This window comes from Dermochelys coriacea, chromosome 3, assembly GCF_009764565.3.
Source record: "Dermochelys coriacea isolate rDerCor1 chromosome 3, rDerCor1.pri.v4, whole genome shotgun sequence".
Lineage (NCBI taxonomy): Eukaryota > Metazoa > Chordata > Testudines > Dermochelyidae > Dermochelys > Dermochelys coriacea.
The window spans coordinates 187,954,278-188,026,366 of record NC_050070.1 but is presented as its reverse complement, the minus strand read 5'-3'; the positions used below and the strand labels follow the sequence as shown (position 1 = coordinate 188,026,366).

The window sequence follows — 72,089 nt, the reverse complement described above, 5'->3', positions numbered from 1 at the left end:
AGCTAAAATATAACATTAGGACTGAACTTGTTCTGAATCAATGACACATAGTTTTCAGAGTAGCAGCCGTGTTAGTCTGTATTCGCAAAAAGAAAAGGAGTACTTGTGGCACCTTAGAGACTAACTAATTTATTTGAGCATAAGCTTTCGTGAGCTACAGCTCACTTCATCGGATGCATTTGACGCATACGATGAAGTGAGCTGTAGCTCACGAAAGCTTATGCTCAAATAAATTTGTTAGTCTCTAAGGTGCCACAAGTACTCCTTTTCTTTTTGACATATAGCTGTAGCTAGTTCTTTAGTTATAGAGTTAAACAGATAGCCCTGATCCTTTAGATTATTTGGCATATTTTAGTGAATGGGTAAAATGTCCTTTGAAGTACTATGTCTGAACTATTGGTGAACAATGAATACATATCCAGCTTGTTATTCACTGACTAACTGGAAGGACCTCTTAAATAGGGTTCAACCCCAAATATCCACAACCTTTGGAGCCATGTAAGCCCCAGATGGTCAGAGAGAGACTGGCTTTCTGGCAGGCCAACACATTCACCAGAAAACATTTATCCTGCCAGGAAATTCCCATCTTGTTTTCCCTTTACTAAAGAACTTCAGTGACTGCAAATTGCAGAGTCAACCAAAGCAGAGAAGTAATGTATATATATTACACTGCAAAGAGATACATTGAAAGGGGAATGGGTTATATAAATTATATATATATAATTCTTCTCCCCCCACACTTTTCTGATCCCAGCTGCCTGTCCCTCATCCCCTCCTGTTCTCCTTCTTATCCCCAATAGTCCCAAAGCCCTGTCCTTAAATTATCATAAGCTCTTCAGAGAGTGCTAAGCAGGTGCAGAGCTAGTGTGGCCTCCCCAGCCCGTGGAGTCTTTGGCCATAAGTTGTATTTTTTCTCTGCTGATTTCATATACAGTTTTCCTTCCAACACTTGTTCACTCACCCACAGGTGAGGTCCAACCCCACCCATTCCCCTTTCGATGCACCTCTTTGCAGTGTAATACAGTGCCTATCACTAGCCCTTTTTCTTTCTCTTGCTTGCTTTATTTTGCCCTCTCTAATAACCCCTCCTATTCTCTCACAATGCCACCTCCCCAGCTGGACCCATCTCCCACCATACAGTGAGGCTCCCATTCCTGTAAAATTGCTTGCTGAATCCAAAACACGGGTGTCAAATGCTTGGGGCTGTGAAAGTGCTGCTGGTTTCTGTCTCTTTGCCAGAGGAAAGCATTGGCCTTTATGGGCCACCTCACTACATCCTCTTGAGTGGAAGGGAAGGTGGTACCACTACTGTCAGGATCACGGGGAGGTGTGGGACAGGGGAGTTACTTGCCTCCTGGTGCTGCTTACAGCTGCTCCCAACTGTCCCCTAGGGGAAGGGCTATGCCTTAAAGGGGCCACACCCCAGTGTGATATCTTTTGCAGTTAGTTAATATTAGGCTGAGGCATATTTCCCTATTCCCTGTTAGTCAGAGAGCCCTTTCTAGTACACAATGGCCTCTACCTCCACACCAAGACTTTTTAACATCACATTGGAAGTTAGGCAGCTTTCAGATTACCAGTTACTGCATATAAACTCTATGTTATTTCTTATGTTTTTTTAATAATACTTTGAAACTATTGTAATCTTATAATTGCTGTTTCTAGTAGCAGCCTCCCTGTAGGCCTCTGATTGTTCAGCTGTTAAAGAAAATGTACTTGTTTTCACTTTAGACATGGAAATCCATTCTCAGACTTCCAGTAAGATTCAAAAAGTGTCAAGTGTGGGCATCCAGAGAATAATGTACCTCCCTAACCACTTCTAGTTGCTCTGGAAAACAAGTTGTTTTCTTCAAAAGCATGAAACAGCCTAGCGGGTGTACTATGAATTCTGACGCTTTGAGTTGCATCAAGTTACACTATATTGTACAGTGTAATAGAAGCCAGCATAACCCAATACACTGTGAAAAAACAATTGCATAGGATCACAAGTCGGTATAAAATATCTTGAATAATTAGGTTCATCCCTAAAGGGCTATGTTGTTTAGAAGGTTATGGAAATTATTCTTGGATAATTCACACAGAAAGCCTATTTCATTAGTATCCCCATACTCTTGTGACATGCTGAGTAAGCAATATGAATTATAAATGACTGAAAAGGTAAACTCCAATTGACTGCAGCAAGTATTCACCAACTAAGTTGTTATTATTATTATTGCTGTTATTATTATTATTTATTATTTATTTTATTTAATAAGTATATTTTCCCCACTAGCTGGGTAGCCGATGGGTTTGGAAGAACAGAATGCAAAGTGATAGAGAAAGTATTCGTGGATAAGGTACTGCTACTAGCCAGCTCTGGGCAAGAGAGGCACTTGTATGTAAAGTCTCTGATAGAGGGTCTGGGTTCTGTCAAAAATTTGTAGTTCATACCAATTGAAAAATTGGTGAAAGGGATTTATTCTGCCCCCTTGAGAAGCCAATATACAAAAAAGATACAGATTTAACTTACATGATCTATTACCTAGTAGTAGTAGTAGTCACCCAGATTTTTGAGGACAACATAGATGTAGGAGAGAGAGAATTTGGCATACTGGGCCTGGTGTAAGGTCTTAGACCTGAACGATAGTCAGCAAAATCAGACCATGCTGTGAACCAAAGTCAGGCTATGTAGAAAAGCAGATGCTTACAAGTTTACTGCCCAATATATGACCTTGGAAAAGGCATTGCTAGTGCTAAAACAGAGGCACTCCTAAGATACTGGGTTTATGTGTGACCACCTGAGCCCCAGCTGCCCAGGCTGACCACGCAAGCTCCAACCGCCCAGGGCTGACCACCTGAGCCCCAGCTGCCCGGGGCTAACCGTCCAAGCCCTGCTGCCCAGGGCTGGCAACTTGAGCCCTGCGGCTGTCTGCCCTGTGCAGCTGGTAGTTCGGTTAATAGGGAGAGATGGATAATGGAGGCTTGGATAAACACGATTTTACTGTATTTTTTAATTTTTTTCATAAAATGTAAAAACTAAAAATTCTCTGTAAAAATGCAAATTCTACATTTTTCCGTGTTTTTCTCTGGGAAACAGATTTCTAGGATCCCTGTGTGTGAGTAACATCAAGTCTGCTGAACTAACTATCTTCATAGGGCTGAGACAGCATACAGAGAGAGAACACATGGACAAAAAGAAAAGAAGTACTTTTCAGACTACAGAATACAGACTAACATGGCTGCTACTCTGAAACACATGGACACCAACTGACAACAGTCAACAATCACCATTTCATAGAATCATAGAATCATAGAATATCAGGGTTGGAAGGGACCCCAGAAGGTCATCTAGTCCAACCCCCTGCTCAAAGCAGGACCAAGTCCCAGTTAAATCATCCCAGCTAGGGCTTTGTCAAGCCTGACCTTAAAAACCTCTAAGGAAGGAGATTCTACCACCTCCCTAGGTAACGCATTCCAGTGTTTCACCACCCTCTTAGTAAAAAAGTTTTTCCTAATATCCAATCTAAACCTCCCCCATTGCAACTTGAGACCATTACTCCTCGTTCTGTCATCTGCTACCATTGAGAACAGTCTAGAGCCATCCTCTTTGAAACCCCCTTTCAGGTAGTTGAAAGCAGCTATCAAATCCCCCCTCATTCTTCTCTTCTGCAGACTAAACAATCCCAGCTCCCTCAGCCTCTCCTCATAAGTCATGTGCTCTAGACCCCTAATCATTTTCGTTGCCCTTCGTTGTACTCTTTCCAATTTATCCACATCCTTCCTGTAGTGTGGGGCCCAAAACTGGACACAGTACTCCAGATGAGGCCTCACCAGTGTCGAATAGAGGGGAACGATCACGTCCCTCGATCTGCTCGCTATGCCCCTACTTATACAACCCAAAATGCCATTGGCCTTCTTGGCAACAAGGGCACACTGCTGACTCATATCCAGCTTCTCGTCCACTGTCACCCCTAGGTCCTTTTCCGCAGAACTGCTGCCGAGCCATTCGGTCCCTAGTCTGTAGCGGTGCATTGGATTCTTCCATCCTAAGTGCAGGACCCTGCATTTATCCTTATTGAACCTCATTAGATTTCTTTTGGCCCAATCCTCCAATTTGTCTAGGTCCTTCTGTATCCTATCCCTCCCCTCCAGCGTATCTACCACTCCTCCCAGTTTAGTATCATCCGCAAATTTGCTGAGAGTGCAATCCACACCATCCTCCAGATCATTTATGAAGATATTGAACAAAACGGGCCCCAGGACCGACCCCTGGGGCACTCCACTTGACACCGGCTGCCAACTAGACATGGAGCCATTGATCACTACCCGTTGAGCCCGACAATCTAGCCAGCTTTCTACCCACCTTATAGTGCATTCATCCAGCCCATACTTCCTTAACTTGCTGACAAGAATGCTGTGGGAGACCGTGTCAAAAGCTTTGCTAAAGTCAAGAAACAATACATCCACTGCTTTCCCTTCATCCACAGAACCAGTAATCTCATCATAAAAGGCGATTAGATTAGTCAGGCATGACCTTCCCTTGGTGAATCCATGCTGACTGTTCCTGATCACTTTCCTCTCCTCTAAGTGCTTCAGGATTGATTCTTTGAGGACCTGCTCCATGATTTTTCCAGGGACTGAGGTGAGGCTGACCGGCCTGTAGTTCCCAGGATCCTCCTTCTTCCCTTTTTTAAAGATGGGCACTACATTAGCCTTTTTCCAGTCATCCGGGACTTCCCCCGTTCGCCACGAGTTTTCAAAGATAATGGCCAAGGGCTCTGCAATCACAGCCGCCAATTCCTTCAGCACTCTCGGATGCAATTCGTCCGGCCCCATGGACTTGTGCACGTCCAGCTTTTCTAAATAGTCCCTAACCACCTCTATCTCTACAGAGGGCTGGCCATCTCTTCCCCATTTTGTGTTGCCCAGCACAGCAGTCTGGGAGCTGACCTTGTTAGTGAAAACAGAGGCAAAAAAAGCATTGAGTACATTAGCTTTTTCCACATCCTCTGTCACTAGCTTGCCTCCCTCATTCAGTAAGGGGCCCACACTTTCCTTGGCTTTCTTCTTGTTGCCAACATACCTGAAGAAACCCTTCTTGTTACTCTTGACATCTCTTGCTAGCTGCAGCTCCAGGTGCGATTTGGCCCTCCTGATATCTTTCCTACATGCCCGAGCAATATTTTTATACTCTTCCCTGGTCATATGTCCAACCTTCCACTTCTTGTAAGCTTCTTTTTTATGTTTAAGATCCGCTAGGATTTCACCATTAAGCCAAGCTGGTCGCCTGCCATATTTACTATTCTTTCGACTCATCGGGATGGTTTGTCCCTGTAACCTCAACAGGGATTCCTTGAAATACAGCCAGCTCTCCTGGACTCCCTTCCCTTTCATGTTAGTCCCCCAGGGGATCCTGGCCATCTGTTCCCTGAGGGAGTCAAAGTCTGCTTTCCTGAAGTCCAGGGTCCGTATCCTGCTGCTTACCTTTCTTCCCTGCGTCAGGATCCTGAACTCAACCAACTCATGGTCACTGCCTCCCAGATTCCCATCCACTTTTGCTTCCCCCACTAATTCTACCCGGTTTGTGAGCAGCAGGTCAAGAAAAGCGCTCCCCCTAGTTGGCTCCCCTAGCACTTGCACCAGGAAATTGTCCCCTACGCTTTCCAAAAACTTCCTGGATTGTCTATGCACCGCTGTATTGCTCTCCCAGCAGATATCAGGAAAATTAAAGTCACCCATGAGAATCAGGGCATGCGATCTAGTAGCTTCCGTGAGTTGCCGGAAGAAAGCCTCATCCACCTCATCCCCCTGGTCCGGTGGTCTATAGCAGACTCCCACCATGACATCACTCTTGTTGCACACACTTCTAAACTTAATCCAGAGACACTCAGGTTTTTCCACAGTTTCGTACCGGAGCTCTGAGCAGTCATACTGCTCCCTTACATACAGTGCTACTCCCCCACCTTTTCTGCCCTGCCTGTCCTTCCTGAACAGTTTATAACCATCCATGACTGTACTCCAGTCATGTGAGTTATCCCACCAAGTCTCTGTTATTCCAATCACGTCATAATTCCTTGACATCACCAGGACCTCCAGTTCTCCCTGCTTGTTTCCAAGGCTTTGTGCATTTGTATATAAGCACTTGAGATAACCTGTTGATCGCCCCTCATTCCCAGTATGAGGCAGGAGCCCTCCCCTCACAGACCTTCCTGCCTGTGCTTCCTCCCGGTATCCCGCTTTCCCACTTACCTCAGGGCTTTGGTCTCCTTCCCCCGGTGAACCTAGTTTAAAGCCCTCCTCACTAGGTTAGCCAGCCTGCTGGCAAAGATGTTCTTCCCTCTCTTCGTAAGATGGAGCCCGTCTCTGCCCAGCACTCCTCCTTCATGGAACACCATCCCATGGTCAAAGAATCCAAAGCCTTCTCTCCGACACCACCTGCGTAGCCATTCGTTGACCTCCACGATTCGACGGTCCCTACCCAGGCCTTTTCCTTCCACGGGGAGGATGGACGAGAACACCACTTGCGCCTCCAACTCCTTTATCCTTCTTCCCAGAGCCACGTAGTCCGCAGTGATCCGCTCAAGGTCATTCTTGGCAGTATCATTGGTGCCCACGTGGAGAAGCAGGAAGGGGTAGCGATCCGAGGGCTTGATGAGTCTCGGCAGTCTCTCCGTCACATCACGAATCTTAGCCCCTGGCAAGCAGCAGACTTCTCGGTTTTCCCGGTCAGGGCGGCAGATAGATGACTCAGTCCCCCGGAGGAGAGAGTCCCCGACCACCACCACCCGCCTTCTCCTCTTGGGAGTGGTGGTCGTGGAACCTCCAACCTCAGGACATCGCATCTCATGCCTCCCAACCAGCGGAGTCTCCTTCTGCTTTCTCCCCCCAGACATATCATCTGGTCCACTCTCCGCATTGGTACCTGTGGAGAGAACATGAAAGCGGTTAGTTACCTGTGTCTGTGTTACTGGAACCCGGACATTCCGCTTACCTCTTCTGGAGGTCACATGTTGCCAAGCTTCTTCACTGGCCTCTTGGCTCCTCTGTGCAACCTGCTCTACATCTTTAGAGCTTTGTGCCCCTAGAAGGCTATCCTGAGTTTGGTCCAGAAAATCCTCAGTCTCTCGTATACAACGCAGGGTCGTTACCTGTTGCTCCAGACCTTCAATCTTCTCTTCCAATATGGAGACCAGCTTGCACTTTGTACAGACAAAGTCGCTTCTGTCCTGTGGAAGAAAGACAAACATGGCACATCCAGTGCAGGTCACAACAGCTGAATTCCCCCCTTCCATATCACCTACTTGTACTAATGGGTCTTCAAATGACTTCATAGAACAATCAGGATGAACAACATTTACTGCACTGACCACAGAGCCATTTGCCTGGTTGTGTTGATTTAGCTGCATGTTGTTTCTGTACCTGGTGCTGTACTTCACCGTGGTACCAGGCAATAAGATCAGTCACCACTTGCTTGAAAATCAAATCAGAAATATTCATCTTGTGCAAATGTTGTTTCAGAGTATCTTGGCATTACGGTGTCATCCCAAGTCAATACAGAGCAACCAGAGCCTTGACTTGCCCATGTATAGGTTCACAACTCCCAGCAATGTGCATCACCTGTCACTTTCAGCATTACTCCATCATCACAGGACTTATTGGCTTTTCAAAGGCCAGGTAGGAATTTGTTTAAAGTGGAAGAGCAATTGTGTGCCAACTGACATATTCTCTCACCCACCAAGTAGGGGATTGCCTTGCAGGGCAAGTATGGTTGGTGAGTCATTCTATCTGGGCCATTACAGTAGCCATGAAAGCCTATAGGATCTTTCTAATACCTAAGACTAAGAACGACGAGTATCCAGATCAGAACTCAATCACCTTGCCTTCTGAGGATGCCTAAGACAGAAGAGCTCAAAGTTCCCTTTTAAATGCTAGATTTGGAGCCAGGAAAATAAGGACACTTCAAGAGCTAGACTGGGGGGGGTGTTGGCAGAATGAGGGGACAATAACTGTTATGAGAGTGCTCTACAAAAGAGGTTTCATAACACTTATTGTGTGTGTGTATATGTGTAGATAGATAATTACTAGATACCATTCCACTAGATTACACTAAAGAACATGCACCATTGCTCATAGGTTTTCTAGGAGCAATACAAATTGTATGTCTTGCAAATGGCTTCTGGTGTGCAGTTCTTGTCATGGAACTCTTAACAATGACCATTGTACAGAGTACGGAGTCTATTTCTTTTCTTCCAGAAACCACACCTTATCAAAAAGTACGTGGTGCAAATGCTTATGTAACCTTACTCTGATATGATAATGGACTTTAACCCATTTGGGATTAACTGAATCACTGACCAAAGGCTTGGAAAAAAAGGTGCTCCTGAGATTAAGTGGAGAGAGGTCACTGGAGAGAGAGCAGGAGATAGAGGTGCTTTCTGGCAAAGAGGGTGGGACACTGCTTTATAAGAACGTGAATATAACAGATTATCCTTTCATTATTCTGTAACTGAGTGGAGAGTGCATGGCTGAGTGTAACTGATGAGATGTTCAAATCAAGATTTGTTCTGCAAATTGGTTCTTTTTGCTTTTCTACAATTTTCTCTCCATTTTAACAAATCTGTTGTTTTAAATAAGATGATACAAGTCTTAAACTATATAGGTAATTTCTCTCATACTGCCCCAAATGTAACAAAATCTCTCAACCTCTAAGGAGAGGTAGTTAAAACTGAGGGGTATGTGGAGCCATGCTCCCTCTCAGTCAAATGCACACATAACAGTGTCCTCCCCCATCAGGTGTTTTGTAAGGGACTGCAGTCAGATGGACAGAAGACAGAGGCCAAACAAAGGACAAACAAGTTGGAGTGGCTGCAGATGGCAAAGGCGCTGGCTGTATTAAAGACAATGTGGTCTTGACTTGTTCATTCAGATACTCCTGTTAGTTCATGATTATCAATTGCCAGATAAACTTACTAATTTATGGTGAGGAAATTGTACAAACTTGTTCTATGGCTTATATACCCACAAAGATAAAAACCTTCATTTAAAGCCAATTAAGGTTTCTTACGGGAAATGTCCATCTGCACAAACCTTAAAAACAAAGAAGTATCCAGGTAAAGCTTCCTCATTTAACATATGTGAACCTGCCACACATCACAGTCAGCCCTGCTACTCCACCTCTTTATAAATAAATCCCTTTCGGACAAACATGTACACTGACACAATACACTACACGTGGCTTTCCTCATTATAGTACTACAGTGCAATATCTTACTTCTGAGCTGTCACATTAATGTAAGTGCCTGCCAGAGAACTGTATGAGGAATTATTTTCCTATGTGGAAATCTGAGGTCAGAGTTAAGGTTCTGCATCCTAGTGCGATGGACTGGTATGGTATGTGTATTGCATTGTTGTACATGGAGGAGGTGTTCAGGACTGCTTTATGGAGAATGGAAATTTTCAATTTTTAAAGAGAAAGGTCAAAAGTTTTTTTGGGGAAAAGAGATTGTAGTTCAGATTAATGGTATGTTGATGTATGTGTAAATTTTGAAACTGGTGGGTGCTGTAGTTTTTATGCAAAAGGAGCATAAGCTTTAATGGAACACCATGCAGTGATTTTTGACTATTTTATTTCTTTTTCCAGGAATAGTTCCCCATGATCAAAACCAGGCAAAAATTCACAGACCCTTCAAAGACTACTTTCTGCTTGTTTTTTTTTTTTAAAAAAGCAAGCCACTGTTTCAACTCAAGAAAAGTTTTACTGTCTTGTTTAAGGCAAAATCTGGCTGATTCTTAACTATTTAGCTACTGTCAGAATACTGCACAGATCTTTTGCCTCCTTATTTACACAGCACTACATATCATTTTGATAAGGTAAAAATGTTTCATTTTGACTTTTTTGACAAAATTCCTCCTCTATCTTGTTGGGTCTTGCGCTTATTGGCAGATTTGCTCGCCTTGGAGCTTCACGGCAGCCCTCAGTTTGGCCATTTTTGTGAACCCACAGTCCAGGTCAACTCCTCCTGAGTTTGACCAGGAGTTGGGAGGTTTGGGGGGAACCCGGGCCCGCCCTCTACTCCGGTTTCCAGCCCAGGGCCCTGTGGAATGCAGCTGTCTAGAGTGCCTCCTGGAACAGCTGTGCAACAGCTACAACTCCCTGGGCTACTTCCCCATGGCCTCCTCCCAACACCTTCTTTATCCTCACCATAGGACCTTCCTCCTGGTGTCTGATAATGCTTGTACTCCTCAGTCCTCCAACAGTATGCGTTCTCACTCTCAGCTACTAGCGTCTCTTGCTCCCAACTCCTTACACATGCACCACAAAATGAAGTGAGCTCCTTTGTAAACCCAGGTTGATTCTAGCAGCTGTCCTAATTCTTTTCTATGTCCTCACTAAGTGAAGTTCAGACATGTGAGGTTTCTGCAAAATGGTATTACATTAGATAGTACTTTAGGAGCACATCTAGTTTCCACAAGATCATTCAAAAACATCAATTCATCTTATTGATTTTGATATAAGACTTTTGTATTAATCCTAGCACAAACTTTAAAAAAAAATTCCTCAACTCACATACTCAATGTGACCTGCTACAGCAGACTTATAAAATGGCTTCACTGCAGCACAGAACCACTATACAGCACAGAATGTAGGAGGACGATAGCTTCTGAATCATTTATCAAAGTATTAATCAACCATGCAATAGTTTCTATGGCAAGCCAGTCTTTGCCATCCTGAAATATTGGAGCTAGGGAGATTTTAAATGTTCCACAAATGTAGGATTGGCCATGGGGAAAAATGAAAAATGCCAGCTTCTGATTAATTACATTGATGACCTTTTGATTGTATACAGATGAGTGTCTGATGTGTTTTACTCTTTGCTTTTACATTCTGACTGAACTAGCAGACTTCAAAGTACTTCAGTGCTATGTTAGTTTCATCTAGGAATCAATTTACATGAAGGAGATTGTCAGACTACAAATATTGCTAATAACAGCTCATTGATGATTCTTCAGAGAGAAACACTTCTTCAGCAAAGCAAGGTATCTAACTCAGATGACTGAAATAATTAAAGACAAGACTTAGGGTAGATTTAAATTTGGGCTTCACTGCAGAGTTCATTTGAGTGATCAGCACCCAGATCTGAGCACTCAGGTTAGCCTAGTTTAGGCGTAAGCAGCCACACTGAAAAGTCAGTCTCCGGTGTGTCCAGACTGGTGCTACATTAATTCATGTGAGGTGTAAAGACTTCAAGGGGCAGATCATATGGTTCGTAGTGCAGCAGGGAGCCACTCTGTGATTCTGCCATATACTTCATGTTAATGCAGTCTCGGATGATGACCCAGCACATGTTCGTTTTAAGAACACTTTCACTGCAAATTTGACAAAACGCAAAGAAGGTATCAGTGTGAGATTTCTAAAGATAGCTACAGCACTCGACCCAAGGTTTAAGAATCTGAAGTGCCTTACAAAATCTGAAAGAGACGAGGTGTGGAGCATGCTTTCAAAAGTCTTAAAAGAGCAACACTCCAATGCAGAAACTATAGAACCTGAACCACCAAAAAAGAAAATCAACCTTCGGCTGGTGGCCTCTGAGACAGATGATGAAAATGAACATGTGTCAGTCCGCACAACTTTGATTGTTATTCAGCAGAACCCATCATCAGCATGGACGAATGTCCTCTGGAATGGTGGTTGAAGCATGAAGGGACATAAAAATCTTTAGCTCATCTGGCATGTAAATATCTTGCAATGCCAGCTACAAGAGTGCCATGAGAATGCCTAGTCTCACTTTCAGGTGACATTGTAAACAAGAAGTGGGCAGCATTATCTCCTGCAAATGTAAACAAACTAGGTTGTCTTAGCGATTGGCTGAACAAGAAGTAAGACACAGTGGACTTGTAGGCTCTAAAGTTTTACATTGTTTTATTTTTGAATGTTGTTTTTTGTACATAATTCTACATTTGCAAGTTCAATTTTCACAGTAAAGAGATTGCACTACAATCCTTGTATGAGGTGAATTGAAAAATACAATTTCTTTTGTTTTTTACAGTGCAAATACTTGTAATAAAAATGAATATAAAGTGAGAACTGCACACTTTGTATTCTGTGTTTTTATTGAAATCAATATATTTGAAAATGTAGAAAACATCTAAAATATTTAAATAAATGGTATTCTATTATTGTTTAACCATGCAAGTAATCACGCAATTAATCACAGTTAATTTTTTTAATCATGTGATTAATCACGATGAATTTTTTTAATTGCCTGACAGCCCTACTTATGGCAATACATATCACTATGGGCAGTGCATGGCATACACCCAGATCACCAAAAATACACTTAACAATAAACCTATACTGAACATATTTTAATCTTTCTTTGAAGATTCAGAAGGCCCTTCAGGATCTTGCAGTGCCTCAGGGTCATCATTTTCACATCAATTATCAGTGTAGATGTAGAAGGTGTAGGAGATTAGGCTGAATCTGTAATGACTCTATTACCCATGCTGGAAGCTACTTTATTGAAAAAATCCCTGATATCAGCTTGCTTACTTGTCTTCTGCCTCTTTTGCATAAAAGTAGAGTGCAGAATATACAATGCAAACCTCCTGGGCAGCATGCTAGTCCCAGTTATGAGACTGAAGATTTGTATTGGGAGATATCAGAAATGCCAGTTAATAAAGCTTTCTGGTTGATTAGTGCCAGATAACACAGCTTTTACTGTATTCAGAGATGGGAAAATTCATTTGAACAAAATTTTAAAAAAAATCCCAAAACTTCAACAGAGGGAAAGCTTTTGATGACATGAAGACACTACAAGTACCAAAATGCCACAAGAAGCAATACTATTCTAGGGGGGGCAGCTCAATAACATGGAGGGCTGCATGGAAATGTTAATGCTATGCCACTTCTATTGACTGGAGGGAACAATGCATAGAGAGTGCCTCTGCAGAGTTTGGTAAAAAAGGGAGTATGCTCAGTGCAGGGCAGCACTTCCCTTTCTGGGGATGTAGGCAGGGTCCAAAGATGAAGTTTTTAAAACTGCCTGTGCGGTGGGGAGGTCCCATAGCTCAGGCTGCAGCCCAAGACCAGAAGTCTACACTACAGCGAAACAACCTTGCGACCCAAGCCCCAGGAGACCAAATCAGCTGGCATGGGCCAGCCACAGGTTTTTATTTGCACTGTAAACATCACCTATCTCCCACTGAAAATCAATGAGTCAATCACTTAGGTGTTTTTAAAATCCCAGCCCAAGTGCATTATCGTCCCTTACACCCACAGGAGATGGGAATGGGGAGACTTGGGCCATAAATATTTAGAACAAAATGTCTTCCTTATGTAGAAATTCTTGATAGAAATTAACTGACTTATGTTTTAATTTTACAAAATATTTCCCTTCAATAATTTTCTCACTTTCTTCAGTAATTTTGAAACCAAAATAGCCTGTCTTTTAATTTGCAAGAGTTGTTTCAAGAATTAAAAAGGGGGTGGGAGAATGAGCAGGGAAAGGCAATGAGAAAATAAATGGTGGAAAGAAGTTGGCCAGTAGGATGACTTTCCTTTTAATTTTAACTCATTCTGGTAAACTTGCATCGATTGCCAAGAACTAGGGCTGTTAGAGCAGGTTGAGTATGAGGGTGTGAGGGAGCAGACAAACTGCCATTCAGCACAGCAGGATTTAACAAAAACCTTTGGGTTTAGCTAACTCTGCCATGCTATATCTGCAGCCAATGCCAGGCCTGGAATGGGGGATAAAGAAGGGAGTCTGGCTCAGTTGGAGGCTGACTGGCAAGGAGGCAGGAGCTCTCTGTCTGCTTACCTGAAGGGATGGATCAGGGACCTGCCACTTGAGTCAAGTAAGGGTTCCCCTGCCAAGGGAGCCTGCAAATAAATCCCACCCACAGGGTAACTGGGCTAGTGGGGCCATGCCCCAAACTGAACAGACTTGCAGGAAGAAAAGGAGTACTTGTGGCATCTTAGAGACTAACACATTTATTTGAGCATAAGCTTTTTCGTGAGCTACAGCTCACTTCATCGGATGCATTCAGTGAAAAATATAGTGGTGAGATTTATATATACAGAAAACATGAAACAATGGGTGTTACCATACACACTGTAAGGAGAGTGATCACTTAAGATGAGCTATTACCAGTGGGGGGGGGAGAAAACCTTTTGTAGTGATAATCAAGTGGGCCATTTCCAGCAGTTGACAAAAACGTCTGAGGAACAGTGGGGGATGAGGGGGGAATAAACATGGGGAAATAGTTTTACTTTGTGTAATGATCCATCCACTCCCAGTCTCTATTCAAGCCTAAATTAATTGTATCCAGTTTGCAAATTAATTCCAATTCAGCAGTCTCTCATTGGAGTCTGTTTTTGAAGTTTTTTTGTTGAAGAATAGCCACTCTAAGGTCTGTAATGGAGTGACCAGAGAGATTGAAGTGTTCTCCAACTGGTTTTTGAATGTTATAATTCTTGATGTCTGATTTGTGTCCATTTATTCTTTTATGTAGAGACTGTCCAATTTGACCAATGTACATGGCAGAGGGGCATTGCTGGCACATGACTGCATATATCACATTGGTAAATGCGCAGGTGAATGAGCCTCTGATAGTGTGGCTGATGTGATTAGGTCCTATGATGGTGTCCTCTGAATAGCCCCCCCTCCTGCTGGTAATAGCTCATCTTAAGTGATCATGTATTCGCCGAGTTAGTCTGTATTCGCAAAAAGAGAAGGAGTACTTGTGGCACCTTAGAGACTAACACATTTATTTGAGCATAAGCTTTCGTGATCTACAGCTCACTTAATCGGATGCATTCAGTGGAAAATACAGTGGGGATATTTATATACATAGAAAACATGAAACAATGGGTGTTACCATACACACTGTAACCAGAGTGATCACTTAAGGTGAGCTATTACCAGCAGGAGTTCGGGGGGTGGGGGGGAACCTTTTGTAGTGATAATCAAGGTGGGCCATTTCCAGCAGTTGACAAGAACGTCTGAGGAACAGTGGAGGGTGGGGGGTATAAACATGGGGAAATAGTTTTACTTTGTGTAATGACCCACCCACTCCCAGTCTCTATTCAAGCCTAAATTAATTGTATCCAGTTTGCAAATTAATTCCAATTCAGCAGTCTCTCATTGGAGTCTGTTTTTGAAGTTTTTTTGTTGAAGAATAGCCACTCTAAGGTCTGTAATGGAGTGACCAGAGAGATTGAAGTGTTCTCCAACTGGTTTTTGAATGTTATAATTCTTGATGTCTGATTTGTGTCCATTTATTCTTTTATGTAGAGACTGTCCAATTTGACCAATGTACATGGCAGAGGGGCATTGCTGGCACATGATTGCATATATCACATTGGTAAATGCGCAGGTGAATGAGCCTCTGATAGTGTGGCTGATGTGATTAGGTCCTATGATGGTGTCCTCTGAATAGCCCCCCCTCCTGCTGGTAATAGCTCATCTTAAGTGATCATGTATTCGCCGAGTTAGTCTGTATTCGCAAAAAGAGAAGGAGTACTTGTGGCACCTTAGAGACTAACACATTTATTTGAGCATAAGCTTTCGTGATCTACAGCTCACTTAATCGGATGCATTCAGTGGAAAATACAGTGGGGATATTTATATACATAGAAAACATGAAACAATGGGTGTTACCATACACACTGTAACCAGAGTGATCACTTAAGGTGAGCTATTACCAGCAGGAGTTCGGGGGGTGGGGGGGAACCTTTTGTAGTGATAATCAAGGTGGGCCATTTCCAGCAGTTGACAAGAACGTCTGAGGAACAGTGGAGGGTGGGGGGTATAAACATGGGGAAATAGTTTTACTTTGTGTAATGACCCATCCACTCCCAGTCTCTATTCAAGCCTAAATTAATTGTATCCAGTTTGCAAATTAATTCCAATTCAGCAGTCTCTCATTGGAGTCTGTTTTTGAAGTTTTTTTGTTGAAGAATAGCCACTCTAAGGTCTGTAATGGAGTGACCAGAGAGATTGAAGTGTTCTCCAACTGGTTTTTGAATGTTATAATTCTTGATGTCTGATTTGTGTCCATTTATTCTTTTATGTAGAGACTGTCCAATTTGACCAATGTACATGGCAGAGGGGCATTGCTGGCACATGATTGCATATATCACATTGGTAAATGCGCAGGTGAATGAGCCTCTGATAGTGTGGCTGATGTGATTAGGTCCTATGATGGTGTCCTCTGAATAGCCCCCCCTCCTGCTGGTAATAGCTCATCTTAAGTGATCATGTATTCGCCGAGTTAGTCTGTATTCGCAAAAAGAGAAGGAGTACTTGTGGCACCTTAGAGACTAACACATTTATTTGAGCATAAGCTTTCGTGATCTACAGCTCACTTAATCGGATGCATTCAGTGGAAAATACAGTGGGGATATTTATATACATAGAAAACATGAAACAATGGGTGTTACCATACACACTGTAACCAGAGTGATCACTTAAGGTGAGCTATTACCAGCAGGAGTTCGGGGGGTGGGGGGGAACCTTTTGTAGTGATAATCAAGGTGGGCCATTTCCAGCAGTTGACAAGAACGTCTGAGGAACAGTGGAGGGTGGGGGGTATAAACATGGGGAAATAGTTTTACTTTGTGTAATGACCCATCCACTCCCAGTCTCTATTCAAGCCTAAATTAATTGTATCCAGTTTGCAAATTAATTCCAATTCAGCAGTCTTTCGTTGGAGTCTGTTTTTGAGAACACTTCAGTCTCTCTGGTCACTCGATTACCTAAAAGTGGCAATACTTCAACAAAAAAACAGATTCCAACAAGAGACTCAGGAATCAGTGACATCCAAAATTTGGTAGTTCTTACTGAAAAGTCCCCAAAAGCAAAATATCCAAATCCTGGAGTCTTTGAGAAGATGTTTGCTTTTTTCTGACTATTGTACAGTAAGTAAAGGGGTGGTGGTTGAATTAAATTGTTCAAATAAATATTGCCCCAACTTGATTTCTGACATAAATGATATAGGAAAGGGACCAAACTGCTATGCTCATAAACTGCTCCAGAACTGCAGTGTGCTTTTTGTGGCACCAGTCTGCTGTGACCTTGATTCTTCCTCCCAGTCAGCCCAGATAAAATGAATCCTGACAGAAATAATTTCTTTGAGAAAAGTGGAAAAGTTAATAGGGGGAGCTGAGCCTGTATATCCCTGTATGCTCCAGTGATGGAGGTTCTGTTTACATAATGTAGTGACAGTATAAAATGGTACAAAATTATGCATAGCACTGCTTAGTCTGACATTCTAGTGCAGCAGGAATGTTAGAAAAGATAAAAACATACAAGTAAAGTGGCAGGGCTTTTTATGCTAATTTTCAAATGTGTCACACATCCTAGAGAAAGACCAAAAGGAGATATGGAATCTGTACTTAAACAAGTTTGTTAAACAGGGTTAGGATTATATGATAATACTTTAAAACAAAACAAAACAAGCTCCTCCACAGCCTAAAGGACCAGATCCTCAGTTGGTGTAAATAGATATAGGCCTGTTGACTTCAATGGAGCTATGCAAATTTACAGCAGCTGAGAATCTGGTTAGAATACTTTATCTTGAACCTTACATCTGTCTTGGTACCATCTAGTTGAAAGTCCCATGGTGCTATTTGAAAAGCTCCCTTGTACAGGGTAGAAAACAAGCATTTTCTTAATAAACCAGGTCATAGTTCGGTTTTATGTGGAAATTTTTAGGCAAAAATATCAGTGAAAATTGAGCAATTTTGTTACTGGTGATTTTGCACTCACAAATGTTTCCTTTTTTTGATTAAATACCACCTTAGGGGATTTTCACATAGAAAGCATGCAAAAAAACTGTTGATGGTTTGCTATGTTCTTATAATCATTGACTTTATTCTGCTTCACTTCCATCTTCTTTGTTGTGTTCTTTTGTTCTGTTCTTCATTTCATTGCCTGCCTTCTAGAGCCCATCTACAGTGTCTGAAGTGAGAAATGGAAGACCTAGAGCACAAGAGACTTGGATCCCTAATATCAGCTTGGCTAAAGAACTATGGGGGAACATCACCCTGCCTTATATGGCTGAAAGAGAACCACCTGCACACTGATCCTCAGTGCACTTAAAAGAACTGTTACATAAAACTCTGGCTACTCACATTACATTAGGCAGGGGGAGGACTGAAGTCACTGGGAAATCATGACTACAGTATGAAGGGATCTGGTCCTGCCAATACTAAATGACTTGAGTAAGAATCATGAAGTTGAATCCAATGCCCACTGAAGATTATGAAAAGACTTCCTTTCATTTAAAGGGGCTTTGTATCAGGCTCACTGGGAGTAATTACTTCCATTATCTTCAGTGCGACTATTTGAATGAGTAAAAACTATTTAGAACACTTAATGTGCTGGACCAAGCCCTAACTTTTTAAACATACAGATGTCAAATGTTGGCCAGTTCTCAACTGGCGTAAAGAAGCATTGAATCAGTGAATGTATGGTAATTTTTATCAGATGAGGTTATAACATAAAATATTTCCTGACCTTTAAAGAAGCCTGGCAACAGCAAGTCTGCATGATGCAATTCTTGTCTGTGATGAATTAATATTTTGTATTTGCAATAAGTCTCAAAGCTTCATTGAATCTCATTAATACAATAAAATAAGCAACTTTTTGTTATGCATATCCCTCCTCAAACACAATACTGATGTACTTGAGGGGTGCACTCTTTGCCCTTTAACAACTGCTTTCTCTGTGGCAGGGGAAAGTACATTCTATTTATACAGAGAAACCAATTCTTATTTCCTTCATGTACAATAGGCAGGATGATCAATATGCAGGTGTACAGTCCAAACGATCAATTACCTAAAGACAAAACAATTCAAGTAATTACCTTACATGCCGCAATGCAAAGATTAGGTGAATCTTAAGGAGTTAATTTTATGGATCTTTGAGTTTGGGCAATTTAAGATTTAATTAATTAACTGAATTTTACCTCAAGTGTCTTACAAAATCTCCAGACCATTTTTTTCCACAAAAGACTGAACTGCACAAGGCAGAGTCATCAGCATATGTGGTTCTGAAGCTGCTTGTTTCCAAGACAATGTATCACATTACTGATATATATAACAAACGACATGGGTCTTAAAATAAATCTATATGGCATGCCTTTCTCATTGCATCAGGTTGAATTTGTTTTATATCATTTGCATATTGCATTCACCTGGACACACAATTCTGAAAACCACCCAAGGCCACTCAAATAATATTAGAGTCAAGCAATCTTTCAATTAACAATGAGCAATTGGATGCATCACAGTCTTTAGTTAAATCTCCAAAAAAGCAGTGTGTATCTGTCTATTACCCAAAGACTCGTTTATATACATGATTGATGCAGTGACAGTACCATTTAAGAGATCTAAATCTTGACTTGAGGCATCCTTGAAATATCGTGACATCACCCTACTTTTCCCTGCATACCTTCAGTTTGTAACGTCTTTTTCTTTTGGAGAGTCATTGAACTCTTTGTTAATACAGACCAGTTAGAATTGAGTTATGTTATGGATATCTGTATGTATATCACCACCATAAAATGCAAAAGCAAAAATTTTGTCATTATTTCAATACCTGCTCATCAGGAATAATATAACTTTGCACTTACGTAACATGTTTCAATCAAAGATCTCTAAGCACTTTACAAACATTAACTACGGAAGCCTGACCCTGGTGAGATAGATTATTAATAACCATTTAACAGATGGCCAGAATAAGATACTGTGAGAAAATATCCGGGGGGGGGGGGGGGGGGAAGGTTCAAAGACAAGAATTTGTGTAACTGCAATCTGTATGTGGATGCACAATTATGGTTGCCCATGAAAATTGAATATTTCTACCACGTCATATGCCTATACAAATATGTCTTTTTCTATGCCCCATTGTGGCATCTGATTACTTAAATGTACATACAGTAGTGCTGTGTAAATAACAGATTATTTGATTTGTTGGAAGTTCCAAAAAATGTGGACAAAATAGTTTGGGGTCCTTCTGAAACCCATTTCTTCTCAAAATTGTTGGTGGAACAAAAAGTAGGAAAAAATAGGTTGGGGTCAAAAGAAACATTTCATTTCATTTCATTTCATTTTCAGCCTTATTTTCAAGTTTAATATTTTTTATCGAAGTGAAGGGCATTTCTATTTTTAATTTTAAAACATTTCATTTGTTCAGAACTTTTTGTTGGTTACGATTTTTTTGACCAAAACTATTCAATGAAAACAATATGAATTTGTGAATTACTTTAGTCAATCCCATTCTGAATTTTTTGGCAAAGAAAAGAGTAAGCCAAAACGTTTTTGCCCAGCTCTAATATGTACAGACTTTAACCTCTACCTTCATGACATCTTGATTCAAGGAAGTGGCAGTGAATGAGTTGCCCAAAGCTATATATGTGTCAGAAACAAAAGCCATGGGTCTAGTACTAGCATAAGTGAGATCAGAATCAGCCACCAAAGCACCCTGCCTTATGTATTAACTGCCAGATCCTAAGCCCTCACTAGAGAAAGAAGAGGAAAGTTTGAAAATAGGTGAAAAGACAAGTTCTGCTTTCCAATAGCAAATAAAACATTCAGCTCCTTTACTTCTCATAGAGGAGAGATGAATAAAGCACATACAGAGTTTCTAGCCCAAGCTGGTTTTTAAATGTGCTTTTCCAAAAAGACAGAATGTCTATCAGTGTCTTGCTCTTAACTCCCATATATAGCAAATGTCAGGTCTGAGTTGCCTCAAATCTGATTCAACTGTTCCCATCTAACGCAGATCCACACACTGAAATTTTCAAATGAATTGATTTAGCGTGGGCAATACTATAGAGGAAAGTAGTTAATATTGGACTCAGAATGGAAAGCTAATTGCTATTAAAGCCTACCTACTTCTCCCCTGTGCTTTAGAAACTGTGGTGTACTTCCAAAAGCAAACAGTGGTTATGCAAACCTGCCAAGTCTGTTGGAGTATTGCTTGTTATGCCAGAGTTAATAGCAGGCCTGTAATGTTTGCATAATGCAGATGGAGTTTTCTGAAGTTTCTACTTCAGAAATGAATAACTTCTAAAATATAGTGCCCTGACTTGAAAATGCCAAAGGACACTATGGGGTTGCCAGAATGTAATGAACAAACCTAATCTGAAGTCCCTTTATGCAAATATGATGGGATTGAAAATTGTGCTGTAAAAATACTTTGATCAAGGAAACTATTGAAATTTTTACAATCTCATGTCTCCAAATTGATGTGTCCAATTCATCTTCTAAGTTTGGCATCAAACTTCCCTTTTGGTGCTGCTCCTCACCCTCACATACACACCCTGCATGCTAATTTGCAGTCTGACAGGACTGTTAAGTGACCATTTTAGAGAGGTACCAATATTTCTCTTTCTGATAGACAGGCTGTTCACTATGGACATTGATGCATCTCCATAACAGAATTACTTTCCTAAGCTCCCATGAATGCCAAGCTGAATACTTCTTGGTTTCTCTGTCAGAGAGAGACATATAACAACAACAAAAAAGGGGAAATTCAAATAGTTCAGAGTTAACAGGCTTGATTTTCCAGGGCTCTGGCCTAAGGTCAAAATGACAATGAAGCATTGAAAAATCCCGGTCTAAGAGAGGAAAGGAATGTGAGTTGGGAGAAACTGCACAAAAGTGACACCCTGTCAGAGATGCCAAAAGGGGCAGAGAATGCTGTAGAGTTGGGGGGCTGAGACGGAGGGTCTGCAGGAGGTGCCTGAGGCAGCTGGCCTCAACTAAGCTTTGAGAGAGGTGATGAGCTTCAGGCAAGACCCAGGCCAATCCCCTGTGGGCTTACCCCTTTTCTCCACTTGCTGTGCATGTTTCGGCTCCTGGAGAGAAGTGTCTTGCAAGTACCAATTCCAATTGGGCCTGTTAGGTTCACACAGCTTGAAACACAGGAGCTGCCACCCCAGGATCCAGTCTGAGGATGGTAGAACCACAAAGGTCCAGCCAGAGAGATGTAGAGAAACCTGTCACCTGAAGAGTGCACATGTGAGGAAATGCAAGAGGGTATAAGGAACCATACTCCCATAACCATGGCAGGATGGTAAAAATAGGCAGTGTTATGCCCTGGTGATCCAGTCTAAAGTGGGGCCAACCAAGGAGTTCCACTCTGGGAGAAGCTCAGGGCATAGCTTGGCACCTGGAAAGAGTATCCACAGGAGAGACTGGGGAAGAGAACACAGATGTAGCTTGCCTCTGAGCCATCACATGACGTGCCAGGACCTGATTAGCACAGGTATGGAAACCAGTCATGTGACAATTAATTATTTTTAAGAGCTACATGAAAATCCTACAGACTCGGCATAGTGGCAGTGGCTCAAGTTTGGTGCTGTTGTTTCCATATCTAATCCCTCCTGATAGTCGTAGTGTGTTTGTGTATGCAGCCCTAAATTCATTACACAATCTCATGAATTGTCTTTATAAGGCTTAGTTAAAATTAAGTCCAGGACAGTAGATTCAGGAAAGTAAAATAATTGTGGAAATACATTTTAGACCTCTGAGTGAGATTTAATGGCTAGGCCCAGAAGGATGTGGATTGGCAATAGACAGAGTTAGGTCAAAACCTTCTGTCACTCACTGTCAGATTGTAGAAATGAAACATACTGGGGTGGGTAGCAAAAGGCACTGTCTCTGCCACATTACAGCTAATATATGGCTGGCAAGGATAACTAGATAGCAATGAGAGAATATGAATATGTTTGGCCAATCTCCAAAGAGCAACATGAGTGGCATCTTTGAGAGGGATACAATTTTAAAATGTTAAATATGAGATTTCACATGAGTGGCTTTAAAGGCCATTCAGGATAATAAATGGTCAGAATCCATAGGGGAAGGTCCACATCCTGAACTTGGTCATTTTACAAGTTAGCTTCATGTAGCTGTTAACTTCATGTAGACACACGGTGTAGATTGTGTAAAAACAAAGTTAAAAAACCCAACCTAATATCTGTAGAAATGTTGTTTCTACCATTTACATCAGTGTTTAAATTAGAACAAACTTTGGCTGCATCTTAAACACACCTTGTGTTTGTGATGCAAACCTTGCAGTATTGTGCACATCCAAGAAGCAGAAAATGATTAGAAACAAAATAATAACATGACTTAGCTCTTACAGTGAGCTTTTCCTTGGTAGATCTCAAAGCACTGGATGAATTAGAAATGAAGTTAAATATTACTCCTCCCACCCCATACAGACAGAGGCACAAGGAGGTGAAAAGGCTTGCGCATGGTCATGGGCAAAACTTGGAACTGAACCCAGGTCTGTGGACTCTTAAACTGGTGTCATAGCTTCCTCCCCAAAAAAGTGTCTTTTCATGTGCAAATTCAGTGAACTGCAAAGAATAAACAAATGGCATTGATAGCGAGAAGCCAATCAGAGCTTTAAAACTCTTTCCATTTAATAATGTAAACAGTGTAAGTCTGGAATAACTTTATTCAAATCACTGGTGTTAATCCATACAAACACTGGCCAGAGGGAGGGTCTATTGTCACTGAAGATGAGACGGGGTACATCTACATTGCATACTTTTGTTGGTTGTGTGTAGGGTGCATACCCATGTAGCCTCCCTGGCACAGTTATAAATAGTCAGTGTAGTCAGTGACACACAGCTTAGGTCAGTACAAACAGACCAGAAGGGTGTGGTATGTACCAGCCTACATACCCTATGCTGTCTGTGCCATGCATCCCCATCAACCCTGCTACAATTAGCAGTATAGTACCCCATTGCTGAACCCTTTCTCCACAACAGGAAAAGACTCTGTCACCAGGGAAAGGCTCTGGCAGAGGAAGACAGTGGGGAAAGGCTTGAGCAGCTGCCCATTGCTGGAGCCTTTCCCTGATACAGCACAAGACTCCAGAAGCAGGGCAAGGTTATGGTAGGGGAGTTTCCCTTCCCATTGCCAGAGCTGCTCCTTGCTGCAGTGAAAGGCTCCAGTGCTTTCCCCCACTCCTGGATTCTTTCATTAACATGTGTAGGCTACACACCACAGTGAGGATACAGCTTGCTTTTCATTGCAGCATGGAGCTTCATGAATGCTACATGGCGCCGGCAGTGGTGTGTAGTGGTGTGTAGTGTAGCCTAGGGGAGGCCATAAGTAGTAAAATCAGATAAATCCCGAACAAGAGAGTTAGTGAGCCGCCTGTAGATTACAGATAGCAAGGGCTCCGCTGAAATCATGCCACACATTCATCATTGGCATAACTCCCGAGATACAGCACTGTGGTTGAATTTGGCCTGAGACTATTCTCTACTTACACACTATCACAGTGAGCAACATTTGGCCCATGGATTTTTCTTAACTGCTTGTCATTCATTTTTTTTTTAAAAGTTATATTTTCTCATTGGGCCAGAATATGTATCTCACTTATAGTAGTGTAATCCTGTGTGACTCCATGGCTTGCAATAGAGTTACTCAGAATTTATACCACTATAACCAAAAGCAAGCCATGTGCCATTCTCTGATCATGTAAATTGTCTAGCTCCATCCACTGAAGTCAAAGGAACTATGACAATTTACACTAGCTGAAGGTCTGCCCCATTATATTTAATTTCCATGTCAGTATGTTATAGATGTGGTATCTGTATTTGCAAACCATTTGATATACCTCTACTAAACATCCTAAATTAGCCCACTACTAAAACAGATTCAGAGTAGCAGCCGTATTAGTCAGTATTAGCAAAAAGAAAAGGAGGACTTGTGTCACCTTAGAAACTAACAAATTTATTTGAGCATAAGCTTTCGTGAGTGAAGTGAGCTGTAGCTCACGAAAGCTTATGCTCAAATAAATTTGATAGTCTCTAAGGTGTCACAAGTCCTCCTTTTCTTTTCACTAAAACAGAGAAAGTTTAGTCTCCTTGCATTGGAAAAGTAAGTCTGAAGACGGAGGCATAGTACTCTGTTGCCTACTACGGCAATAGACTTTCTTTGTAACAGTAATATACCATGGGAAATTCCAATTATATTACAAATTACAGTTTTTCATTGTGTGACTCTGGTACTTGATCAGTGCAGTGTCAGACCTTCATATTGTTCTAATCTGGTCAAAGATTAATTGATTTTTCCCATGCTTTCCCCTTAAATTAGAGCAATAAGCTTGACTAATAAGCAGGATATTTGCATGCAAAGTAAATGTTATGAATCAGAAGACAGGAGATGTGGAAGGGCAGAATTATGTATTTCTAAGGGAACTATAACTGTAAAGTTGTCTTTATTTGGAACACCTAAGTACCAGATGGTAAGGGAGAAATTCAAGAATGTGAAAAGCAAGTGTATCTATCAGTACAGAGCATAAGTTACCAGCATGAGAAGTGTAGGACGTATTTTTAGTGTGAAGTGTCATCCAGTCCCCTGAAATAGCAGTGCTTGTGGGACTGTGTTTCCACAGTAATCTGCACGATCGCCCTGTGTCAAGGTTCCGGCCCCACTCTGAACTCTGGGGTACAAATGTGGGGACCTGCATGAAAGACCCCCTAAGCTTATTCTTACCAGCTTAGGTTAAAACTTCCCCAAGGCACAGATTCCTTTCTTGCCTTGGGATTGCTGCCACCACCAAGTGATTTAACAAACAGTCAGGGAAAGGACCACTGGGAGTCCTATTCCCCCAAAATATTCCCCCAAGCCTATAACCCTTTTCCTGGGAAAGGTTTGAGCATATATCCTCACCAATTCGTTACAAAGGGACTACAGACCCAAAAATTGTCTTAAAACAATGGAAAAATCCATCAGGTTCTTAAAAAGAAGGATTTTATTTAAAGAGAAAAGGTAAAAGAATCACCTCTGTAAACTTGGGCTGGTAGTTAACCTTACAGAGTAGCAGAAAAGTCAAAGAGCACAGAGGAACCCCATCTAGCCTTAGTTTCAAAGTTACAACAAAACAGGGATAAACCTCCCTCTAGCAAAGGGAAAATTCACAAGTTGAGAAAACAAAGATAAACTAATACGTCTTGCCTGGCTGTTATTTACAAGTTTGAAATATGAGCGACTTGTTTAGAAAGATTTGGAGAACATGGATTGATGTCCGGTCCCTCTTAGTCCCAAGAGCGAACGGCCACAGAAAATAAAGAACCCAAAACAAAAGCCCTCCCCGCCAGATTTGAAAGTATCTTTTGTCCCCATTGGTTCCTTTGGTCAGGTGCCAACCAGGTTACTTGAGCTTCTTAACTCCTTACAGGTAAGGAGGAATTTAGGCTACCCCTATGGTTATGACACCCTGAAAATCTGATAGCTCAGACTCACCAGTCAGTTTTTATGGGTTTTAGAGATTTATTGCAGGATAAAGTTAGGCCAATAATTGAACCTGAGTGGTTCAAAGCTCCTGCACTATGGAGGGAGAGGATGTTAAAGTTCATACTTAACTTGCTGGAAATGAAAATGCAGCATAGAGAAGCAGCAATGAATGGGAATGCACGGAAGAAAACAAGAAGTACCAAAGAGAAAGCCACTAAAGGTTTCTCTATTAAAGGAAAAGGTGAAAGAAGTAGCCTGATTACTTACTCACATGTCAGTGCCTGACCATGTATTACATACATATGCAGCTTTTATAAAATACTTCATCAGAGTGCATAATATATGATGTGGTAGCAACACGGCAAGGATATTGAGGATCTTATTGTGGGATCTCTTCCACATGTGCATTTCTAACCATGTATTCATTTTGATGCATGTCATCACACAGAGACTTTGCCTTTCATTTCCAGTGTTTTACACACTAATGATGTAAATTTTAATATGATCCCAATCCAGCAAAGTATGTGCTCAAACGTTAAGTATGTGAGTAGTCCCACTTCAATTGGACTATTCTAATGCTTAGAGTTAAGCACATGTTTAAGTGTTTTATTGTATCAAGACCTATTGACAGTGTACTGGACCTTTCTGCAGAATCCACAGCCACTTCAGTAATTGCTTTCTAGCCTATGCCAATGAGAGGAAGACACAGACAAGTATTCACTGGAGCCATTTCAAACAGGTAGCAACTTAAATTATTATTGTAGCATATATCATAGAGCCATAGAAGCTCTTGCAACATTGCAGAAGCGTAGTCAGCCATGCTAAACCTAAAGCCTGCTCAACACAATCATACCATTGTTTCAAGAGATAAGAAAAGTAATTGCGGGGGGAGCCATCATGAACCTGCTCAGAACTCCAGCGCACCCTTTGACCTAGGAGTAGCTCTCAAAGGCTGACATATTCTTCATGTGACATAATGGTCAGCTTTTCCCCCTTTGTGAGTGTGAGCTTTCTTTTGCTCCAGTTCATTTTGTTCAAATTTCTGAAATCCTGTAATTGAATTACTTGGACTAAATTCATCCCGGATCCAACTGCATACTTTCAATGGAATGACATCGGGGAATTGTATTTTTTTGTGATTAGAATGGCAAGCACGGGATTTTCTAACAGTGCTAACTGCCTGTTTCACTTCTCCCATCATCATCATCTTATGTTTCTCCTAGAGAAGATCATATTGCATTCTGGAGAGTTGCTGAGTTGCGTACTATTTCTTTAAAGGACTCTACAGCAGAGAGAACAGAGTAAGCGGATGCATCATGAAGCTGTTTGTGGCAAACATATTTTTGGGTTAACAGTCACAACTTCGAATCTCCAGAACTACTAATGAGTAGCAGAAAATTATGTGCACAAATAGCTGAAAGTTATACACACGAGGAGAGACAGAGCTGTGCAACTGAGCTGAGCCAAGAAAAAGCTGTTGTTAAACTCAAACTCACATATATGTGAAGAATTACATTTTACAGTCAAAAACATAAAGATTAATCCCTCTATTATAGATATATGGTAGAGGACTTATTTTCACATGCGGTAGCTTCCTCCAGAGTTTTATGCATCCCTGTTTTATATGCTGAATGACTAATTCACAGTGAATAATTGTTCTGCTCATGATTTGTGAACAGTTTACATAATTATTCACGCACACCAATGTGCAGAAGACCTGGACAAAGCCTATACTCCATTTAAATCCCAATGAAATCATACATTCAGGGATTAAGTGGGACTTGTAGTGGCATACAGGCCTTCTACTGGCCCTGCACAGGAGTTAATTTCGCTCTCATTGAGGATTCTAGATTGTTTAAGAGCTGTTTGAGTATTCAAAACTTGAGCTGCGTTGATAAGTTCTGACTGGGTGTATAAAGTAAGATCCTCAACTGATGTAAATTGACCTACCTACTGAAGTCACTACAGCTATGTTGATTTATATCAGCTGGAGATCTGAGCCATAGAGTCTGGTCTCTTCTTACTTCCACCAATGTAAGTTAGTATTAATTGCAGTGTAGTCAATGTTACTTACATCTGGGTAAAATAATTGTAAGTGAGAAGAGTATCAGGCCCAAAGGTCACATGATAATTTTCTGTTCCCTGACTGGATATGTATGACTCTTACAATATTAAACTGAATGCACTGTGATCTGAGTTTCAAATCAGTTCCAGTTATAATGTTCCAAGTGCAGTGTGGATGGGACCGGTCAGTGAATGTCACATCAAGAAGCCAACCTACTCTTAATTGTATTTGTTGTTCTTCAGGACTTGATTTATCAGATGAACTTCACCCATTAAAAGTGAGTCCATACTGCAATCTTGCAGGCTATCTTTTAAAATCAAATCAAGCTTTACAAGTAATTTATTTTTTCCTAATTGTAAATATAGTAGTTTACGGCCAGAAGACAATTGGGACTGTTTTTTTTCTCAATTGCCATTGTATTTTTAAAAAGCTGAACTATAATTGAACTTCTCAGCACTTCTCTCCCTATTGACCACTACTGTAAACCTGGAGCAACTGTACTGAGAGAGGTCACAGCATGTGCAGTGAGACTTAGTGCTGCCTCCAGCTTTTTCTGCAAATTGGGTGCAAGGGCAAACTGCTTAACGTGACTCTTTCACATCATCTTTAACCCTGCCAATTTTTCATTGTGGCCGCTTAGCCATGCACACATTTGGCAGAGGGGGAAAGATAGTTACATGAGAGTAGGGCTAGCTGGAAAATATTAAATAAAATTGCAAAACATTTTAATGATAAAAAATTCTCCATTTTTCTTCTGTAAATTCTCCACCCAGCTTTAGTGGAGAGTAGCATCCCAGGTAGCTTCTTGTCTCTTCTCTATTGGCCTTCCATGGCTTTCTCTGTTAATAAATTCCTTTCAGAATGTGTATGTGTGTGTTTTATTTGAAGATGGTTTGTGGAAAGCATAACCGCTGTGAATACTTTTGAAAATAAATGTTCCTGAGAGTATTCACACTGGAAGACATAGACTGGGTGGTAGGGGGAGGGGGAGGTTAGCAGTGGGAACAATAGGGGAAAATGCAGATTTGGGTAAATATAACAGAGGAAGAAGTGGCAGGAATTAATTCCCAGTTCAGGAAAGTCCTTAAGCTCATGCTCAGATACATTATTATTAAAGACAACACTTAGGAACATGCTTAACTTTACATTCGAGAAACTTTACAGGACAGAAAAATAGAGTCTAAGGCTATGTCTACACTGCGCACCTTACAATGGCAAGGTTGTGCCACTACAGCCACACTGTTGTAAACTATACAGTGTAGCTGCTCTTTGTCAGCAGGAGAGAGATCTCCTGATGACAAAATAAAACCACCCCCAATGAGGAACGGTAGCTTCGTCTCCAGGAGAGCATCTCTGGATGAGGAAGCACTATCCACACCAGCACTTTTCATTGTTAAAACTTTTGTCATTCGGGGAGTGTTTTTTCACATCCCTGAACGACAAAAGTTTTAACAACGAAAGTGCAGTGTAGACATAGCCTAATTTTCCAAACTGGAGATTAGAGATGTATGCACAACTGCATTCCTATATTTGCGTAATTACACTGCAGGAGAATTTGTGCCTGCAAAGGGATAGTTAGAAGTCTAAATGGGCATTAGCAAACTTGACTTCTCACCTGCAGATACCTGCCTTCACCTACTATTGTGGTAGTGGTTCATATTAATTCAGGAACATACTTTTGCTTCTGCTCCTCAGACATCTCTATGTGAAAGTTTGGCCTACAAAGACAAATTTTCTACTTACATATTTCACATTATCTTAGCATCATTGAAAAATATAACCAGTTATGCGTGTGCAACTCTATTGAAGATAATTGGATTACATAGATGAACCTGAGAGCACAATTTGGCCCAATATGTAAAACAAATCAGAAACATACATTTATTGTTCAAATTCATCAATAGCCTCATACCAAGGAAATAAAGCATATTGATTCTTTTCTGCAAAGATAGTGTTCTGTGTAACACTAATCAGCTCCCCCCTCCACATTTATCTTCAAGTGCAGCTTAAGTCATTTAGGTGTCTAAAGAATTGTATGCAGCTGCAAATCAGGTAGTCTAATTTAAATAATTCAAATCAAACCCACAATTTATTTGTATCCATACAACTGTGGTTATAACAATGGAGACTTGCTCTGGCCGGACTGAAAATTTGGCCCTAATTTTAGGTGATGTCAACTGTTGTGCTTTGTTTTGACCAGAACTCTATACAAATTAGAACAAATACTGTTGACACTTTGGTTAGGATACAAATATGTTATTACTGCACTATTGGATTTGATTCCTAGAAATACACAGGGGTCATATTCTCATCTCAGTTATTCCACTCAAGCCAGGTGAGTTGTTATGGATTTGCATCACAGTAACTGACATCAGAATCTGGACCCAGATGTACCACGTTTTTTTAAAAAAAAACATCATAAACTCCTGAAATGTCTTGATCAGATAAAACTTTTTTTTTCTGGGAACCCAATAATTTTTAAAACCTTTGGAACCAGTTCCACTAGTGTTCTCCTGCAAAGGATTCTCCCTTCCTCTTCAGCCCCTCTCCACCACTCACTATAATTTGTTGATAAAAAGATTCTATTAAAATCAATTTAAAAACATTCAATTAAAAAGTCTCAAAAATCATGAAAATATTCACAAAGAACTGGATTTTTTTGTTTGTTTTGTTTGTGATTAAAAAAAATTGAAAACAGGACTGTGTTAATGAAAAGTTTTCTTTGCAAAAAATAAAATAAAATGTGCCAGCTCTGTCTATAGCAATATCTAAAACATTGCTGTCAATGGAGTGCCCAATGGATCTGATCCAAAGGGCACTAAAGACAATCTTTCCACTAATTTCAATGAGTTTTGGATCAGGCCTTAAGTGTGTAAGGATTATTTAAGTGAGAACAAATTCCATGATCAGGTTTTAAATATATGTTGTGATCTTGGCAATGGATCTTCCAGGAAGATGGAAAATAAATCTATATACTGATATCTTTTACATTGTTCCTTTTACACATTTCTAGCTACCAAGAAGGCAACTGTACATAGAAATCATCTACTCGATAGCATGGGTGGGGGGAGAACAGTAGTTGGGAAAAGTTGTTATTTTTCTTAAAAAAGGTGTTCAGAGACTGTTGTTAAGTATGTATTCTTCAATCAGTGAAGAGGAGAATTTCTCTTTGAGTTTTTTTCTTATACATTTATGTATGAAAATCAAACTGGATTTCCAATTCATGAGAGGTTCCTTGTGATTAACAATTAGCCACACACTGCAGACAGGGAGGGGTGAGGGGTGTGAGAGTGTGTGAATGTGTGTGAGAGAAAGAGAGAATGTTATTTTAATACTTTCTAAACATACAAAAATAAAACTTTGGGATTCATATTCTGGTTCCATTTACACCTTTATAAATGCAGAGTAATTCTACTGACCTTGTTGGAACTACTTTCAGAATTACATCAGTGTAACTGAGACCAGAATCTGTGCCTGAATGTTCAGAACACTGATGATTGATTTCTGCAAAATCCTACAATCTGCACTAACTAATTCAAAGTATAGGGCCACACTGATTGAAATGTCTTGTTTTATCATACTCAATTATCCCAGTTTGGAATCCATAAACTGCAAAATGGCTATACTTTTTTTTTATCCTTGTATTTTTATAGTCTTGTTTTGAAAAACCATAAAGGATGCATAAAAGTTTTTCTTCCATTCTACACAAATCATAGAACATCTTAAAAATTGTGTTTACAAAACCCCCACATTTAACTGCTTCTAGTGATCTCTGCAAAACAATACAGCAAAAAGTGTCTTATTTCAAACCAGAGCTAAATGTATGAACAATGAACTGTGAACAATTTACTCAATAAATTTAACATCCTTTTCTCTTTACAAATTCTTTGAATAGTTGACAAGTACATCATAAGTATTTGTTATTTAAGTCTGTACACCAAATAAATTTGGTGAATGATTCTTGGTCTGTAATTCATTCAAGAGCAGCTCATTAAAGTGTTCGCAAAATTCTGTTTTCACTGGCTATTTAAGTCATATGGTATGTTTCTTTCCCTTAGAGGTTCAACATACTCTTAGAAATTGGGTTTTTGTTGCTAATATTTAATATTACAAATTGGAAATATGGTTTCTGAAAATAATCCCCAATAATCACTTCATGAACATGCCCGCCAGCAAAACTCTTCTCTCAGAATATTGATAAGAAATGAACACAAAAGGGACATGGACAGATCCAAAGTGAAATTATTTAAAAATCTGAATGAATCTGCTAATCAGAAAGGGTCGGTTTTAATTTTTTTTAGTATTGTTTTCATGCTTTTTATATATATTTTGTCAATGTTCTCATTCTATTGTGTTCTTGAGCCCTTATATAATCTATATAGCACATTGGTCTTTTGATAAATGGTACAGAAAGAGATAAGTAAGCTTCAAATTACATCATATTTCAAAAGATTCAAAAGTGGAATCAGGGAGTTCTATACTGCCTTGAAAATTCACAGCTGAGGAGGGCAGTGATGGCAGTATGCTTGCTATAAATTCCTGTAAACTGACCAGGACTATATCCAAGTGAACTAGGTACCTTTAGTTTGCACCAGCAGGGTCCATGTGGGGCAGCTAGAGGGCAACACATCAGACTGCTCTACAACTCACACCCTTGGTGCCATGTAGACAGCCTACTAACTGTAGGCTCTTGTATGGGATTATATACATGTGATTCAAATCAGAACAACAAGATGTTCAATCCCTTCACCCCTCCCCAGTAGTGGTCTTGTGCTCAGCATTCCCACCACCACCACAACACTAGACAGTGATTTCTTTTGTCCTTGTGAAAGCAGTGAAAAGCAAATGCCATGTGCCTCACACACTAGGTTAGTTATGACTAAAGGCCGTGGAGCTGGAAGAATGATAGAAGGTCAGCGCGGATCTCTCTATCTCTGCCTTATTTATGGCCCCATTCATTTGGGATGGATATTTTTAACTGTGGGGATTAGGTTTGGGCATTGAGAGCCTAATAACTAAGGCTAAGATTTTATTTTTAGTAAAATTCACGAACAGGTCACGAGCAATAAACAAAAATTCATGGATCCTGTGACCTGTCTGTTATTTTACTAAAAATAGCCAGGGGGCAGGGCTAGGTAGAGGGGAGGAATGGAGTCCCCTGGGAAGGCTGACAGACCAACCCCTGGCTCCAGTGGCTGCAGCCCGTGGTACAGCCACGGGGGGCACACAGCCCCCACTCCAGAGCTGGAAACAGATGGCAGAAGAACGCCCTCCATGTAGGGAGTCCCTTTCCCAGCTTTGATATGATGTCCTTATTTCCTATACCCAGCTGCTGCAACTCCCATTGGGTACGGCAGGCAGTCAGCTTAATACATGATGCTGTGTGGGCTGTACTGGTGCCTCATGGTGCTTGATGTCATAAAGTTACCTGAGAATCCAGCCCTCCTGTTCTGATTGAGTGGAGTTTGAAACCTAATGGGCACTCAATTTATAGAGGTGTAAAAAGGCAAGACACAGTGGAGATCCTCAGTTGCCCTTTCCCAGTTCTCCGGCAGGTTGGATTGTACTACTCCCTGTAAGTATGCATGCAGATCAGGTATTCAACTTCGGAGCCATCTTTTAAATAAACTGCAGTGCTAGAAATGACATTCTCCACTTTCCCTATTTTTATGGCATTTGCAATCCTATTTGCACAACCATATCTGTGGCACAAGCTTACTGTGACACAACAAGCTCATTTCTCTGAGCTGCCAGTGTGTTCAGTGACAGATTTCCTTTTGTGCATCTTGTGAAGACGTCATTGTTCTGTCATATGCTTCCCTGGAACTTCAAGGTGCTTTTCACAGTACATCTTCTCACTGTACAGCACATCACCAGTGAATCCTGTTTGTCGCCACTGCTGTTTCTGCAGTCCTTGTTCTACTTTTGCTTTCTTCTTTTGGGTTTCACAGTATACGTATTTCCATATGCAGCAAGAATTAGCTCTCATGCACAACAGAAGTTGAAACCACATTTAGACAAAAAGAAAAGGAGTACCCGTGGCACCTTAGAGACTAACAAATTTATTAGAGCATAAGCTTTCGTGAGCTACAGCTCACTTCATCGGATGCATTTGGTGGAAAAAGCAGAGGAGAGATTTATATACACACACACACACACACAGAGAACATGAAACAATGGGTTTATCATACACACTGTAAGGAGAGTGATCACTTAAGATAAGCCATCACCAGCAGCAGGGGGGGGAAAGGAGGAAAACCTTTCATGGTGACAAGCAAGGTAGGCTAATTCCAGCAGTTAACAAGAATATCAGAGGAACAGTGGGGAGTGGGGGGGTGGGAGGGAGAAATACCATGGGGAAATAGTTTTACTTTGTGTAATGACTCATCTATTCCCAGTCTCTATTCAAGCCTAAGTTAATTGTATCCAGTTTGCAAATTAATTCCAATTCAGCAGTCTCTCCTTGGAGTCTGTTTTTGAAGCTTTTTTGTTGAAGTATAGCCACTCTTAGGTCTGTGATCGAGTGACCAGAGAGATTGAAGTGTTCTCCAACTGGTTTTTGAATGTTATAATTCTTGACGTCTGATTTGTGTCCATTCATTCTTTTACGTAGAGACTGTCCAGTTTGGCCAATGTACATGGCAGAGGGGCATTGCTGGCACATGATGGCATATATCACATTGGTAGATGCGCAGGTGAACGAGCCTCTGATAGTGTGGCTGATGTGATTAGGCCCTATGATGGTATCCCCTGAATAGATATGTGGACAGAGTTGGCAACGGGCTTTGTTGCAAGGATAGGTTCCTGGGTTAGTGGTTCTGTTGTGTGGTGTGTGGTTGCTGGTGAGTATTTGCTTCAGATTGGGGGGCTGTCTGTAAGCAAGGACTGGTCTGTCTCCCAAGATCTGTGAGAGTGATGGGTCGTCCTTCAGGATAGGTTGATTTCATCTATCCATGATTTCAACAATTTCCATCCCACCATCAACCTCAGCCTGGACCAGTCCACACAAGAGATCCACTTCCTGGACACTACGGTGCTAATAAGCAATGGTCACATAAACACCACCCTATATCGGAAACCTACTGACCGCTATTCCTACCTACATGCCTCTAGCTTTCATCCAGATCATACCACTCGATCCATTGTCTACAGCCAAGCGCTACGATATAACCGCATTTGCTCCAACCCCTCAGACAGAGACAAACACCTACAAGATCTCTATCATGCATTCCTACAACTACAATACCCACCTGCTGAAGTGAAGAAACAGATTGACAGAGCCAGAAGAGTACCCAGAAGTCACCTACTACAGGACAGGCCCAACAAAGAAAACAAAAGAACGCCACTAGCCATCACCTTCAGCCCCCAACTAAAACCTCTCCAACGCATCATCAAGGATCTACAACCTATCCTGAAGGACGACCCATCACTCTCACAGATCTTGGGAGACAGACCAGTCCTTGCTTACAGACAACCCCCCAATCTGAAGCAAATACTCACCAGCAACCACACACCACACAACAGAACCACTAACCCAGGAACCTATCCTTGCAACAAAGCCCGTTGCCAACTCTGTCCACATATCTATTCAGGGGATACCATCATAGGGCCTAATCACATCAGCCACACTATCAGAGGCTCGTTCACCTGCGCATCTACCAATGTGATATATGCCATCATGTGCCAGCAATGCCCCTCTGCCATGTACATTGGCCAAACTGGACAGTCTCTACGTAAAAGAATGAATGGACACAAATCAGACGTCAAGAATTATAACATTCAAAAACCAGTTGGAGAACACTTCAATCTCTCTGGTCACTCGATCACAGACCTAAGAGTGGCTATACTTCAACAAAAAAGCTTCAAAAACAGACTCCAAGGAGAGACTGCTGAATTGGAATTAATTTGCAAACTGGATACAATTAACTTAGGCTTGAATAGAGACTGGGAATGGATGAGTCATTACACAAAGTAAAACTATTTCCCCATGGTATTTCTCCCTCCCACCCCCCCACTCCCCACTGTTCCTCTGATATTCTTGTTAACTGCTGGAATTAGCCTACCTTGCTTGTCACCATGAAAGGTTTTCCTCCTTTCCCCCCCCCTGCTGCTGGTGATGGCTTATCTTAAGTGATCACTCTCCTTACAGTGTGTATGATAAACCCATTGTTTCATGTTCTCTGTGTGTGTGTGTGTATATAAATCTCTCCTCTGCTTTTTCCACCAAATGCATCTGATGAAGTGAGCTGTAGCTCACGAAAGCTTATGCTCTAATAAATTTGTTAGTCTCTAAGGTGCCACGGGTACTCCTTTTCTTTTTGCGAATACAGACTAACTCGGCTGCTACTCTGAAACCTGTCACATTTAGACAGTGATTGACACTAGCCACACTTCATTATTCTGTCACAGATTTGGTGTGCTAGTCAATGGATAGTGATGTCAGATCATTTGAAATTGACTGTAAAGTGCTTCCTATTGATCTGCGTGCTGAATTTCTGAAGGAAGGTATTGTAACTGATGTCAATCAGTGTTTTGCACAAACTTGTCTATACCATTGCTCATGCACTATCAGAGTTTCCAACTCCTGGCTAAGAGGTGATGCAAATCCCTATAGACATTTGGTATACTCTAAAGTTGATGGAGACACAGCTGATTCCCATGCCCTTACATTACTGTGGTTTGCATGGATATGGTGTTCGCACACTCTCAAGCATTCTGCTCTATTGCTGTCCTATACCTTAAGTCATGGTAATCAGGAACATAGTTGCATTCAGACTCAGAGTATTGGCTACTCTCAGGAAAGGAAGAAGGTCTTATTAAAGCACTGGACTGGGACTCAGGAGTTCTGGTTCAGTTTCTAGCTATGCCACAGACTTCCTGTATGACCTTGGGCAAGTCACTTATATCTCTTTTTGTCTCAGTTCCTAATCTGTAGAATGGGGTTAATCATATTTTTTGTCACACACCCTTTATCAGTGGTTCTCAAACTTCTGTACTGGTGACCCCTTTCGCATAAGAAGCCTTTGAGTGTGGACCCCTCCCTATAAATTAAAAAACATTTTTTATATATTTAGCACCATTATAAATGCTGGAGGCAAAGCGGGGTTTGGGGTGGAGTCTGAGAGCTCACTTCCCCCCATGTAATAACCTCACAACCCCTTTAGGGGTCCCGACCACCAGTTTGAGAACCCCTGCTTTATATGTTTCAGAGTGGCAGCCGTGTTAGTCTGTATTCGCGAAAAGAAAAGGTGTACTAGTGGCACCTTAGAGACTAACAAATTTATTTGAGCAAATATGCTCAAATAAATTTGTTAGTCGCTAAAGTGCCACTAGTACTCCTGATTTATATGTTATGTGTATTTAGGTTCAAAGCTCTTCAGAGCTTACTATCTTACTATCCCTACATCATTCTCTGATTTCAGCTGGGACCTCTAGGTGCTGCTATAATCATTATTATAATAAATGAGAGATAGGGGATATAATGGCAATGCTGTCTAATATTTATATTGCACTTTTTGACCCCTAAGGACTTCACAGAGCTTTATGAAATTTTCAGTGTACAAACAGTACAAGACTAACATTGTCCATCACAGAAATCCACCTCTGAGGTAGAACGTGACAGCAATTTAATAGCACACAGTAATATTTGTTCAAGAAAAAAGTGAAGTAATTGAAGGTTTACTGTTGTATGGCTGTATTAATCTAGATATCCAAGGGTGCCTCGTAGTCACACACACACCTGGCACAGGTGAGTGGACATTCGCTATTAAACACAGATACTTCACTAGAGGTGGGAGAAGGAGTGTCAGGCAGGAGGTGCTTTAGTAGAGCTATTTAGGAAAGTTTGCATAGGTTCTCTTGCTTTTGTACTGTGGTTAAAAGTAGTACTATTAGTCCCCCACTTTCATGAGAACTAAAATCACTTATAACATTTAGTAACAGTAAACAAATATTATGATAGCCTTTAACATTTTCCCCAAACCATAGAACAAAGTGTGTAAAATATTAATAAGTCTTTGCCAGCAATATGGGAAAGTATCATGATTCAGTGTACTATACTGATGAGGAAAAATACTAGAATTTGCCTTTGAAACATTTCTTTTTCAATTCCTGAGAATCAAGGCCTAGTTAGCTGCACTCAATACATGATGTTTTTAGTAATGTAACAACAGTTAGGTCTTCCATAGATTTCTAATATTATATTCTTGGTCAGAAATTCTTTATTGATTTGTAGCTGCTATTAAGTTGCATTCCTGCTATTCTGACTAAAGGAATCAATGGCAATTCACTTTATTTTATAAGAGGCAAAAGAGATGTAACATCAACTTTGAAACAGGGAGAACATTTATTGCACACGTAGTAATTCCAATAACAATTAGCTCAGGCTAGCAGGAATTGTTGGCTAGAGCAAATTTATCGTTAGCAGGCTGCATGTTCATGGTTGAAAATTTTAGAATAGAATGAAAATGCTTCCAAAAATAAAAACAGGTGTTCTCATTAACACTAGTGTAACTCAAGAGCAGATGCACTGAAGCCCATGTGAGGGAGAAGAGAGTCAGCCTATAGCTTGAATTCAGTGTGCTGTGTCTGTGAAGTATAAATGGATAATGAAGATGGGCCAATTCAAAACCCTCTCGAACTCTGGAGTAATTTGAACAATCTTTGAAGCTTGGACTCATCTCTTCTCAATAGTTCATTGAATTATATCCTAAACTGTTACAACTGAGGCTAAATTCTGGTCTCAGATATACAGATATTAATTGTGGCATGTACCAGAGATGGAAAAGACGGGGAAAGGATTATATACTTTCCATCCCCAAAATAGTATCATATGTGAGGCTGTGGCTTTATTCATCCACACTCAATTCAAGCACTCTGAATATCATGGTATAATATCGTTTACTGAACAGGCATGTGCAGCTGTGTAGCTGCTTTCATGAGTTACACATCAGAGATCACAGCATTATAGGCATCACATCTAGGAAGAATAATATTCCACACCTATTAAGGCCCTGTATCTGAAGAGCTTCCAGAGCTATACAAACAATAATGAATTAAATCCCAGAGAGCCCCTTGTGGTTAGTAGGTATTCTACACATCGATAGAGGGATAAACTGAGGCACAGAGAAGTTAAATATTTCTCCAAGGTCACAGGGCTAGACGGAGCCAATTGGCTCAACCCAGAGTATGATGCAATATGTATCGGTATTGCCAGAAGCCACACTGGGAAGTAATTGTGCTTCACAGGGTTACAATTCCTCCCCTGCTCCCGCATCTCTTCTCCAGGCTGGGAGTGCAACCTACTCATCTCCAGACACCAAACCAGCTACTCTGGTTGGCAAGTGGCCCCTTCCACAAATCAAGTTTCCTCCTCCTGCATCTTCATCCCACCCACTTACTCATAGGTATGAGATGAGCAGTCCAAATTTAACCAAATGGTGTGTGTGTATGTGTATAGCCGACAGGAAATATTACCTTTCCATTTATGAGTCACAGCCACTAGAAGAAGCTATTCTTGGCTAAAAGATGTAATTTGAATTCCTTTAGCTTTAATAGTCCAGGAGCCAAATTCTGGTACTACTGCAGTCAATGTTAAAACTCCAGTTGACTTTAGTAGAATCAGCATTTGGTCCCAAGAGAATTACAGCACTTTGATATAAGTCATGATTTTAAGACTATTTTGCTTAAAGTTATCTTATGTCTTTCTTCAAGTAATGTTTACTTCTTTCTCTCCAAATCCATTCCATATTCCACTTTCTCCAAACCTCACCACTTTGTGATTCCTTAAGCACAAAGGTTTTTACAGAATCTGTAGTTGGTTGAAGTTTATTGAGTTCCCAAGGACAAATAATCAACAAACATTTAATATTTAAGCAGCTCACAAGCAACAATTAAACTCTAGATGCAGCAGCAGTATTATAATTACAGCAGAATCTTTGACAATCAAGAGGCTATATCCAAGGATGTATTAACACATACTGTGTTTCTCTGCATCTGAGCAACAAATATCTGACTTGAAGGATAAACAAAATTAATGATGCCTGTCCATGTCTTTCCTTCCATTTACTGCATCAAATTGAGTTGTTCACAGCATAGGTCTAAATTGAGGCAGATCATCTGCAGAAGGGCCTAGCAGAAAAGTACATCCAAGCAAATGCAGGAGCCAGGAAAAGTCAAAATTGCAAGTTACAAGTCATCTGTAGAATCAAACCAGATATTTTGAAGCTGTATTATTCTCCAGGCAGGTGATACATAGCTGTGGTTCTATCACATAGCAGTTTGTTGTGGGCCAGTATCCTGGGAATTTCTTATTTAAAGCAGTACTTGTTGAAGGGAAATCCTCTGCTTGCTTGCCTACTTCAGGTAATATGAGTAGAGATAGGCCCCAGGATGCTGTGTTGATGCAAAAGGGCCAGAGAATACATGGAAGACTCCTCTTCATGTGGAGAATATCCCCATTACAGGGGACATCTGTGCTATCTTTTCAGCTGCTCAGATAGCCGGGTGCATTCTGGGATGGGCCAGGAGTGGGGCAGGCATGACCAGAGCACAGCTATACCCTGGCAGTTCCACACCTCTGCAAAGCTCCATAGTGACTGCTGCATCAGGGATGAAACATTATATAGAGCTGTCATTGGAGCTGGCCTAGCCTGCTCCCAGGGCTGCACTGGCCCCCACAGTTAATCCTTTGGTAGGGGAGACACATGCTGCCTCTATGCTGTCCCTGCACTGGGGCACAATCTAGGCCCAGATGCATTGAGATTCTGCTTTGGGAAAACTGAGGCCTGTTGCAACATGCCTCTACTCTAACAGACTACAAGAGATGATTGCAGATCTCCTCTTTTCCTGCCCCCTCCTTGCTGGTAATGTGAGTTAGGTAAATCTCATGGGAGGGGCCTAGGAGAGACTTTTGCTCTTGGAGAAAGGCTGGATCTGGATCTGAACACTGTGGCTTGGAAGCACCTATATTCTTGATCTAGATTTTGAAAACCTGCTCTCCACCTATACTTTCCTGTGCTCATGTTATGTTGTCAGTCAGTGATTTAAAAAAAAGGTTTTAGTATGGTCTCTGAAAATTTGTGTTAACATACTTTAAATTCTAGTAGCAGCTGGTAAATGGGTCCCACTGGAGCAGGTGAAAAATTCTAATTCCCTTTTGAAATTTTTTATATCCCTGATGAAGTAGACACCTTTTCAAACTGATACAATGCAGGCATAAAAAAAAATAACCCAGGATATATTTAAGCACTCTGAATGCTCTAACTGAGAGCACACTTTTAAGTTTTAAGGGAATTCAATATGTTATTTATACAAAGTCTTTAAGAAGAGGTAAGAAACCCAAAATCAGGATTGTTTGGAGATAAAGAGTATGAATCTTTCTAATCCCCAATTTGCCATTTCATCATGAGAAAATGTGCTTATTTGTTGCAGATGGATTGAAGCATCACACTTATTACTAGTCTGTCAGTAGAATGAATGATCAGGAAAGTCAGAGTTTTCAAGTCTTGTCCATTTTTTCTAAAATTCCCATTACCAGCTGTTCTCAGCTTCCAACAGTGCAATGAGCAACTTGCTGAAAAACAGTGAAATAATCAATTGGCATTGCCTTTTTCTGTGATTGGTTTGTGGGTTTGTTGGTTTTTTTGTTTGGTTGGGTTTTTGGGGGGTTTTTGTACCAGTGTAGCCTCCATATGTCAATGCCCAATCTTATTAAGGGTAAACCAGATAGTGTCCTAAAATTTTCTGCTGTGTTACTCCACTGATAGTGGCCTTTCAAACACATCTTGCAACTTAGCTACTGGGTAAACTAGTCATACAGCTGTAAAAGTTAATTTTTCCTTTTTTATGTTTATTGTACACAAATCAGCTTAACTTTTACTAACTGTTTTGTTATTTAAAATAACCTGATCACCTACAAGTTGTTCATGAACAGAGTATGTCTTTGCTTGATGTACATTGTTTATGGCATGTAATTGGTTGCAAGTTATTGATTCTGTTTCAGGCATTTATTAACAGTAGGAGAACAATTAAAAAGATTTCAATATGGCTGTGAGAATTTTTTATTTCTGTTAATTAAAAAAAAATCACTTGTTCATTGCCCAGGGGAAATGAATTAAAAGATTATGAACATTGGCAAAGCTAGATTGAGGATTTTATCTGCAAAAATGCCCAAGAATTCATATTTTTGGCAGCATACAGCCAACTCTATCACATGTCCTCCAGAAAACAAACCACTGGGGACTCCTTTTGGAAGCCATCAATTTAACATGATTAGCTAGCAGGACATACTAGGGAGTAACATGTACCTCCATATCTGATGGTCCCAGAAGATAAAATGTGGGAGTAGGAGTCAGGAGCCATGAGTTCTATCATCAGCTCTTCCACAATCCAGCTGTGTGATTTTGAGTGAGCTGTTTCACTCCAGGATGTAAAATGGATGCATTTACCATTATTTGTAAAGACTCTTGTGATCTATGCTATCTCAGTGAGAGGGAAAGAGAAGTCTCCCAAGCTCTTTCAAGGTAGCCAGAATCACAGTGGAGACAGATATTAATGAAACTTTGTTTAATTAAAATGTTCCTTTGTTTTCTCTAATTCCGAAGTGATGAACCATTACATCTGAGCACAGTCCTCATCCTGCCTCCACTTACAGTTAAAGTGCCTGTGAGAGTGTGCAGAAGTCATGCCTGAACACTAGCAGTCACTGAATTAACGTGTCCCTGCTCGAACCTCCTGCAGGAGTGAAAAGGGTAGAATAGTAATAAAGCAGGTGACTCAAGATGTAATTAGTAGTTCAGGGGTAAAGAAGGGGACTGTGTGAAAGTTAGTCAGAAAATCTTTGTGTAGGCAGTGCTATAAGAGAATTTTTTTGGCAGGGCCGGGGGGAGAGGTGTGAAGAGAGCAAAGTAAAGAATATGTCCATGGCACAAACAGGGATGTTAATTTTTCTGTTTGTTAAACATCTCTTCTGTTTTTGTTAAGGTAGCTGAATAGTAAAATCTGAACAATGTTTTTGGAGAAAACCTTCCTTGTAAAAATGTTGGGTCTGATTCACATCTCACCAGCATAGGTTTTACACTGGTATAGCTCCTTTGACTTCAGTAGAGTCAGTCTTGATTTACATTATGCTTTGTTGTTGGACCATGTGGGCTGACTGCCAGCTCTCAGACCCTACTTAATAAATTAAAAGCAACATTCACAAATAATTGGAATCCAGAGGCTATATAATCTGTTTGATGCATTTTAAGAGAAAAAACTCTTGCACAGGAAAAAAAGTGGCCAGTCAAGTAAAGTGCCTGAAGCTTTAAGAGTAGTAGAGGTTTGATTCTCTGAAACTCACAGGTGTTATTCCATTGACTTCACTAGAGTTATTCCTGATTTATAGTAGCATGAGAGGAGAATCAAACCTGGATTTTTGAAACCATGGACACATCAGTGGTTGCTTATTCATCTTTGATCTAGGCTTATTCATTATACTAAGCATTTTCATGTGGATGGTCAATGCCTCTTCCTATGGGATTGTCACATAAATATTTTGTCTAGTCAGTTGCTGATTCTGGAGCACAGGGGAAAGATCTTTATAAGTGGAACAATCTATAGTACTTCTTTCAAACATATATGAATGCTTTCACAAAGAAATGTCCTCCACTTTCCTGAATGCTGTGAAGATTTCTAAGCACACAGCCAGAGGGGGAGTATACTCATCAAAGGATCAGGTTTGAAACCCCCAGACTCTCTGGAACCAATGACTTAAACACTGACAGAGATGTCTCTGCCCTCCATACTTCTAAGGTTGATAAAATGTGCTCCATGACCTCAGCTCATTGTTGCTGCCTTTTTACAGTATTCCCCCATGGCTATTGAGGAACAGGTTGCAGTCATCTATGCTGGTGTAAGAGGTTACTTAGACAAATTGGAGCCCAGCAAAATCACCAAATTTGAGAGTGCTTTCCTAGCCCACATTCTGAGCCGGCAACAAACCCTTCTAGTCACAATCAGGACTGATGGGAAGATCTCTGAACAAACAGACGCCAAGCTGAAAGAAGTAGTCACAAAATTCCTGGCTACTTTTGAAGCATAAATACTTAGCTGTTCTAACATGCCACACTGTTTGTCACTGATAATTCTAGGGCTCAAACTCCATTGTTCAGAAGTTTAAAGTATGTGTGACTTGACTGTACAGATATCTCATTGAGAATAAAAGGTACTGTGGTCTTCAGACCAAGCCTGGCTCTCCTATATCACTGAAATGAGCCCATTAAAATTCCAGGCTCCTTGTTGTTGCCTGGCCCGGCTGTGATATGATTAGAGTGAGCCCTGAGCTTTGCTCTTCAATATGTCTCCCCTACTACTGGCTGCTGTTGCCGCTGGCAGGCTGCTGCTGCCTTGTTATTGCAGCCCTTACATTTAGACTTACTAAGGGTTTAAAAGGTTTCAGAGTAGCAGCCGTGTTAGTCTGTGTCCGCAAAAAGAACAGGAGTACTTGTGGCACCTTAGAGACTAACAAATTTATTAGAGCATAAGCTTTTGTGGGCTCCAGCCCACTTCATTGGATGCATAGAATGGAACATATAGTAAGAAGATAGATATATATATACTGTGACAAAGTTCCGCCTCTACCTTGGTGGGTCTTGCGCTTATTGGAGGATTTGCTTACCTCGGAGATTCACGGCAGCCCTCAGTTTGGCCGTTTTCGTGAACCCACAATCCAGGTCAACTCCTCATGTGTCTCCTCAGGAGTTGGGAGGTTTGGGGGGAACCCAGGCCCACCCTCTACTCCGGGTTCCAGCCCAGGGCCCTGTGGAATGCAGCTGTCTAGAGTGCCTCCTGGAACAGCTGTGCAACAGCTACAACTCCCTGAGCTACTTCCTCCTGGCCTTCTCCTAACACCTTCTTTATCCTCACAATAGGACCTTCCTCCTGGTGTCTGATTATGCTTGTATTCCTCAGTTCTCCAGCAGTACACCTTCTCACTCTCAGCTCCTAGTGCCTCTTGCTTCCAGCTTCTCACACACGTACCACAAACTGAAGTGAGCTCCTTTGTAAACCCAGGTACCCTGATTAGCCTGTCTTAATTGATTCTAGCAGCTTCTTGATTGGCTGCAGTGTTCTAATCAGCCTGTCTGCCTTAATTGTTTCCAGAAAGTTCCTGATTGTTCTGGAACCTTCCCTGTTACCTTACCCAGGGAAAAGGGACCTAGTTAACCTGGGGCTAATATATCTGCCTTCTATCACTCTCCTGTAGCCATCTGGCCTGAACTTGTCACAATACATACAGAGAAGGTGGAAGTTGCCATACAAACTTTAAGAGGCTAATTAATTAAGACGAGCTATTATCAGCAGAAGAAAAAAACTATTGTAGTGATAATCAAGATGGCCCATTTAGACAGTTGACGAGAAGGTGTGAGAATACTTAACTTAGGGAAATAGATTTAATATGTGTAATGACCCAGCCACTCCCAGTCTCTATTCAAACCCAAGTTAATGATATCTAGTTTGCATATTAATTCAAGCTCAGCAGTTTCTCTTACAACAAAGCCCGATGCCAACTCTGTCCACGTATTTATTCAAGTGACACCATCAAAGACCTAATCACACTAGCCACTCCATCAGGGGCTCATTCACCTGCACATCTACCAATGTGATATATGCCATCACATGCCAGCAATGCCCCTAGACCATGTACATTGGCCAAACTGGACAGTCTCTATGCAAAAGAATAAATGGATACAAATCTGACATCAGGAATCATAACATTCAAAAACCGGTAGGAGAACACTTCAACCTCTCTGGCCAATCACTAAAAGATTTAAGGGTGGCAATTTTGCAACAGAAAAGCTTCAAAAACAGACTCCAGTGAGAAACTGCTGAGCTTGAATTAATATGCAAACTAGATACCATTAACTTGAGTTTGAATAGAGACTGGCAGTGGCTGGGTCATTACACATATTGAATCTATTTCCCTATGCTAAGTATCCTCACACCTCTCGTCAACTGTCTTAATGGGCCATCTTAATTATCACTACAAAAGTTTTTTTTCTCCTGCTGATAATAGCTCATCTTAATTAATTAGCTTCTTACAGTTTGTAGGCAACTTCCACCTTCTCTGTATGTATGTATATATATCTTCTTTCTCAATGTTCCATTCTATGCATCCAATGAAGTGGGCTGTAGCCCACGAAAGCTTATGCTCTAATAAATGTGTTAGTCTCTAAGGTGCCACAAGTACTCCTTTTCTTTGGAGCAGGGACCATATTTTTGTTGTGTTTTCACAGCACCTAGCACAATGGGGTCCAGGTCTATAACTGGGGCTTCTAGAGGGTATTGCAACATAAATAATTAATATTAATAATAGGATAATTGGGGAAAGATAAACCAGTACTACAGGTATTGTATATGGGATCCACGATGACTTTAGCATTTTCCCCTGTTTCAGAATTGCTTGCTACATTTTCAATAGTTGGGGTTTTCCTGCAAAAATATGTTAGTATCATATTTACTGTTCAGGTAAAGCTAATGAAAACAAATAACACAGTTCCATAAAGTAATTATAAACCTCGTCCTAAGAAACCTAAATTAAGTTAAGCAAGCACACTCATTTCTTACCATTTCCCCGCTGGCAAAATAATTAGATTGTATTCTTTGTTTTTTTAAAGTGTGCTTAGCATCAACTATTGATTTTATTATAAATACCACTATTGAATAGCCTACTTTTTTTTTGTTGCTTTCAGGTTTTCTGCTATATTCCAGATAGGGGCAAAAGAAAAGCTTACCTAAATAGAATGTGTTCTGCAGAGAAAATGCTGAATGTTCAATGACTCCAGAAATGTTTAATATCCTGACCATGATGATCAGTCTAGTACAACGTGTCTCAAACAGTGGGGTATAGACGACCATTGGCCTGCAGGATCCTTCCTAACTGTCAACGGGGGAGCGTGGGGGAGAAAATGACAGACTGTAACTCAGCCACCAGACCCTCAGACTGTCTGGTAAGGCCATCCCAAGACTCTGGGAGATTGTTGAGCTGCAGCCTGCTGGTCCCAAGTGAATCCCACTACACCACTGGAGAACCACTGGACTCCTGTGGCCATTGAGGTGAAGCATAAAATATGTGGGAACACTTCATACAATGCACAGTCAACCTGTGGAACTCCTTGCCAGAGGATGTTGTGAAGGCCAAGACTATAATAGGGCTAAAAAAAGAACTAGATAAAGTCACGGAGGATAGGACCATCAATGGCTATTAGCAGTGATGGTGTCCCTACCTCTGTTTGCCAGAAGCTGGGAATGGGCAACAGGGGATGGACCACTTGACGATTACCTGTTCTGTTCATTCCCTCTGAAGCACCTGGCATTTTGTTGTGTTTTCACAGCACCTAGCACAATGGGGTCCAGATCTATAACTGGGGCTTCTAGAGGGTATTGCAACATAAATAATTAATATTAATAATAGGATAATTGGGGCAAGATAAACCAGTACTACAGGTATTGTAGTATTGGATGACATGATCTGGGATAGAGGAACCTTTGGTCTGACCCAGTATTGCCATTCTTCTGTTCTTATGCAGTTAAATATCTTTCAAAAGGGGAACCCTGCTTGTTGGTACAAGACAGGATACTTCCTTGAAAACTGCACGTCTGTGTTTTGTTCTGGATCTTTTGCTTTTCAGGATTCTCTTTGGCTTGGGAACTTGTCTGGCTTTTTCTAGCATAGCCCATGTTTTTGTAGGAGATGCTGAGCTATATTGATCTTAAAACTGTAAGAGGATTCTAATTCTAAACCAGCCTGTTTTGAGCTTGACCTACATACACAAACAAAAGTGGTTTGCTTGACATTTTCTTAATCTTCATGCTCTCCATAGAACCTTTATGTAGATTTTTTTTCCTTTACATGAATCAGGTTGGTGTTCATGATGTAGAATTTCAAGGCTGGCTCATAAGGAAATGTCCCATGGTTCTTTTTTTTTCTATCCATGATAGTCTTCCCTTAAGAACTTCAAAGAAAAAGATTTAGCAAGTTGCTTCCCTCTGATAAGTCTTTGCTTTACCAGTTGGAGGGATTCTTGGCAGCCAGCTGAAGAATCCAGCTCTTGGTCTCTCCTCCTGTCCAGCTGGTTTTTTGCATATGGAAGGAGTTTGTTTTATGTGATGAGTTTCTTTATTCAGTTTTGATGGGTGGTTCATCATTGGCTGGTCCCCTTTTCAAAAAGCCAGTTTGTGCCAATCAGAATACAATGCTTACTTACTAGTGAGAGCAGAGGTGGTTCAATAAGAATAGAGGTTGGGCTTCGTCTATTCCCTTTTCATAGTTCAATGAGAACACTGGGCATTTCTTTTGCATCTTTATGTTTGTAACTGCATGCTGTGTAACTGTGGGATTTGTTCCCAGAAACTAAGGTCCATTTTAAACCTCTATTTGCAAATGTCTTGGGACATCCCTCTTGCTTCTTGTAGATGTTTAAGCATTTGATGAACACCTGCTCTCAGTTTTTCCCAGAATCTCCTATGTGCTATATGCAGTTCTGCAGGTCCTTAGTCTCATAGGAATTACCACACTGCATCAGACCAAGGTCCATGCAGTCCAGTATCCATTATCTGATGGTGGCCTGAACCAGACATTTCAGAGGAAGATGTAAGAACCCCATAGTAGCAAATGTGGGATAATCTGCCCCTTTCATAGGTCTCATCCCAGTCTCTAGCAATTAGAGATTGACTTAAAGCCTGAAGCATAAGGATTAATATCCTCCCACATTTTTTCTAGTATTAATCATAGCTCTGGAATTTCCCACTATCCCTATAAATGTCTAATCCCCTTTTTTGAATATTGCTATATTCTTGGCCTCAATGACTTCCTGTGGCAGTGAGTTCCATGCAGCGAGTTAATTACACATTGTGTGAAAAAGTATTTCCTTTTATTGGTTTTGAATTTCCCCACTTTTAGTTTCATTAAATGCCCCTTTATTCTTGGGTAGACCATTCATTATTTTTATATACTTGATCATGTCCTCTATTATTCATCTCCTCCCTAAGGTAAACAATCACAGCGTCTTCAATCTTTCTTTGTATGAGAGCTTTGCTCTGGATCATTCTCTTTGCCTTCTCTGAAGCTCCACTAGTTCTGCAACATCCTTTTTGAGTTGGGGTGACCAATACAGCACATGGTATTGCAGATCAAGCTGCACCATTGAATTACGAATACAGACTAACACGGCTGCTACTCTGAAACCTGTCATAAAGGCTTTAGAGGCTGCAGCAGTAGCAATGTCAAGAATGAAGGTTAACCAACACTTTCCATTATCAGATGCCATTTTAAATTGTTTATAACTTTGCCAAACCTTTTTTTTCATAGATCACAGATCCAGAAACGGCTATTGTGATCATGTAGTCTGTCCTCCTGTATAACACAGGCAATAGAACTTGCCCAAAATAATTCCTAGAGCAGAGCTTTTAGAAAAAAAAACCCATCTAATCTTGATTTCATCCAATCATGATCCTTGGTAAATTGTTCCAGTAGTTAATTATTCTCAATGTTAAAAATTGACACTTTATTTATAGTTCAAATTTGTCTAGGTTCAACTTCCAGCACTGGGTCATGTTATACCTTTTTCTGCTAGATTGAAGAGCACATTATTAAATATTTGTTCCTCATGTAAGTACTTACAGTCTGTAATCAAGTCACCCATTAGCCTTCTCTTTGTTAAAATAAATTGATTGAGCTCCTTGAGTCTATCAATATGAGGCATGTTTTCTAATCCTTTAATTTCTCTTGTGGCTTTTTTTCTGAACCTTCTCCCATTTATCAACTTCCTTCTTGAATTGTGGACACCAGAATTGGATACAGTATTCCAACAGCGGCTGTGCTGGTGCCAAACAGAGAGAAGAAATAACTCTACTCTTACTTGAGATTCCTGTTTATTTATCTAAGAATTTACATTTAGCAATATTAAAACACATATTGTTTGTTTGTATCCAGTTTACCAAGCCATCCAGATTGCTCTGTATCAGTGACCTAGCCTCTTCATTAATTACCACTTATGTTTTTATCCAGATCACTGATTAAAATGTTAGATAGCAGAGGGCCAAGGACCAATCCCTTCAGGTTCCAACTAGAAACACATCCATTCAATGATGATTCCCCATTACAATTACATTTCGAGACCTATCAATTAGCCAGTTTTTATATACTTCATGTGTGCCATGTTAATTTGATATCTTGCTGTTTTTTAACCAAACTGTCATGCAGTACCAGTCAAATGTCTTACAGAAGTCTGAATATATTATATTAGCACTATTACCTTTATCTTCCAAACTTGTAACCTCATTTAAAAAAAACACACGTATTTTCCATGAACGCATGCTGATTGGCAATAATTATATTATACTCCTTTAATTCTTTATTGATCAAGTTCCATATTAGTCCATTCATTATCTCACCTGGAATTAATGTCAGACTGACAGACCTGTAATTACCTGGGTCATCCTATTTATCCTTTTAAAATATTGGCACAATATTTGATTTTCTCAAAGTCTTTTGGAATTTCCCCAGTGTTCCAAGACTTACTGACTATCAACATTAACAGTTCAGCAAGCTCCTCAGCCAGCTCTTTTAAAACTCTTGGATTAAATTTATCTGGAGCTGCTGATTCAAAATACCTAACAAAACTCTAAAATAACCTACATTCATGCTAATAAACTTACAGAGATCACTCCACCCGCAACTCTAACAAGGGCTCTGGTAGGAATCTCTCCTTCAAAGCCACAAAGGGGTGTTTTTTTGTTTTTGTTTGTTTGGTTGGTTGGTTGGTTACAAGTTCATAAAAGCCTTACCTCAGAACTAACACTCTCATGAATAGGTTAGTCTTTCCTTTCTATAGCTTGAGCCTTTGATTTTGAGACTCCAGAAACAGGTGATCAGCAGACAATGGTCCTATGCTCAGAATCTTGCTTCAAAACACTGGGTTTTTGCACCATGGGAGGTGTAGAATTTGCATTCACTTCCCCCAAGAGACTCCTGAGGCAAACTACTTGACAGTGTTTGTCCCAAAATAACAGTGTGTCTGTCAAGTACACACAATACAGTCCTTTGAAGTTCTTAACACTAACCAGGGTTCACATCATATCTGCCACCTAGAGAGGTTACATACAGTCCCAGCCCACAATAGTACCTAAACTTTGCATTTAATACAATGGACTCCAAAGAGACCTAAACTTAATTCAGTATGTTTTTTTCAAGGATATTGCAGGAAATTGCCATATCTCTCACAATGATATCATATGGGTTTTTTCCCCAATCACAGAACAGATATATTTATTAACACTTCTACATTTTCTGCATTATTATTGAAAATTCTACCATTTTCAATTCGTAATGAACCAATACCATGGTTAGTATTCTTTTTATTCCTAGTACTCTTTAAAACGTCTTTTTATTCTTCTTAACTCTGATGGCCATCAGGTTCGCCATTTGTCCCCTTGCTTCCCTTATCAGTGTTCTGCAATCAACTTTTTTCCATTTGCTCTCTCTCTCTTTCTATGTATATACAGCTATAGATATAGATAATAAACTTAACTTAACTGTTTAGGGTTACATATTCTGTGCCAGGTGTCTGCCTCAGACAATTTTTGGTGGGGTGAAGGATGGGGAAAGAGAGAACAGAGTTTGCTCTAAAAAAGCCCAGCTATTTCTGAGAATGAGATAAGGAGGAAATATGCTGTTTAACCCATGTTTAAAAATTCTTATAATTATTTTGTTGAGAATATCTGGCACTTTCAGGCTTTGGAGTATGGATTGAAATTTGGCAGAGGGGGCACCCTGGAATCAGGGATATACCTTCTATCATCCCTGTGAATATCTGCCTAGTGGTTAAAATCTTGTGGTCTCCTCTAATCATCTATGGAATCCCTTGTGGTTCCTCTCAGTCCTCCGTGTGATTCCTCATGGTTCTTCTCAGTCCTCTATGCAATCCCTTTTCTGCAGGATTCCTCATTGTCCCTCCTCTGTGGAGTCCTTTGTGGCACCTTTCTTTATTCTTCTCTTTTATCACTTTTCTTCCTCTCTCTTCACATAGCTGTCCCTGCAGACCTCAAACCAGTTCTTGAATGAGGGTATCCCAGCTTTCCTCAGGCTCACTTGTCTCTGGTATTTACTGAAGTTAGAATGTTGTGGGGCTGCCAGGCATCAACTGGGTATGAGCTGCTTACAGCACAGCACTGTTGCATCATCTCCAGTAGTTAAAGACTGTATCATAATGCATACACACAAAGGGGCCGAACTGAGGTAGCAAAGACAAGTCTTCACTTTGAAGCCTTAATGGTCTTTTAACACATTTTTTGCAGTGTAATTATCATATACTCTGTATTGTTCTCTATACCATCCTTTATGCATCCTAACATCTAGTTAGCTTTCTTTATCACAGCTGCATATGGAGTAGAGGTCTTCACTGAGCTGTCTACAATGATGCCCCGTTCCCAATACTAAGTTGATACAGTTCATTTAGAACCCTGTGAAAAGCACATATGGAGTTAAATTTATTCCTCTGAGGTGGATTACTTTAAATTTATCAAAAAGAAAAGGAGTACTTGTGGCACCTTAGAGACTAACAAATTTATTAGAGCATAAGCTTTCGTGAGCTACAGCTCACTTCATCGGATGCATTTCATGAAGTGAGCTGTAGCTCACGAAAGCTTATGCTCTAATAACTTTGTTAGTCTCTAAGGTGCCACAAGTACTCCTTTTCTTTTTGCGAATACAGACTAACACGGCTGCTATTCTGAAACCTTTAAATTTATCAACACTGAGTTTCATTTCCTCATCATGTTGCCCATCCACCTAGCTTAGTTAGGTCCCTCTGAAGTTCCTCATAGTCTTCTCTGTTCCCGACTAACCTAAATAACTTTGCATCATCTGTTAATTTTGCTACCTCACTATTTACCCCCTTCCGGATCATTAATAAATGAAGCTATGCAAATGATAGATTTTTCAATTCATAGTATCCTAGAATCATAGGATTGGAAGGGACCTCAAGAGGTCATCTAGTCCAGTCCTGCACTCAAGGCAGGATTAAGTATTATCTAGACCATCCCTGACAGATGTTTGTCCAACCTGTTCTTAAAAATCCCCAATGGAGATTACACAACCTCCCTAGGCAATTTATTCCAGTGCTTAACCACTCTGACAGTTAGGAAGTTTTTCATAATGTCCAACCTAAACCGCCCTTGCTGCAATTTAAGTCCTTTGCTTCTTGTCTTATCCTCAGAGGTTAAGAAGAATAATTTTTCTCCCTCCTCCTTGTAACAACCTCTTATGTACTTGAAAACGTTATCATGTCCCCTCTCAGTCTTTGCTTCTCCAGACTAAACAAACCCAATTTTTTCAATATTCCCTAAACCTTTAATCATTTTTGTTGCTCTTCATAGAATCATAGAATATCAGGATTGGAAGGGACCTCAGGAGGTCATCTAGTCCAACCCCCTGTTCAAAGAAGGGCCAATCCCCAACTAAATCATCCCAGCCAGGGCTTTGTCAAGCCTGACCTTGAAAACCTCAAAGGAAGGAGATTCCACCATCTCCCTAGGTAACCCATTCCAGTGCTTCCTAGTGAAAATGTTTTTCCTAACATCCAACCTAAACCTCCCCCACTGCAACTTGAGACCATTACTCCTTATTCTGTCATCTAGTACCACTGAGAACAGTTTAGATCCATCCTCTTTGGAATCCCCTTTCAGGTAGTTGAAAGCAGCTATCAAATCCCCCCTCATTCTTCTCTTCTGCGGACTAAACAATCCCAGTTCCCTCAGCCTCCCTCATAAGTCATGTGCTCCAGCCCCCTAATCATTTTTGTTGTTGCCCTCTGCTGGATTCTTTCCAATTTTTCCACATCGTTCTTGTAGTGTGGGGCCCAAAACTGGACAGAGTACTCCAGATGAGCCTCACCAATGTCAAATAGACATTAGCTGGACTTTCTCCAATTTGTCCACATCTTTCCTGAAATGTAGCATTCAGAACCGGACACAATACTCCAGTTGAGACCTAACCAGTGCAGAGTAGAGTGGAAGAATTACTTCTCGTGTCTTGCTTACAATACTCCTGCTAGTACATCCCAGAATGATGTTTTCTTTTTTCCCAACAATGTTACACTGTTGACTCATATTTAGCTTGTGATCCACTATGACCCCCAGATCCCTTTCCGCAGTACTCCTTCCTAGGCAGTAATTTCCCATTTTGTATGTGTGCAACTGATTATTCCTTCCTAAGTGGAGTACTTTGCATTTGTCCTTACTGAATTTCATACTATTTACTTCAGGCCATTTCTCCAGTTTGTTTTGAATTTTAATCCAATCCTCCAAAGCTCTTGCAACCCCTCCCAGTTTGGTATCATCCACAAACTTTATAAGTGTACTCTCTATGCCATTATCTAAATCACTGATGAAGACCCCACTTGTTATGCCCTTCCAGCATGACTGTGAACCACTGATAACTACTCTCTGGGAACGATTTTCCAACCAGTTATGCACCCACCTTGTAGTAGCTCCTAGTTTGTTTATGAGAAGGTCATGTGATACAGTATCAAAAGACTTACTAAAGTCAAGATATACCACATCTACTGCTTCCCCCCTATTGACTAGCAATTCCAAAAAAATCTAATAAACAAACACAAATGTGTTTTATGTTGACCTGAAAACTGAATTCTTGATAAATCAAAACATTGGAAATAGTTTTCCATTTGAACTAAGTGTTTTGTTTCAATTTTGGCAATTTTAAAGGGGTTTTCTATTGTTTTCCATTTAACTAAATGCAATTTTGAGACAAAATATAATTTTGAACCAAATTTTAGGATTTTTCTTTTCAACATGAACAATTCAGTGAAATTGACACAAATTTGTGAAACATTTCAGTTCACTGAATCTACATATTTCACCAAAATAAAAAAAGTTTCTCCTGAAAAAAAAATTTCCCCCAAATTTCTTTTTGTCCAGTTCCATTAATAAATAGGAGCAAACAAACCTATGTTTAGCAGCAGTTAATGTTGCAGCAGGACATATTTCATGTATCCAAAAACTTATAATCATGAAAATTAGAAGTTAAGGGGAAAAATTGTGCATTCCTTTCCCCCTTCATATTGCCTATAATACCTCTTATACTCTGATGCTTCAGGAGGCTTTGTACTCCTTTTGCAAGAAATCTAAAGTTCTTTGAAACATATCACTTGTCTCTCAAACAGATACCCAAAAGCAAAATATATCCGAACTTCATCCAACTTGCAATCTAATGCAAAACCTTAACAGTGACCTCAGCAGGTAAGGCAGAATAACTTCCCAGGAGCATGCAATCTGTGACAATCAGATGTACTGAGCTGTTGGTATAATTGATTTTGTGTTTTGAGTGCAAATTTGATGAAGTTAGGACATGTTTGGATAGTTTTGGAGACGAAAATGATGAATACCAGAGTGTTTTAGATTTCTCCTAAGTGGAGTACAAAGGAAAGTGGGACACTCCCCAAGAAACATCACAAAAACACCTTTTTTAAAAGCTTATTATAAACTTTCCAGAACTTCAGATTCAACAACCCATTCACCAAAAAGTTCATGATTAGCCAAGAATTGTAATTCATTTTTGTTTTGTTAAAAATCACTGAAAGATACCAAAAAGAAAAGGAGTACTAGTGGCACCTTAGAGACTAACAAATTTATTTGCTCACGAAAGCTTATGCTCAAATAAATTTGTTAGTCTCTAAGGTGCCACTAGTACTCCTTTTCTTTTTGCGAATACAGACTAACATGGCTGCTACTCTGAAACCTGAAAGATACCAGACAGTCACCATTTTTACACATCAGACTGAAATTCTCTAATGCAACCTTAACTATGGTACAGCTTCTGCTGCACCATAATATTAAACAACACTAAATTTGAAGCACTTGTTGTTACATGATGAAAATTGACTATTTAATTCTACTCTTTGTTTTCTGTTTCCTGGACAGTTTATAACACTTTGCCTGTCATCCTATCCCTAGTTAGCTTCTGTAGTAGACTCTTGTGTGGAATCTTGTCAGAGGCCTTTTGGAAGTCTAAATAAATTATGGCAACTCTTTTATCCACTATTTTACTGATATGTTAAAAGACCTCTAAAAGAAGAATGAGACATGATTTTCCTTTGCAGAATCTGTGCTGATTAGACTCTATAATATCATAGCCTTTGTTATCCTGTATTTCATTAACAGTTCATTCAATCTGCCAAGTAAAGCTGTAAGGTTTACTGGTTTATAATTCCCCAGATTACCACTAGAATCTCTTTTAAACATATGTACAATTTTTGCTACTCTCCAAGCCTCTGGAAGACTAGCTGTTTTTAATGAGAGATTGGCTTTTTGTGTTAGCGGCTCAGCCACTTCATACTTCAGCTCCTTCCAAACTCTTGGATGCACCATCTGGGCCTGGTGATTTATTGCTTTTTAAATTATTGATTATCTTCTTCTAATAGTTTCTGAGAGAGCATCGTCTTTAATACCAGAAGAGAGCAGGTCCAAGACAGGAATCTCCATTTGGCCTTTCTATTTCCCCCTTATATAGTGCTTACTGTAATGTATGATCCCATTCATTCATAGACTCATAGGACTGGAAGGGATCTCTAGAGGCAGGACTAAGTATTATCTAGACCATCCCTGACCTCATAGCTGGCCTCATATAAGGTCAGACTTCCAAATTTTGAAGATTTGCTGTTTGGCTGGAATGGCCTCACAAACCTTGCCATTTAGCAATATAGGCAAGGGCAGCGAGTTATATGGGCCTGTGGTGCCCAGGATCCAGCAAATTCAGGGCCAGCACTGCCTGCTATCCCCACGTGCCTCCCCCGGAGCATCCCCCAGCCCCACCTGCCACCCCCGCATCTCCAGAGCATCTGTGCCTACCCTGGGCAGCAGGCGGCTACCCCCTGAAGCTGACTCCAAGTCATCTTGGGGGGAGGGGGGCTTATCCTGGCTGGACTTCCTGAGCAGTAGCCTGGAGGGGCTTCAGTGAATGTCATGCTGGGAGGGAGAGAGGCCCCCTCCTCCAGAGATAACAGCTGCTGGTGGGGAGAGGGCTGGGGGGAGTCCTCCTCTCTAGCCCACCACCCCAGCCCCCGAGCTGCCTGCCTGCTGCACCCCAAACTCCTCATCCCTGGCCCAGCCCCATGCCCTGCACCTCCTCCTGCACCCCAACTCTCTGTCCCAGCCCAGAGCCTGCACCCAGAACCCAAAGTCCCTCACAGAGCCCACACTCCTCCTGCACCCAAACTCTCTTCCAGAGCCTGCACCCCAAACCTCCTCTACACCCAAACTCCCTCCTAGAGCCCGCACCCTGCACTACCTCCTGTACCCCCCCAACCCCCTGACCCAGCCCAGAGCCTGCTCCCAGCACTCAAACTCCAGCCCACAGCCCGCACCCCTCCCGCACCCAAACATCCTTCCAGAGCCTTAGGTAGGTGTGTGTGTGTGGGTGGGGGGGACAGGACTTGGACCCATTCTGAGCACCACCAAAATTATACAAACCTGCCGCCCCTGAATATAGGTTTATTTTGTGCTTTTTTGGTTCCCTTTTTGTTCAGAGATACACATCTTCTGAGAGGTTTCAGAGTAGCAGCGTGTTAGTCTGTGTTCGCAAAAAGAAAAGGAGTACTTGTGGCACCTTAGAGACTAACAAATTTATTAGAGCATAAGCTTTCGTGAGCTACAGCTCACTTCATCGGATGCATTTGGTGGAAAAAACAGAGGGGAGATTGATATACACACACAGAGAACATGAAACGATGGGTTTATCATACACACTGTAAGGAGAGTGATCACTTAAGATAAGCCATCACCAGCAGCGGGGGGGGGGGGGGAGGAGGAGGAAAACCTTTCATGGTGACAAGCAAGGTAGGCTATTTCCAGCAGTTAACAAGAACATCTGAGGAACAGTGGGGGGTGGCGTGGGGGGGAGAAATAACATGAGGAAATAGATTTACTTTGTGTAATGACTCATCCATTCCCAGTCTCTATTCAAGCCTAAGTTAATTGTATCCAGTTTGCAAATTAATTCCAATTCAGCAGTCTCTCGTTGGAGTCTGTTTTTGAAGTTTTTTTGTTGAAGGATAGCCACCCTCAGGTCTGTAATCGAGTGACCAGAGAGATTGAAGTGTTCTCCATCTGGTTTTTGAATGTTATAATTCTTGACTTCTGATTTGTGTCCATTTATTCTTTTACGTAGAGACTGTCCAGTTTGACCAATGTACATGGCAGAGGGGCATTGCTGGCACATGATGGCATATATCACATTGGTAGATGCGCAGGTGAATGAGCCTCTGATACCGTGGCTGATGTGATTAGGCCCTATGATGGTGTCCCCTGAATAGATATGTGGACAGAGTTGGCAACGGGCTTTGTTGCAAGGATAGGTTCCTGGGTTAGTGGTTCTGTTGTGTGGTGTGTGGTTGCTGGTGAGTATTTGCTTTAGGTTGGGGGCTGTCTGTAAGCAAGGACTGGCCTGTCTCCCAAGATCTGTGAGAGTGATGGGTCGTCCTTCAGGATAGGTTGTAGATCCTTGATGACGCGTTGGAGAGGTTTTAGTTGGGGGCTGAAGGTGATGGCTAGTAGCGTTCTGTTATTTTCTTTGTTGGGCCTGTCCTGTAGTAGGTGAGTTCTGGGTCACTTGAGTTGTCCATTCTCCAACAGGCTTAATCTGAGTCAGAATTAGTAGAATGATACAGCTGCATACCTTTAACTTCTCTTTCATTATCTGTGTCTTCTTTCTTTTTAGGTGACCTATGTTGTACACTTCAGCTGTATACTTCCAATCAAGCAGTTTCTCTGTGGCCATTCTCACTTTGGACTAGGTTTTACTTGAAGGCTTTCATTTCACCTTGTTTTATTTCACATTGTTTTTTTCAAACTGTAAATATTGTCCCCAGTCTTGATATAACACAGGTGCTTCTGCTACATTTGTTCATCATCTGCTAAGTATGTGAGTTAATCAGCCTTCATGTATTCAGAATAAACAAACATTTGATCATTTGACATTTTCTGGTTAGTCACCTCACAACAAACTTCCTTTTAAAATGACCCTTGTGAGTTCTGAGGGCCTGTGGCCAGAATGCATTAGATCAGTGTATCTCAATTATCAGTCCATGGAAGGTGTTGGCTCCTGAGATCTCCCTGACACAGTTCAGGAAGGCAGCCATTCAGTCCCTGGTATCAAAAAGATTGAAAAACACTGCTTTAGACTGCCTTAACTCTCCATATACAATAGAACCTCAGAGTTATGAACACCAGAGCTATAAACGGACTGGTCAATTACACACCCCATTTGGAACTGCAAGTACACAATCAGGTAGCAGCAGAGACAAAACAAACAAACAAACAAAAACAAATACAGTACTGTATTAAATGTAAACTGCTAAAAAATAAAGGGAACATTAAAAAAAAGATTTGACAAGACAAGGAAACTGTTTCTGTGCTTGTTTCATTTAAATTAAGATGGTTAAAATCAGCATTTTTCTTCTTCACAGTAAAGTTTCAAAGCTGAATTAAGTCAATGATCAGTTGTAAACTGTTGTAAACCATAACCTTTTGTTAAGAGTTATGAACAACCTTCATTTCTGAGGTGTTCGTAACTCTGAGGTTCTATTGTATTTCTTTAACTTACTCAGTCCTTTTTTGCTCGGTTTGATTTCTTATCAGAAAAGATTTGTTAATCTGTACTCTCTCCAAAATTGACTATTGTATCAAATAATTTGTCATGAATATTATAATTTAAACATTTACATTATCTGTATTTCAGAGTAAACTTGATCACAAAAAACCCCCCAAGTTTCCTTCTTTAAAAATTCACTAGGAGTTTGTACTTTGACAAGCTGTTTCTCAAGCGTCCTTAAGAACAATTATTCTGAAGTAAACCCGTAGAAACTTCCTGTAGTTGTACACATACTGAATTAGGGCATGAATAACTACTATTGATGTACAGTATTATTATCATTAGCATTAGTAATAATAATAAACTTTGCATGTTATGGAGATTGTCATCATACTTGTCCTGAAAAGCTTGCAACTGTACTTACAAGTTGACACAGTTATTGAGACTATCTCATTATTTTATAGTTTGGCTCACATCCCATTCTAGAAGAGAACATTTTCCTGTGATCGGAAATCTACTATTGCTACAGAAATGGATTCTCATCATTGTATTCCTGTAGAGGACACAATGGCTCTCTATATCTTTTTCTTGGTGGGAATTACCTTGCTATTTACTCTTATGACTAATGTAATGGGCAAAATGTTTTCTTGAGATCAGAATTCTGTTGATACCCCTTGAACTGAAGACTTCTGCCACTTCTAATGAATCAGTCATGCCAATAGGCATAAAACAACTGAAATGTAATCTTTCTTATGAGTTTGCAGTAAGGCCTTGGCAAAACCAACTCTGTTCAACTTTGGGGCCTGTAAGCTTGTTTTCACACACAAATTCACAGCCCTATTTAGAGTCAAATTTGAAAGGCCGACACAGCTCACTTGGCTGGATTAAAGGTCAGCTCTGGGCCACTTGGGTCTGGCAGTAAAGCTAATCATGCATGAGAAAAGCTCTAGGACCAAAACCAAGGCAACTTCAAAGAAATTGAAATGAATATGGGAGTCTTTCAACTCATTTCAATGAGCATTGCTTTGAGCCCTGTACAAAACTCTATTGCATAGTTTCTTCAGAGTTTTAATTGTGTGCACAACAACATTTAAAATGCCTCATCTCATACAATAGCAATATCCAAGTATTTTTTCAATATTGCTGCTCTCTTTTGTACAGTTGAGTGAGAGAGAAAATCAGACCCGCCTTCTTTGCATTTGATGTGTAAATCAGCTGCTGGAGATCTGGGTGCATACTTTTCAAATGTGCCAATTAATGCAAAAGAAGGAAGTAGCCAGGCAAATTTTAAGTTACAAAAACAATCTTTTAACACTGACAGCTTCCATGAGGACACCTCCAACTGATGATGAGAACTTACCCTTCCACTTCATCAGTTGTAATCCTGATTGCTGGAATTTCAGATCTTGTCAGCTCAGTCTAGAATGAAGCATAGTGGATTTCACCCAAGTCCCTTGCAGTCTAAGGGTAGGTATCACATATATTCTGTTTGATTTTGAAAAAAGAATCAGAGTCCCCCCAGTTTAACATTACCTTCATTTAGATACCATGCCCACAGCTATTTAGTATTTATTGTCTTGGCTTTTAAAGATGTTTCTTGATCTCTGTTTGTTCACAGCCTCATGCAAAATAAATGCTGTTTATGGAAAAACCAGGCAGAAAATGTGAAAGACTTGTACCATACTGGCAAAGTGGATTAGGTAGCCATGAAACCTTGTCAGATCTCACAAAACTTCCCTTATTCATAAATTTTTTTAGCAGTTTAGATAAGATGCATACTAGCTGTAAAAACTGAATATCTGTTGTAGAGCACTGGAGTATATAGTGATGTGTTCATAAGCCCCAAATTGTGGATATTAAGATCTTTTCAGTACCATGGTACATTATAACAGTAACCAGGCCTCCAGTAAGAATTCCTAGAGGTGCCCAGGCTTTACATAAATCAACAATCCCTTATCCTGCTCCCATAGAGGCGACGGGGGTGTGTGGGGGGGTTGTTCATTAACTTCAAGGAAGTAGATCAGGTGTTATCTAATATAACTAGAGAGGTCCCTGAACTGCTAAGTGTGAATCCAGTTATGAATCCAGATGTGAATTGCTCCAAAATTTGTAGATGTTCATGTCCATTTTCACCTATAACCTTCACTGAAATAGGATAAGATGCTCTTCTTTAAGTACGCACCACTCTCTGGGCCTTCCAGTTTGTTTTCAAGTTCATTCTTTTTGTACTTTTCTTTTTCAACATCTTCCTCATTGAAAAGAGTGTGCAATAAATATTATAGAGATTCCCTATATATGTAGCAGGATTTTAGTAATGTTACAAACAAGTACAATGACAGGAAAAGTCTATTTTGTAGTGTAACCCACACACGTCCTGGGTGTGGCGTTCTGTCCCATCTAGAGGTGTTACAATATAACTGCCCCCCCACACATGGGGACCCCTGGGTAAGCAGTTTAGCATTGCATGTTGCTAGCACTTGTATATGTGGTAAAATGTATTGTGGGAAGGGTTGCAGCTATGAGTTTGGAGTGAAAGGTTCCTTTGAAGGTTACAAGAGGCTGTAGAGGGAGTAAAGGAGAAGGGAATGGGTTAACTTGATGCTCCAGCTAGGTCCGAAGATAAGATGCTGACTCCAGCCCAAGGCCACGGCACACAACCGACTCTCGGCTGCCTGCCAAGAAGGACGGGGCCTGGATTCCAACCCTGATCAGCCGTGAGAAAGGAGGATTCAGCTGAACAGAACTGCAGGGACTGCGAAAACTAGTAAAACAGTAAAGGCCAGCTAGGGGAAAAAACACAGTGTCGCATCCTTGAAGCCGGTGTGTTTTGGGAAAGCTGAGTAAGCCACGGAAGGCCAGAGATCAACAGCGGACCCTGGACGGCCTGTGCACAGGATAGAACTCTCATCCACCCTTCCCCCTCTTCTTCTTACGTTACACCCAGGCTTGGCCAGCCTTGGGTTAAGCATGTGTGAGTATGAAAGTGGGTTAGGGCACGGGCACTAACACTTTCTTCTTTCCTTTGAGTGATGTGGGAAACCCTGCACTCAACGCTGTTATTTTATTAATAAAACTTTAAAATTTAGTTACTTGGTATGCTCCTTCATCTCCTCCCCTAACGATCCTGCAGCCTCAGCCTGATCACCTGATACCTCAGGCAGATTGGTAACATAAATCTGTCACAGTGGCACCAAGACCACTTAGAGAGAGAAAGAGATTAAAGAGTCACCTCTACAGTCTTAGCTAACAGGCATATGGCTTTTAGCTCATGCAGTAGAGGCTCATGCACTAAGCTCCAGAGGTCCCAAGTTCGATCCTTCCCGACCACTGAGGTCTGTCAGTGTTACAGTAGCACTGCATCTATAAGTGATTCCAGGATCAGATTCTCAGCTGGTGCTAATCAATACAGTTCCATTGGAATGTGGCCCTGAGTCTATAAAACCGTTCTTCAACGCTGGCCAATGGTGAGATTTCTGAAATCCAACCATGTCTCCTCAGGACCTTTCTTGTTTCCACTGTTTTGCAATGCAGGCAGTCTCACATGAAAAAAAATATGCAGAACTTCTGTTTGTGAACAGACATAGAGTTATATTCAGGCATATGCACAGGAGAACTAACCTATGAGCAAGAAGAGAATTTTCATTCCATTTCAACACACATTACCTATTTGTTGTATAATCTATAATCAGCTTTGAATAGGCACGTTGCCGGTGCTTAACAGATAGTAAGCACAAGAGCTGAACAAATAGTGGAAAAATTATTTACTAACATTTTTGCAAATTCATTATTAAAAATTGTTAATAAACAGCCAGATTCTGTGTGGCCATCACAGAAATGGGCACTCAGGGGATAGCATAAGGAGCCAATGCAAAGGCAAGGCAAAAATCGGAGTCCCAGCACCCAGGCAAGAGAATGGACTGTTCCATCCTTACACCTATGGGGTCCACAGAACTCCAAGGGGAAGAGAGGGGAATTAGGCAGAAAGCAGGACCATGGATCTGCCTTGCACCTGGCCACACATCAACCACTGGAGTGCTGAGAGTGCTAGTTGCTATAGAAGAGAAGTGAGCAGAATGTCAGTTGGAGGGGTGCTGGAGGTTCATATCTAGCCTTAGAATGGACCATGCCTATTTGGCATAATTGACCCCAAAATAGATGTAGATTATGTGGCTTCTTTACTTCCTTGTTCAGTTTTGCATCATCACATTCACAAGGGAACTCATATGTGCATAGTTTAAGGAAGTCTCTCTGTCTGTCTATGGATTTTATATTAGTGACCATCACTGTAGCATCAGAGTGCCATCTAGGTAAAAACAACAGCAGTAGTGAAGTCCTTAGTGGATTTCATGCAGATTCTGCTTTGCACAACTGAGGTCATTGTTAAAAATTTACACAAAATATGAAACCAAGGCATCTAAGTGAATCCCTGGTCATTTGTCTCAGCAAAAATATGAAGCATTCCACACTGTATTAGAGCCATTTAAATAGCTTGAGAGTAATTTGGATTGATAATAGATCCTAAATCATAATTGCCATTGTTATTTATCATTAGTTATTAGTTACCTGAGGACCCACAGGCTCTTTAGTTCCAATCCTGTCACAGTGCAAGGATAAAATCATAGTGGTTTTTAGGTTGACATGAACGGTCTTTAATTTAACAAGGAAAAAAAATCTAGATTTCACTCTAAATCCTTCTCTACCCCAGTTGCTTTTTCTTTTGACTTTCAACCCTGAGATCTCTTAGTCAAAATTCAAGTACCCATTCACTCCTCTGATTCAAAGTCAAAAAGAAAATAGTATTGCAGAGATATAATAAGTGAGTCTAGCCCAGAGACAAATTTATGGATGCCAAAGCTGCCAGTGTCCAAGATGATAAGACAGTGACTGCTGACAGTGAGACAAATCATCAGCAGTCTAATCAAGTGAGAAACCCAGAGGCAATTGCAAAGCTTCCTATATACATATATATATGCCCAAGTAAGTCTGCCAGGGAGTCATATGTTTCTCCTGGGGAAAAATATCTTCTAATGCCTGGCATCAGGCCTCTTATGTAGCATGACTTCATTCCAATTGTAATGCACCATTTTTATTGTACAACAAAGTGTTATTCACTGCTAAAAAGAAATGTAAAAAATGGTTAAACACATCTTGAGTGAAAAAGCTTACCTGAGTCACCACATCATGTTTCTTCTCTGCTAGCTCTTAAACCCAGGGCCTAATTGTTCATAATCCTTCCTCCCTTAAAGGGTATTTTGACATCTGCAGAGAATCTGCAAATTTTATATAATGCCTCCTGCACATGAAGTCGACCCTCTTGCCACAAGGCAACAGCAGCATTCCCTTGTTTGGCTGGAACATAGTGTGGGTTCTGCAAGAGTATAAGTCTGGTACCAGAGTTCAGCATATTCAGTGTATGCACCTGGAGAAACAATCCTCATATTAGTTCCTGATATCAATTTCATTAGATGTAGATGTTTGTAGATAGTGGGGCCATTGCTGCAGGTATGAGGCACTAGCCACAATTACCAGGGCTCACCAGCAAACAGAAACATTTTGGATTTTACCTCAGTAGCTCCATGCAAAAGAATTAGAATGGCAAGTATTCATGATTAAGTCAGCACAAATATGGATATTAGTCCCTATGACCATGTAAGCTGGTGTGGCCGTCCCTCCACATCTGCAGAGGCGAATTAAGGTTTCTTGGGGCCCTGGGCCAGAGCAAGTGAGGAACCCCTCCTCAATGCTTCCGCCTGCGGTCCTGCCCCCATTCCGCTCCTTCCACTTGTGGCCCACCCACGGCCCCACCCCTTTCTGTCCCTTCCCTGGGTGGCCCTGTTCCACCAGATGCCCCCATTCCACACCCACATTGCGGCTCCCACGACCCATTTACTCCTTTCTGCCCCACCATGGCCACAAGCCTGAGAAACTTGCACCACGTTCCTGGGGCCCGCAGCAGAGAGTGAAAGCTCCTCCACTCTCAGGGCCGCAGTGGCGGTCAGGTGCTGGGGATTCTCTCACCCTGCCTGTCCAGCATGTCTACCAGGGATGGGGTTGGGGGCAATTGGGACTTCCCCTGCCCTACCCCCCATGCCCAGCATCCGGGGCTCCAGGCTTCCACTGCCCCGTGGTGTTTTTTTCCCAGGGGCCACCCTGTTGGCCAGGCCCCCTGGGCTCTGGCCCTTTCGGCCCAGTAGCTAATCCACCACTTCGCATCTGCCTTTGAGGGAGGCCACACCTCCTCACAGTCTGATCTGCAGAGGTAATCTCAAAAGAAGAGATATAACAGCAGTCTATGGGCCCTGGCCCTCAAGCACAACAGGGCAGCAATCATTTAGGGCTCTGGCCTGCAGTCAAGGTTGAGCTGTGGTAGTCAATAAGCCCAGGCCCTCAAGCAGGGCAGGGTGCCAGATAATTAGGGCTCTGTCCTGTAGTCAAGGAAAAGCGGTAGCAGTCTATAAGCCCAAAGCAGTCTAGGGGTTCAGGAAGGGGTGAGCAACAAAACCCAGCTTTGTGGTCTAAGGAGCAGGAGAACTGCCACCATGGGGTGGGGTGACAGGGCTAGGGGGACATGGGCTTACTCAACTCCACTATCTCCCAGCCCAGGGCCCTATCAATGGCAAAGTGTTCCACCATGGGTCAATGGGGATTCCAGCTGCAAGAAATTGACTATGTTTTGGGCAGCACTACATCTGGCTCCCCTGGACAACTTCTTACTCTCCCCATGTTGGGTACTTCAGTGCAGTGGGTGTCTGATGTGTCCCCAGAGTAAATGGTCAGTGGCAGCTACCACTGCCACTGGGATGTGTCTGTCCCCTTCAACGTCTCCCTCCCAAATGAGCTACAGGGTCTGGGTTTTATACTTCCCCTTCCTATCTGGCTTCTCTGCTTACTGTGAGTGGAGCAATGGCTACCTGGTTCTACTCACCAGGTGGCATGCTCTGGCAGTGCCTCCATGTCTGCCTCTGAGGGAGGCCATGCCTCCTCTCTACAGACCATCTTTGTCACAAATAAACTCTATCAGCTCCCATGAGGAGAATCTGAATATTCTCTCAACAGTGGTGAGTGAAGCCACAAAAGGAATGTAAAATGCTTACTGACCTTAATTTCCATAGAGAAGACATGGGTGATTTAACCTGTTATGATAAACACCTAATAGTAAGGGACATTTCTGAATGGGTAGCTGGGGGGAATTGTCTACCATACCCCTGTGTATACATGTAAGCTCTTTCATGCTTTGGGATACTGTGCATGTATCCTATAGCTCTGTTTTTGGAGCATGGTTCTACATGGTACAGATACTCATGAAATAACATTTCCTTTGTCTAGTCCCATTAACCAGAAATATCTATTCCAAAAATACTGTGAGTGTTTATCATACACATCCTCATCATTCATATTGTTCTGTAAGTATTCAGAAGCAAAACATTTAGATGGAAGTCAACAATTTAAAGCAGTTCTCAACCAGGGGTTCACATACCCCTGGGGGTATACAGAGGTCTTCTAGCTGGTACATCAACTCATCTAGATATTTGCCTAGTTTTATAACAGGCTACATAAAAAGCACTAGTGAAGTCAGTACAAACTAACATTTCATGCAGACAATAACAATAAGACACATGCACTTCTAAATATACTACCAAGTATATAAAGACTAACAATATCTTCCACATCTCAAGGACGATTTTAACCAGTTGATTCTGGGAACTGTCACGGGAAAGTGCATCAGCCACTTTGTTAGAAGCTCCTGAGATGTGTTGGATGTCGAAATCAAAATCTTGGAGAGCTAAACTCCACCAAATAAGTATTTTGTTATTTCTCGTGGAGGTGTGAAGCCACTGTAGCGCAACATGGTTGGTTTGCAGGTGGAAACACCGTCCCCAAACATATGGGCGTAGCTTTTCCAGAGCATAGACAATAGCGTAACATTCTTTTTCACTGACTGACCAGTTGCTTTCCCTCTCAGACAGATTCTTGCTGAGAAACACTACAGGATGGAATTCTTCATCCAGTCCTTCCTGCATTAAAACTGCTCCCACACCATGCTCGGACACATCTGTGGTTACTAGGAATGGTTTGTCAAAGTCTGGGGCCCTTAGTACAAGGTCAGGCATGAGTGTCACTTTAAGCTGGTTAAAGGCCTTCTGATACTCTTCAGTCCACTGAATGGCATTTGGCTGTTTCTTTTTGGTTAGGTCTGTCAGTGGGTCAGTGATTTGGCTGTATTGCGGTACAAATCACCTGTAATATCCGGCCAAGCCTAAGAAGGATTGAACCTGTTTCTTTGACTTTGGGACAGGCCACTTTTGGATAGCATCCACTTTGGCCTGTAGGGGGTTGATAGTTCCTTGACCCACCTGGTGTCCAAGGTAAGTCACTCTGTTTAGGCCTATTTGACACTTCTTAACCTTAACAGTTAGTCCTGCCTCCCTTATGCGCTTGAAGACTTTTTGTAGATGTTCCAGGTTTTCTGCCCAGGAATCCGAAAATATGGCCACATCATCAAGGTAGGCAACTGCATATTCTCCTAATCCTTCTAGGAGACCATCTACAAGTCTTTGGAAGGTGGCGGGTGCATTCTGCAGCCCGAAAGGGAGTACATTAAATTCATACAGCCTGACGTGTGGTGAAGGCTGACCTTTCCTTGGCGGATTCCTCTAGCAATACCTGCCAGTACCCTTGGTTAAGTCCAAGATAGAGATGAACTGGGCCCGTCCCAGTTTCTCTAATAGTTCATCTGTGCGTGGCATTGGATAGTTGTCTGGGCGTGTTACAGCATTTAGCTTACAGTAGTCCACACAAAACGTATCTCCCCATCTGGTTTGGGAACTAGAACCACTGTAGATGTCCATGCACTGCCAGAGGGGTGGATTATACCCATCTGTAAGATATTCTGGATCTCCCGTACTATAACAGTTTTAGCTTGAGGAGACACCCAGTAAGGTTGGACTTTAATTGGGTGAGCATTACCCTGTGTCAATGGAGTGGTATGCCCGTTCAGTCAGTCCTGGAGTGGCTGAGAATGTCGGCGCGTAGCCAGTGGTGAGCTGGAGCCAGTTCACACCAGTTCGCTAGAACCGGTTGTTAAATTTAGAAGCCCTTTTAGAACCGGTTGTTCCGCGAGGGACAACCGGTTCTAAAAGGGATTCTAAATTTAATCGGCCAAAGTGGCGCCTTAGATGCCGACATCCACGAGTGCTCCAGCCCTGGAGCACCCAAGGAGAAAATTTGGTGGGTGCAGAGCACCCACCAGCAGCTCCCTGCCCCACCCCCGTCCCCAGCTCACCTCACCTCCGCTCCGCCTATGCCTCTTCCCCTGAATGCACCACCCCGCTCTGCTTCTCCGCCCCCTCCAGGCTTCCCGCGAATCAGCTGTTCATACGGGAAGCTGGGGCGGGCTGAGAAGCAAGCGGAGGTAAGCTCGGGTGGGGGGGCGCGAGGAGGGCCAGCTGTGCTGCAGCAGGTAACCAGGGGATGGGGGGGCATGCAGGGGAACTGCTCTCCGCTCCGGCTCACCTCCGCCACCCTTGGCCTGAGTGGGAAGCCGCAGCCTGCTTCTCAGTCCTCCCCGGCTTCCTGCTGAACAGCTGATTCGCGGAAAGGCAGTGGGAGGGGTGTGGAGAAGCAGAGCGGGGCGGCACATTCAGGGGAGGAGGCAGAGCAGAGGTGAGGTGAGCTAGGGCCGGGCACGGGGCGGGGAGCTGCTGGTGGGGGCTCTGCACCCACCAATTTTCCCAGTGGGTGCTCCAGCCCCAGAGCACCCAGGGAGTCGGCGCCTAAGGTGCCACTTTTCATGTGATCAGTGGGGAGCAGCCACTCCCCCTACTCCTCCCCTAGCTATGCTCCCCTGCCCCTAGGAGCCAGAGGGACCTGCCGGATACTTCCTGGGAGCTGCCCTAGGTAAGCACCGCCGGGACTCCCCACCTCGCCCCCCGGCAGGAGCCTCTGCCTCTTAGGAGTGGGGCCACTACGGTGGCCCATGAGACCCTCCTGCCCGGTTCTGGGGGCAGTGAGGGGACGGGGAGGGTGGTGGATGGGGAAGGGTCCGGGGGGGGCATCAAGGAACCCGGGGGGTTGGATGGGGCAGGAGTCCCCGGGGGGCGGAGGTGGGCAACGACCCCCTTGTGGGGTGAGGAGGGAACCCATTGTTAAGATTTTGGCAGCTCATCACTGCGCGTACCTAGTGCACAGATCCTTGATCTGCTGTCGCTGCATACGCCCAAGGGTCATGGAGAGGTTCACCTCTTCCATGCCACCAGCACTTTTCCCTTTGTAGTAGACACCTTCAGGCCACTCAGTGCAATCTCCTCCCTGGGTTGTAAACTGACAATCCTTTAATTCTCTGGAATAAAAGGGCTTTAGATAATTAATATGGTACACCTTAGGCTTTTGGTTGGAGGTGAATGCTATGAGATCATCAACAGCTCCCAGCGCTCCTGGACCGGGAATGGCCCTTCCCATGACGCTTCCATTTTATGGGCCTGGAGCGCCTTTAAGACCATGACCAGGTCTCCTACTTTGAAGGAACGCTCTCTGGCATGTTTATCATACCAGGCTTTTTGCTCTTTTTCAGCATCCTTTAGGTTTGCTTTAGCAAGGGCTAAAGAGGTTCGGAGGGTATTTTGTAGGTTAGTTACAAAGTACAGAATGCTAGTTCCTGGAGAAGGTGTAAATGCCTCCCATTGCTACATCACCAACTGTAATGGCCCCTTAACCTCGCAGCCATATACAAGTTCAAATGGTGAAAACCTTAAACTGGGATGTGGTACAGCGCTGTAGGCAAAAAGCAACTGCTGCAACACTAGATCCCAATCATTGGACTGCTCATTTATGAATTTATGTATCATGGCCCCCAAAGTCCCATTAAATTTCTCCACCAGGCCATTTGTTTGATGATCGTAAGGGGTGGCAACCAAGTGATTCACCCAATGAGCTTCCCAAAGGCTTTCCATAGTTCCTGCCAGAAAATAAGTTCCTGCAACTGTGAGGATGTCGGAGGGCCATCCTACCCTGGCAAAAATGTCTGCTAGTGCCTGGCACACATTTTTAGCCCTGGTGTTGCTTAGAGCTACTGCTTTTGGCCATCGGGTGGCAAAATCCATGAAAGTCAGTATGTACTTCTTTCCTCTGGGTGTCTTTTTCGGAAAAGGACCCAGAATATCCACAGCTACTCGCTGAAATGGAACTTCAAGGATGGGAAGTGGCTGGAGAGGGGCTTTGACCTGGTCTTGGCGTTTTCCCACTCTTTGGCACACCTCAAGACCGGACATAGGTAGAAAAATCCTTGTCCATTCCTTCCCAGTGGAATGACCTCCCCAAACGGTCTTTGGTCCTATTCACCCCAGCATGGCCACTAGGATAGAATCATAGAATCATAGAATCATAGAATATCAGTGTTGGAAGGGACCCCAGAAGGTCATCTAGTCCAACCCCCTGCTCAAAGCAGGACCAAGTCCCAGTTAAATCATCCCAGCTAGGGCTTTGTCAAGCCTGACCTTAAAAACCTCTAAGGAAGGAGATTCTACCACCTCCCTAGGTAACGCATTCCAGTGTTTCACCACCCTCTTAGTGAAAAAGTTTTTCCTAATATCCAATCTAAACCTCCCCCATTGCAACTTGAGACCATTACTCCTCGTTCTGTCATCTGCTACCATTGAGAACAGTCTAGAGCCATCCTCTTTGAAACCCCCCTTTCAGGTAGTTGAAAGCAGCTATCAAATCCCCCTCATTCTTCTCTTCTGCAGACTAAACAATCCCAGCTCCCTCAGCCTCTCCTCATAAGTCATGTGCTCTAGACCCCTAATCATTTTCGTTGCCCTTCGTTGTACTCTTTCCAATTTATCCACATCCTTCCTGTAGTGTGGGGCCCAAAACTGGACACAGTACTCCAGATGAGGCCTCACCAGTGTCGAATAGAGGGGAACGATCACGTCCCTCGATCTGCTCGCTATGCCCTACTTATACAACCCAAAATGCCATTGGCCTTCTTGGCAACAAGGGCACACTGCTGACTCATATCCAGCTTCTCGTCCACTGTCACCCCTAGGTCCTTTTCCGCAGAACTGCTGCCGAGCCATTCGGTCCCTAGTCTGTAGCGGTGCATTGGATTCTTCCATCCTAAGTGCAGGACCCTGCAT

At 41.7% G+C, this 72,089-nt stretch overlaps 1 long non-coding RNA gene across 1 annotated transcript; it reads right to left on the bottom strand.

Moving 5' to 3' along the window:
• Positions 1–25,412: 25,412 nt before the first annotated feature.
• On the bottom strand, positions 25,413–41,231 carry LOC122459168. Its single transcript, XR_006279673.1, has 3 exons — positions 41,219–41,231; positions 37,013–37,015; positions 25,413–25,543 (listed from the first exon to the last, which is right to left on the bottom strand). It is a non-coding gene; the product is annotated as an uncharacterized LOC122459168 (long non-coding RNA).
• Positions 41,232–72,089: the final 30,858 nt, after the last annotated feature.